The following is a 72,089-nucleotide window of genomic DNA, read 5'->3' as shown; positions in this document are numbered from 1 at the left end:
TCGGACCATTTTCCGCCGGATTTTCGTCGATCAAAGCTGCAAATACTTCGGCGTATGCTCCAAAGGTAATAAGACTATCTAGGCAGCGTATAGAATATCGGATTAAATAGCGGGGAACACGGGTTACGCAGTAGAACTGTTAAAGGGATAGTTCAGATTTTTTTAACTTAAGTTGTATGAAATACTTGCCATTAATATAGTGGTTGCAACTGTATTAATTGATTGCCTGAGTCCCATGGTGGGAGTTCTGCTCTGGTTTTGGTCAATATTAAGTAGTTCCGGTCATTTTGTGGGTGGCACTGGGGCCACGCAGTAAAAGTAAATGAATCCACAAAACGAACGTAATTTGTATTGTTGACCTATTTCTAAAATATTAGCGCGACTTTCGTTCAACTTTGACCCCTCTATCACATGGAACTATTTTTTGGGCTTAGTGATATGGACACAAAAAACATAGTTCTGTGTGATAGAGGGGTAAAAAAAAGAACGGAAGTTGCACTAATATTTTTGAAATAGGTCAACAATACAAATGACGTTAGTTTTGTGGATTCATTTACTTTTACTGCGTGGCCCCCAGTGCCCCCCACAAAATGACCGGAACTACTTGATATTTCACCAAAACCAGAGCAGAACTCCCACCACGGGACTCGGGCAATCAATTAATACAGTTGCAACCACTATATTAATGGCAAGTATTTCATACAACTTAAGTTAAAAAAAAATCTGAACTATCCCTTTAAGGGAGAAGTGATTATTTCCTCCCCCTTTGGCATGGCAGTCTTGAGCCCTTTCACTCTGCATCAGTGGTTCCCAGACTTTTTCATGTCAAGGACGCCCAAATGGACACTCATTAGCCCCGCGGACCCCCATAAGGGAAGATTGTTACGGCTCTAGCAGTGATTCTCAACCCGTTTTAATTTCAAGGACTCTCAGGTTTGACCTGAATTAGGCTACGGTCCCCCATTTAATGACATTTCTATCCCTGGGACGCCAATGTATATTGTAAAATCAAAGTTAATTTAACTCTTGAGAGGGTACACAATGTGCATTTTGTACCCTCTCAGAGTTACAGACCCATAAGGGTCCATTTGGTTCCAAACTATCATTTAGCTGGGGACCCCCTGGAACTCTCAAGGACCCCCTGGTCTTTTGGGAACCACTGCTCTACAGGACTTCCAATCTGACTGAAATTGGGGTTATTCTCACCACCAAGTATATAAGAAACAAGTTTCAGCCTGTTGTCAAAGACGAACTACAGCCCTCCCAAAGAGCCACACAGACAGGGGGCATCTATCTAGCCCCTCATTAGAGACGGTTTGTGGACCCACTGTTCTGTCCAGTAAAGGACCTGTTCAATATCACAGAAACAAACCAGTTCACTCTGAACAAAGTGCTTCATTGTAAGAGAGACTTTGAAGAGATGGCATGAGAATGTAATGATAAAAAAAAAAAATGACGGAGTCCAAGTTCACACACATCCCCTTTTCCCCACAGGAAAAATGTTGAACTCAAAGAAGATCCGTGAGGATCGAAACGTGTTAAAATTTGGAGCAATACAAAGGTGAAGTGATCTTTTTCCTAAATAAACACACCGATGTATGAAGCCGTGTCTAAACTATAATGCCATTGGCCAGATAATGTTGTTATATAAACATACTTATAATGCCTTATGCATGATCTGCTTAGCACTGTATAATTACAGTTGGCATAAAGCATTTTATTATGATTCATAGGGTCCATCAACTTAAGTACTAGTACTATATTCTGATCTACAAGCTCATAGTCCATCAGTTCGTGATGCGATGTCAGCCTGTAGATCTGCTATTTTTGAAAAATCCAGAAAATATATTTAATACAAATATTTGCCTTCCGGGGGTCCCTGGCACAACATATTTTGAGATGGTGATCCACACCCAAACACAATTACAATGTTGGCGTCCTTGACATGAAGACGTTTGAGAAGGCTACCCTTAACTAAATAATAAAGATGTGAATATAAATAGTAATGACTATACAGTGCATATTGGGTAGAACTGTAAAGCGCGCACACACACACACACACACACACACTACAACATGCAAACACTCCCATGCAGGGCTGGACTGGCCACAGGTCATACCGGGCATATTCCTGGTGGGCCGCGACCGTAGGGGGCCGCCATGATAAAAAATAAAAAAAAGTCCGGGCGTGCTGCCATTCTGCCAGTGCCATCATGATAATTTCACTGTACCTGTATCAGTGAGTGACAAATAAACCCTCTACAAAGGGTTGTGTAGTTGTCTGTTGGTTTGTATAATTTATGTTGTTCTGTAAAAGTGGTGGTATTAGGGCTTGTTTGTTTGTGTGTGCCTCGACGGAGCGGGCGGTAGAGTTTCTGCTATCTGCGCGCTGGTTGTGGTGGGCCGGTCTGGGCCAAATTCACGCAAAAATGACCGGGCCGAATTTTTGTCCCAGTCCAGCCCTGCTCCCATGTACAGTAACTGCACTAACATTCAGCTTAACTAATACATTGAGAACACACAGTAATGTTTTCAGTTTTCAGCAGATAACTCTCTCACAGATCCACTGGTTACGGTCAAAACACGACCTGTCGTTCCATCCTCGCAAAGGAATATCCAAATTATTAAACTCAACACAGTCTTCTTCTCTATTAGGAGGCGTTCCCTTGTTGTTGGGGTCACCAGGGATCCAGTACCTGGAGAATAAGTAGGAACATTGTATTTAATCCATTTAGGCCTGACGTCGAAAGAAGCAAAGATTTGAGTTAAAATGTTCATTCTGTAAAAAAATATATATTCAAAGATTTGAGGCACATTTTCACTATTTTTCAAAAATAGCAGATCTACAAGTTCATAGCGCGCCACTCGGTGGCGCGCTATGAGCTTGTAGATCTGCTATTTTTCAATAGCTAAAGTATAACATAATGCTTAAAAAAACAAAAAGTGTTCCCGCCCAAAATGGGTTAATCACCTAATCAACCTAAATCAACTGCAGATTTAGACTAAAATCGTATGATATTTAGTTGACTAAAACTAGACTACATTCCAGGTTTACATTCCAACACTAAAACATTCCAGGTGACTCAAATGTGACCAAACCGAAATGGAAACTATTCAAGAGACCAAAATCTAAATTTGCTGTCAAAAACACCGCTGATTTAATTCATTACAATACCCGGTTGTTACTGTAAATCTTTAGTTTTCAATCATTACCTCAGACAATATTCCACATATTACATACAACTGGAAGGAACAAGGGTAATGGTCTCAGGGCCCTCTTCCACCGGTGTTGAACCGGTTCACTTATGTTTTCCCCCCTGCCTAATATTGAACCAGTTCAGAGCGTTTCCACTGAACATGAACTGGTTCAGAACCCTAAAGGTTGGTTCGGAACTGGAACCAACCGGTTACGTGAAAGCACCAAGGTTCCAAGAATCTCTAGAACGGAACCAGTTCTAGAACCACAGTTAATTTGGTGGAAAAGGGGCCTCAGTGACAGTGTGGTAGCATAACATTTAAACACTAGTGTATGTACTTAGTTGACTGGAGTTCCCCAGGGCCTGTTTCCTTTTCCTCTCCCTCTCAACAATACGGGCTCCATTTTCGTCACCGCTAAACCCCTTATCCCTAAACTTCTTTGCCTTTTTTTTTTTTTACTATTTTGCAAAACATTTTGGAATAGTTAAAATGGCCAGTCTACAAGCTCACAACGTGTCAATGTTGTGAGCATTCAAAAATGTTTTTCAAAATAGTAAAAAAAAGGCAAAGACGTTTAGGGATAACGGGTTTAGCGGTGACGAATATGGAGCCCTAAGTCTCTACAGCAATGCATTGTGAGCTTGTAGATCTATTAGTGAATGTTCACCCCAGAAAAGTGACACCATAGGGTTCATGTGGTTAATACCATTTAGAAAAATGTAGCAAGGAGAAAATGTGAAATGTACTGAAAACGTTTGTTGAAATGAACAAGACAAGAATGAAGGTAAAATGAAGATTAGTCTTACTTTGGTGTGGTCAGTGGTGTTCCATCCACCCACTTAAAGTTATCCTCTCTCTCTGTGTCGGTCAAGCCCAGCCACACTCTTTGACCTAAACGGTCAACAAAGTCCTGGATCCAAAACCTGCCGGTTATTGAAGCTGTATAAACTATACAATAGATTGGTGTCTCCACAAATTGGAATAGGTTATAACATGCACTAATGTACACATGAACACAAATACCTGTTTTTCTTTGCTCTTTATGACAATCAGGTCTGATTGTCTCTCTCTACACCACTGTCTGCTCTCCTCCCAGGTTTTCATCTCAGTAGAGATGTAATACCAACTGCTGCCAAATCGCCTTCCTCCAGGTATTTCTAACAACAATAAATAGCATATAGTACTGTATATTTGTCTGTTTAATGTTTCGATGGATTGAGTACAAATTTAAGGTCCCCAGTGGAAACACACAAGCCATAGTGCTTCCTTGGGTTTTAAATCCTCTTAGAAGGTGTTGTAATGCAGGGGTTCTCAACCCGTGGGTCGCGACCCCTCGGGGGGTCGCCAAATTATTTTGGGGGGTCCCCAAATTATTTTCAAAAAAAACTGAATGGCTGGAAAGTGGAAATGAAGAGTTTACATATAGTACACATAGTACATGCATACACCTTCCCCAATGATTATATCTGGTTTCAGTATTTATTTATGGTGTATTGTCTCTATTATTAAGGTTATTGTAGCAGTCAATTTATATTGGGGGTCGGGAGGGGGCGGGGCGGGGGTCCCGAGACATTGCCAAAGCATTTCCGGGGGTCCCCGGCCAAAAAGGTTGAGAACCCCTGTTGTAATGAACTGTATCAATCAATCAATCAATCAATCGTATAAACATTGCCACCGATCATGCATTTGCTCAGATTACTGACACATTTTTAACAAACAGTGATGTATCACTGACCACAGAGTCTCTTCTTCAGCTCATCTCTCTCCTCGGTCATGTTGTCATATCTGGTGTGTAATTCTTCCAAACTGGTCTGAAGCTTGGCTTTGTCTTGAGTCGCGTTGGTATATCTGGTGTGTAACTCATCCCAACTGGTCTGGTTGTGTCTGGTCGGTGACTGGTCTAGGTGTTTGACCAGGTTGTTGTACACTACAGTATGTGAGAAGGAGAATCAACAAACTCATTAGCTTTACATAAAAACCATGTCCTGATGGTAACTTAATTTGACAGTGAGACTACAGCACACTGTTTTGGGGAACTAGGCGAACCGGCATGACGTGCAGTCAACAGTGCGGAGTCATCGCGGTCTGCGAACCATTTTTTTCGTCGCAGACCAATTTTTATTGGTCACGAGTAAATATACTGTGTTGCGTTTCACTAATTTCAGAAATGTAAATACAAAATAAAATAAAAAAATGATAAATGTAAAATAATAATAATAGAAAAACTAAATAGTGAAAATGGTCTTCAATGATCTACTGTTACAAGCTCACAAGTCACAACGCAACTTGTAAAATTGAGCGTGTAGATCGGCTATTTTAACTAATTTGAGAACCAATGCCGCACTGCACCTCTCCTCCTACAGCGGTGCACGCCCCGCGAGTCCCCGAAACGCCACACAACGCGCGGGCGCGGCCCTTTGCCTCCAGCAAATGTCAATTAGCCTGTCCGCTCCACACCGGCTCACACCAAGTCTTCCTGCCCCAAAATAGAGCCCAACGCATTTCAAGCAACGGTCACGTACACTATTTCTGACTCAAATCTAACGTGTAAAGATACTTTTATATGTTTATGAAAATGACACTCACTGTGTACGACCAGGCCAATGATGACAGCCGACAGGAGAAGACACATCAGACCCAGACAACCTGCAGCAGCTCTGTAGACGTTCTTCTTGGACTCACCAGAGACTTTTAAAAAAAAGACCCATTATCAAGATATTTCTCAAGGCAGATCATATGAAAATGTGGAAACGTGAATGAATGCAAATTATGTTCCTATTTGGGATCATTAACTGAAAAAACTTGGGCAGGTGCCGAGCGATGAGTAGTATAGAGTCTGAGGAAGACAAATAAAGGCACTTATCACTAGCATCGGAGCCCACAGTGTGCGAACGTCTTCATTTCTTATCCTTGGGATCATTAACTTGGTCATTAAATTACACAGGACACTGTACCTTTCTGAATTACATTATAGCCACTTTCCAGAGACCACAAAAAGCACTGCTCTGGCAGTCACTGCATCACTGCATCCAAAGATGCAGTGATGCAAATAGCCTGCATCCTGCAATCATGTCACCCTCCGGGGGTCCTGCCTGGGATGCAATACTGTACTCGGTAGCCTATACTGTGCTCTAACATTTGTTGAAGTAGGACTCATAAAATGCTCCTGGGACCCATCTAAAAGACCACCGCTGGGTCCCGGGACCCATTACATTGAAAACCTATATTTACATCACTGTAGCTGTGTTAGTTAAAGGAGAATTCCATGCTAGAAGGCTTTCTTACCTTTATTTGTAGTTGTTACGTCCCCACCAAAGAGGTCCAGGTGTTATTTTGTGCAAAAGCGCATTATTGGCTATTTCCCCTAATATACTGTAAGCCCTCAATGAATTGAATTGCATTGCATTGAATTGAATGGGGCATTTGGGTGTTGTGCTAATTCTCTTCTTTCCATCACTCAAAAACTTTAATTAAATGTATATATCCTCTCTTCATAATGTAAATAGTATCCCAAGATGCACACTTTACTACTTATTTCGATGGAAATAAGCGAATTAGCACAAAAACCCAAACCCCATTGAGGGCTTATATTAGGGGAAATAGCCAATAATGTCACAGCCCTGGCCACAGTCTGTGCCACACCCACTCATCCACTGCCCTGATGACTACCTGGGCCCACCTGTGTGTCTCACCTCACCTGCTCCCTAATGAACCTAGTCTATATATAGCCCTTGATGCTCTCATGTGGTTGTTGGTTTATCAGTTTGCTCTGCCGTGTGTATTCTTTATTTCTTGCCTTGTAAGGTGTACCTGATTTCTACTTTTGCCAAGTAAAGACTTTAAGTGTATTCCTTGTGTCCGTGAGTTCTGCATTTTGGATCCTTACCTGGGATAGAAGCCTGACAGTATAATGCACAAAATAACACCTGGACCTCTTTGGTGGGGACGTAACAACTACAAATAAAGGTAAGAAAGCCTTCTAGCATGGAATTCTCCTTTAACCATTGTACAGCAGCTTTGTATTAAAATGTGTACCGTATGTTTTTACCTCCATGCTGTGCTGTGGTGTTCCTCCGGGTCCGTGCAGGGCCAGCTGGGTGAGATACTCTGAGGCTGTCATATATGTGGCTGGTCGGGTATGGTACAGTGTACACGTCCTCAGACATTCTAGTTCATCTTCAAGTGAAAACGATACACTCGTCGGGTCGTCGTATACAACTTGATGGAAAGCAGAAGTCACATAAGAGAGAGAATATAGCAAAGTCATCTCCTGCCAGCCTCTGGTTTGGTAAATGCAACTTCTTTAAAGAGGTGAGACCTAAAGCAGAAAATGTCACAGAAAATGCCCACCTCTCTGCTGTGGTGTGCATTTATTTAATTATTGAGGGGTGCTAACTCCTCCTACGCCCAGCTTTGTGTGTCTGTGTGTACCATAGAGTATTAAAAGGATAGAGACTGAACCGGAGCGGCAGCAACGCCCCCCGCTATTCATTTCAGTGGAAGCTGCTCAGTGGCGTTTTGAAGCACCCGGAAGAACCGTCTACTTCCGTGTTTTTTTTTCTCCGATTTGGACACCAAATTTGGAAGTGCAAGCGGGCGCTCAATGTTAAACCCCAGCTGCACAGGGTTTCCTCGTCATAACTCCACGGCTCCGCCTGCAGCCTCCAGTGCAGCTCTCCAACGTTGAAGCACTGGGCCCTAGTGGTAAGAGGTGGGACTGCAGGCGGACCCGTGGAGTTATGACTAGGAAACCCCGTGCAGCAGCTGGGCTTTAACATTGAGCGCCCGTTTGCACTTCCGCATTTTGGACACTGAGCAACTTCCACGGAAATTAATAGCGGGGGGGGGGGGGGGGGGGGGGCGGGGGCTAACGCCCCGGTTCAGTCTCTATCCTTTTATATACTCTATGATTCGAAGCCACAACCGCCGCAACGTCCGCCGTATTGGGCAGGGACTTTACCACTGCTCCGCCCGGTGTGCATTTCCTCCGCTACTGTATGGTTTTAGTGAATTCACAGTTCTCAATGTGAATGATGACCACTGAATGTATTATGTGAGTGACCAGTCTTACGTGAGTGACCAAAATAGCCGATCTACAAGCTCACAACGCATCGCAGCGCGATGCGTTGTGAGCTTGTAGATCGGCTATTTTCAGCAAGTGTAAAATCAGTTAGTACGACGGCTTCAACGCCCACCAAAATACATTTTAGTCGACTAAATCAACTGTAGATTTAGTTGACTAAAATCTTATGATATTTAGTCAACTAAAACTAGACTAACACCAAAGCATTCCAGGTGACTAAAATGTGACTAAAACTGAATTAAAACTATTCAAGAGACTATGACTAAAACTAAAACTGAAATTTGCTGCCAAAAACAACACCGTGAGTGACCAGTATTTATGAACTATTATAGTGTTATAAGCAGATTATTTTGCCTGTCAACCATCGCCTGGGGGAATCTACTGAGTAAATGTGCAGCTTAAATTGGGCAATACACCACAACCCATGCCTTTACTTGAAAACATTGTGTGCATATATACAGTGTTGAAGCTCTTTCACGTGTCTTTCGAATATAGGTCTGACTCTGCATTTATAGGCTAGGCTGAACAGAACTTCCAATAGTTTAGAGACAATGAATTAATTACAACTTCTCACGTTGGGCATGCGGAACGTGTCCTTTTATTGCACACATTACACTACAGTACAGTCACTAACCACACACACACACACACACACACACACACACACACACACTGTACCTTCTTCTGTCACCCCAAAAAACTCCTCACTCCTGATTTGATGGACTTTATTGCAACCCAGATGAAAATGCATTTTAGGCTACAGTAGGCCTGCTTGCTTGACTAAACTCTAGTTAGTCTACACCACAACTCATTAGGGTATGTAACGATATAGTAACTGCATCGAAAAAAATATTTTAATTGCAAGAATCAAAGTATATCGAAATGTAATACTTGTGTGTTGTATTTTTAAAGGTGTGTAACAAGTGCTTTGTTACTTTACTTAGTATCTGAGCTCTGAGACAGCCAATAGCCCAAGCCAGCAGCTTTGAACGGCGAACTGAATCGCTCTCTCTCTCTCTCTCTCTCTCTCTCTCTCTCTCTCTCAAAAATTATCCAGTCTTTATTTCAAGTATTTTTCAATACTTTTACTCAAGTGCATTTAACTTCAGATACTTTCGATAAGCACATAGAATGTGAGCTGCTTTAAGACTGTTGTTGCGTAGATGTAATGATATTGTGTCACTTAAATGCACGCAACTTATAGTGACTTGTGTTATGTGACAGGAACAGCAATCTGAGAACCCATCGTCACAAAATAAAGGAAAAACAGTGCCCTCTTTCCCTTGAAACAGTCTGTCTTGAGAGACCATGCAGTGACTGGGACAGTGAAAAAAGCTAATTCATTGGCATAGAGATGCAATAATATTTGTAAATCATCTGGTCTCAAAAACAGACCTTTGATGTGACAAATTCTACATCATGTGGTCATGTCATCATATTTTACTCATGTGTGTGACAATGTTCACAGTTGTAAAGCTAGTTTTATGTGCTGTCTCCTGCTCCAGATGGAGAGACGCTCATTGTATACTATAAAAGTGCTCCTTGAAGCACAGAATTGCAAGGCAGACAAACTAAAGCAGATCAGAAGTGGGTTGCATACATCCGGTTGGTCGCTGGTGCTGCTGGACACACTAACAGTTCAAATGAATAAAAGTCTGCACAGCAGCAAAGTTTTTAAAGTTTTTTACTTTAAAACACAGAAATGTTAACCCCACAAGGGGTGCATGCGTTGGTTAGACATACTAACAGTCCAACAGACATTAGTCCAACAACAGCGTCACTCCCGACATGCGCTGCAGGTTACATCTAACCCGTGCTGCGGGTTAAAACCCACCCGTGGCTCCCGACTTGCGCGGCAGGTTAAAACTAACCCGTGGCAAAACCTGTGGCTCCCGACATGCGTGGCAACTAAACCGTGGCAGGTTAAAATTAACCTGTGGCTTCCGGTGAGGTTAGGTTTAGGGTTGGGTTTTGGGTAGAGATGTCGGTCGGACTCACGACTGTAGGACTGTTCGTTCGTCGGAAAACAAACACATGCACCCAAACCACAAGTAAAAACACGTTTAGTGACTGCTGTGTAGACAAACTAAAGCAAACGGACAAACTACCTCATGCAAACGCTCCCAGCATACATGTATAGTAGCTGCAATGCAGCAGCAAACTGAGTCTGATACATTGATAACATTATCATTTCAGTAGATGACTCTCTCACAGATCCACTGGTTAAGGTCACTGCATGATCTGTCGTTCCATCCTCTATGATTAGTCCAATACTCGGCACAGTTTTCTTCTCCATTAGGAGCCTCTCCGTTATTAGGCTCACCAGAGATCCAGTTCCTGGAGAGAAATAGGATATACCTTTTACAATGATGAGTTTTCACTCTAAATCTTTAGTTTTTAATCATTACCTCAAATGACATTCCACATACTAGGGCTTTCACTTCTAGTCATTTTTACTAGTTGACTAGTTAGTTGCCTAGTTTACTAGTCGACTCGTTGTTTAACTAGGGCCTAGGCCTACCTATTATGTAAAAAAATATATATATATATATTTGTACATTTAAAAACTGTACATTGGTGACTATAATCTATCTGATCATGAGGCGAAATGGGAGAAAAAAAAGAAAAACTTTTCTTTCCTTTTTTCTTATCAACTAGTACCAGCAAGGTCGACTAGTGAATTTTAGTCGACTAGTTGAATAGTCGACTAGTTGCTTAAAGCCCTACCACATACTAGATACAAATTACAGTAACTGGACAGTGAAAAAAAAACGAAAGGCAGCCAAGTCTATGGACTTTTATTATTTGTTTAGGGCAGGGGTTCTCAACGTTTTTGGCCGGGGACCCCCGGAAATGCTTTGGCAATATCTCGGGACCCCCGCCCCGCCCCCTCCCGACCCCCAATATAAATTGACTGCTACAATAACCTTAACCCATTTTGGGCGGGAACCCCTTTTGGTGTTTTAAGCATTATGTTATAATTTAGCTAATGCAAAATAGCAGATCTACAAGCTCATAGCGCGCCACCGAGTGGCGCGCTACGAGCTTGTAGGTCTGCTATTTTTGAAAAACCGTGAACCCCCCCCCCCCCCCCCCCCCCTTTTTTTTTTTTTTTTTTTTTTGAAAATAATTTGGGGACCCCCGGGTTGAGAACCCCTGGTTTAGGGCAACATCTTGTGACTGGTTCTGTTTTATACAGTCACACACTGCATTCATGTCTCGTAATATAGTGGCAGTGAATCGTGTGGCAGCCACAGTGGGTACCCCGCCCTCACTTCACACAAGTGTGATTTGTTCCTCTACTCTTCTGTTAAGCCCAAAAAAGGGACACTATAGAGCGTTGCAGTCCCGCCCCCTTTCATGACGACGCCAGGCCCAGGAAATGAATCCCAATGCATTTTTCCCATAGACATTTATTTAAAGACCTTTTTAAGCGTCGTACGAAGCCAACTCGAGTCATGACAACAAACACAATATTTTGGACCAAACAAAGAAGAAAAACAACAAAAAAAGTGTTGTAACCTGCCGTTTTTTTTCTACTTTCTAATTCTTTGTTTGGCCCAAAACATTGTGTTTATTCTATTGTCATGATTTGTCACGACAAGAGTTGGCTTTGTCGGCGGCGTAAACGTCTTTAAATAAATACTTTCTGAAAGTCTATGAGGAAAATGAACTGGGATTTCTTTACCGGGTCTCTCGAGGGGGCGGGACTGCAACGCTCTATAGGGTTCATGTGGTTAATTACATTTAGAAAAATCACACTCGTGTGATGAAGTGAGGGGCACACTTATCATCATACATCACATTCTGTGCTCAGCCAATCAAATCATTTCCGTGGTACAAACACACGGACACACAAAGCTGGGCATTTTAGCGCCCCTCAAAAATGTAGCAAGGAGTAAATGTGTGAAATGTACTTGACATGACAAAAATGAAGATAAGTCTTACATGGGTTCGGTGAGTGGTGTTCCATCAACCCAGACGAATGTGCCTTCTGTCTCTCTGTCGGTCAAGCCCAGCCACACTCTCTGGTTTAAACAGTTAACAAAGTCCTGGACACAAAAGCAGACGGTTACTAAGTAATAATAATTATAATGCATTTTATTTATAAAGCATTTTACATTCTCACGAATCTCAGAGTGCTACAAGGTTAAAAGCATGGCACACAAATACAAACAGCATAAGCAACATCATATAAGCACAACATAAAACATGATCAATATCATGGGTACCTAGCATCGCTAAACTAAAAGGGTCAAATTAAGACTATATATATTTTTTTTTTAAAGAAAATGCTTTCTTAAAAATGTGGGTCAAGCATCAGTCTACTGGTTACTGAAGTATAAACTGTACATGACTTGTCTCTCCACAAATGGTTATACTGTAGCCCAACGCGCGTGCACACACACACACACACACACATTGTACCTGTTCTTCTTTGGTCTTTATGACCATCAGGTCTGAATAGTTGTCTCTGCAGTATTGTCTGCTCTCCTCCCAGGTTTTCTCCTCAGTAGAGATGTAGTAACAACCATAGACAGATTGCTGCCACCCAGGTAATCCTAACAACAACAAATAAACATCGACACTGTTCTTTAATTTACTGAAGAAAAAAAAATTAAATGAATGACAAAATAAACAACATGATGTAACGATGAAGAAAACCAGTGATGTCTCACTGACCACAGAGCCTCTTCTTCAGGTCATCTCTCTCTTCAGTCAGGTTCTTATATCTGGTGTGTAACTCATCCCAACTGCTCTGGTTCTGTCTGGTCTGTAACTGGTCTAGGTGTTTGAGAAGGAGAATCAACACACTGATTAGCTTTACATAAAAAACATGTCCTGATGGTAACTCTTCATTTGACAGTCAGACTACAGGACACTGTTTTGGGGAAATAGGAGAAACCGGCATGACGTGCAGTCAACAGCGGGGAGTGAATGTGATGACAGACGTTCTGTGTTTTACGGACGTGGCGAAGTATAGGCTGAATATATTATCAGTGGGTGTGCTGTAGTTGGATTCACTCGTGACTAGGGATGGGATTTATCCATTCATTCATTCATTGATAATCGATAACCTCATTGATCGATTAACCGGTTATTTGATAAGCTGCATTTTTCAATTTATTCTGAGAATCTTAATTTCCCTCAATGGCTAATATAAAAATCTACATTTTGCTGATATACAGAGAGAATACAAAAGGCATATTATATTTCTTAATCAAATATTTATTTGACATTTTTTGAAATACAGAGAAAAGAAAGAGAGGAGGGACAGAGGGAGATATATATGACTACCGCTATATTAGTAGCTGAATGACTAGTATTTAAATTTTATTGACTTTCTTTTTACGTCCAATGCATTTGTATTTATAAGTTCATAAAGTTAACATAAGTATAAATGCATTTGAAATAAATACAAAAAATGTTACTTTTCAGGATTCCAATTTTTTTTATAGCAAATATAGCAAAAATAGCTGATCTACAAGCTCAAAACGTGTCGCAGTGCGACGCGTTTTGAGCTTGCAGATCGGCTATTTTTGCTACCACAGAAATGTGCAACGTGGCCCTCTGGAGTGAGTGTGGTTTTGTAGTGGCCCTCTCCATCGTCAAAGTTGCCCACCCCTGCTCTACATCACAGGACAGACGTTTCGGTCACGGTCACGGCCACACAGCCAACTCAAGGTACGGCCACGGAGCCGACTTGGGGACCCAACACAAGGACAACACAAGAGACGGTCACGGCCACACAGCCAACTCAAGGTACGGCCACGGAGCCGACTTGGGGACCCAACACAAGGACAACACAAGAGACGGTCACGGCCACACAGCCAACTCAAGGTACGGCCACGGAGCCGACTTGGGGACCCAACACAAGGACAACACAAGAGACGGTCACGGCCACACAGCCAACTCAAGGTACGGCCACGGAGCCGACTTGGGGACCCAACACAAGGACAACACAAGAGACGGTCACGGCCACACAGCCAACTCAAGGTACGGCCACGGAGCCGACGCAGCTCCTCCAAGGAAAACAAACAAATTAACGGAGCTGAACGTGAATCCCCCCCACCGCCCACCCCTTTTTTTCCCTCACTGTATATGTTTCTTTTCCCTTTTTACCTCCTTTATGATGAATTCCTGTTCTGTCCTTTGTCTATATAGAAGTGTCTATTTGTACGTCTCTAAATGTTTTTGATGATTTGAACATGGTGGACCCTATTGGAAACAAGTGTAATGCTTAATTGGGTCGTCCACTCACAGTTAACAGCCTTTGTATTGAGTTTGTGCTTAATGTACTGTAATTCTGCAAACTGTTAATACATTTTTCAATCAATCAATCAATCAATCGGCTAACCAGCCTCCATCAGTGACACTGATGGAGGCTGGGTGTTTATGGAATGACACTCACTGTGTACGACCAGGCCAATGATGACAGCCAATAGGAGAAGACACATCAGCCCCAGACACACTGCAGCAGCTCTGTAGACATTCTTCTTTGACTCACCAGAGTCTGAACAAAAAATAAAAAATACCCATTTTCAAGATGTTGCTTCAAAGATTTCATTTTGGTTTTTTTACATTACTCAAGGCAGATCATATGGGAATTGTGTGGCTGCACATGTTCCATTAAGAACAGCTAATAAAGTGATGATAATTACATGTTTACAATGACAATTACAACTCTATTTGGTTTGATTGATTGTCAGAATGATGCATTCCTTCAGTAAAATAAACCCCACTGTGTCTTCAGTGTGGGATCTATGAAGCTAACATTAACTGCATCACAAGTCTAGTGACTTTGCAAACACATACTGGCCCATACAGCACTTAATAAGATCATTTTTACACGGCTAGGGCACTGTTGCTATCTGAATTAGAGTATAGCCACTTCTCCAGACACCACTAAACAACAGCTAAGTGTTAGTTAACCATGTATTTAATTTGTATATATTTTCATGTTTTTACCTCCATGCTGTGCTATGGTCCCAGGGTTAAGATGAGTTAGGCTCTCATATATGTCGTTTGTCGGGCCTGGTCTGGTGTACACGTCCTCGGCCATTTCAGTTCATCTTCAAACTATACACTCATAATGGACAGTGGAAGAAGTCACTTAAACAGAGAGAATGGTAGTCATTTCCTCCTTGTTTGGTAAATGCAAGGCAGCCTGAGGTAAAGCAGCAAATATAACAGGAAATGCCCACCTCTGTTTCCTCATGCAGCTACAACTATTTGAGTGAATTCACCAATAAGACAGACTGTGAATGATGACCACTGCATGTCTTGGTTCATGTTCTAACTAGGGATGTGCCGATGAGACATGTTGGCCGATATCGATATCCGATATAATTATTTGCTGTTATGGCCGCTAACCGATATTACCGATGTCGATATGGTCTCATTCTGTAAAAGAAATATAATAATTTGGTCCATTCTGAAAAATACATGTAACAGCGTATCTGCACGATTAATCTGAAAACAACTAGAATCGGCCGATACCGATTAATCTCCCATCACTAGTTCTTGCAGGTTGGGCGTTTATAGGCCTCATGGTAAAGATGGTGGTAGATGTTGTTCCACTCTGGAGGGATGTCCATGAATGAATGTTATACCCAGAACTAGTTCAGAATCTTAGGGAGAGGCGGGCGAGTGGTTGATCATTGTTTCTACAGAGAAGTTCAACTTTTGTTGAGGACACGGGTTGATACAGTTTTGTCCGGATATACAGGGCCAATGCTGGCAGACCATCCACATCGTGGCTAAATGGTGCATTAATATAGCGCCTTTATCCAAGGCGCTTTACATACTGTGCATTCCACTCACACACATTGATACACCGATGCAGGAGGAAACCATGCAAGGCACCAACCTGCACATCTGGAGCAATTAGGGGTTCAGAGTCTTGCTCAAGGACACTTCGACACCAACTCTGGGGGAGCCCGGGTTTGAACTGGGAACCGGCCTCTCTAGAAACGGAATCCAAAGGAAAGTACGCACATCTACAAAAGACTTTCAGGTGCTGAACAAAAAGATACGTACAGGAGAAGGAGAAGTAGTCCGCACACTGTTTGTAGCTCCCACAGGAATTTTATTTAGAATATAAGGATGGCAACGTTTCGACCCCTTATGGGTCTTCGTCAGGTATGAGGACAACAACAGAGTAGGCGTGTTACATGTATATACATATAGGGGCAAGTTTAACAATGCACAAGCCACTGTTTGCAATAATGATAATTACACTGACACACCCCCCACATCTAGCTCTGGTCCATAGCCTTACTGCCCTGCAGTAAGGCTCAGACCAGCCTCTCCTCTTTATCGTAAATAAAACGTTTTTGCTACTCACCAAAACAAAGGCGGGTTGTGTCATTAGAAAGCCTACTTTCCTTAGTGGGAGCACTCTGAGCCCCCCACCACACGTATAAACGGTACTTTCCTTAGTGGGAGCACTCTGAGCCCCCCACCACACGTATAAACGGTACTTTCCTTAGTGGGAGCACTCTGAGCCCCCCACCACACGTATAAACGGTACTTTCCTTAGTGGGAGCACTCTGAGCCCCCCACCACACGTATAAACGGTACTTTCCTTAGTGGGAGCACTCTGAGCCCCCCACCACACGTATAAACGGTACTTTCCTTAGTGGGAGCACTCTGAGCCCCCCACCACACGTATAAACGGTACTTTCCTTAGTGGGAGCACTCTGAGCCCCCCACCACACGTATAAACGGTACTTTCCTTAGTGGGAGCACTCTGAGCCCCCCACCACACGTATAAACGGTACTTTTTGGCCAGAAAGGGATTTTGTTTCCACCGGGAAAACAATACTTTTAGTTTCTCCAATGCGCCCTCTACCGATATTGCCCAGAGAATTGCCTCATAGAGAATATTTGTCCTCCGGTGAAAATAAAATCCCTTTCTGCCCAAAAAGTACCGTTTATACGTGTGTGTGTGTGGCTCAGAGTGCTCCCACTAAGGAAAGTAGGCTTTCTAATGACACAACCTGTCTTTGTTTTGGTGAGTAGCAAAAACGTTATTTTATTTACGCTAAAGAGGAGAGGCTGGTCTGAGTTCCATGTGAGATTTAAAAGCGAAAGTAGCAGAGCCTTACTGCAGGGCAGAATCATAGAAGCAGTAAGGCTCTGGACCAGAGCTACCCCCACATCTATGAATGTCAGGCTGAGCAGTGTCAAGCCAAGAACACATAGAATAAATTAAACTAGAGGCACTAAGGCCAACTGTTAGTTATAATATAAATGGCAAGGGTAAGGTGATACAGACTAAGTTACAGAAAAACTGATAAACTGTAATCAAACAAAAACAAAATACATACATACATGGATGCACCTGGGACGTATCCTCAGTGTTGTATCCCAAAGTCATCGGGGTTCGGGTCTCCCAACATCATACCCCTCACTCAGGTGGCCCAGCCGGGGTATTCAAGTCCCGACTTACGTCCCAGTAGCTACCCTCGGTCAGTCCCATTAGGGAAAAACCAGGGCCACACAATCCGTTCCTCCTGAACTACTCTGCCGGGACTGGGAGGTACCATTCTGGCTCGTGGAAGGACTAGTATCTGTGGGTTGACTCCTGTCCGGGCCCCTCCTACGTCTCACCAGGTCCACTCCTGCTCTCACCAGGTCAGGCCCTGTGCGTTGCACCAGACTCCCAGCACCAGGCACTTTATTCAGGAATGGTGGATTCTCGAGCCGCAACGGTTCCGCAGGCTCCACCTTGCCCTTGGTGGTGCCGCAGGCGCCGCTTGAGGCTTGAATGGCCCTCCTAAAGGCCTCACCGTGGGTTTGTTGGGCTTCTTCCTCACGGAAGACTGCTCCCGGGTGCCGTCTACTTTCCGGCTGCCACCCGTCTCTCCGGTGGTCACCAGACTATTCCTGGTTGTCACGTAGTCTATTCCTATGAGTCACTATAAATAGAATAACTAAAACAAAATACATACATACATGGATGCACCTGGGACGTATCCTCAGTGATGTATCCCAAGGTCATCGGGGTCCCAACATCATACCCCTCACTCAGGCGACCCAGCCGGGGTGATCAAGTCCCGACTTAGGTCCCAGTAGCTACCCTCGATCAAACACAATATAACACTGCAAAAAAGGAAAATAAAAACACAGCCTACATGAAGTGACCAGAATGATGAAAATAAAGAGTAGTAAGGTACCGAAAAAACACTATATATAGTTGCCAGGAGGAATGTCTGATAGAACCGGCCTCTCTACCCCTGAGCCACTGCAGCCCACGGTCTGATACTAAAGGACAACTTTGTTACAGTTTGTTAATTTGTAAAAAGGGCTTTGTGATGCCCTGCATAACATGATGGTCGATGTCTGTGTGCAAAATGCAGATGAACTGTGCAAGTGAGGGGGAGCAGCGGGGGCTATAGGGCATACAGAGAAACACACGCACAGACAGATATTTCTTCATTTATTAGTTTATTTATATATTTTCATCAGAAGAACAAACAACTTATCAGAACTCTGTTATTTTTGGTGTCCCAATCGATTTAAACCCGTTGTGTCTTTTACTTGGTCTCCCACATGATCATGTTATTGATGTCAAACATAAGAGGTTGTTCAACTTGCTGCTAGGAAAAATATTCTTTTGTTTTGGATCAAGGATGTTGCTCCATCAAAGAAATCGTGGCATAACATTATAATGGACTGTATTCCTTGTGAATACATTACATGCATGTTGCATTCTAAATTGGACACTTTCTACAAAATTTGGGACCCTTATTTGGATCATATTGGACCAACATTGTCTGCCACAGTACTTGGAGGTTTTCCGTGCCAACCTTAGATATCTTATATGCCAGCATTCTTCCCTAGTGGGTGCTCTGCTTTGGGGTGGGGGCTGGTCTGCCCTTTGGGTATGGGGGGGTGGTGGCCCGGGCAGGGGTCTCGATGCGTTGCGTCGGGGCCGCTTCTTGGGGCGGTGGCCCTGCCGCCTGGAGGGGGGGCGGTTGCCGCCTTTGAGTGGAGTATGCCTATGATAACTGTATTGTCTGCCTTTTTAAAATGTATATACTGTATGGATGTATTTCCTGAATGGGAGTCTATCTAAATTCAAGAGCCACTTATTGTCGCTATGGTTCATTGTCCTTGCCATGTCTTTGTATATTCAATCTTTTGTATTTATAATAGTGTTGTGCCTGAGCTGTTTTTCTTTTCTTTTCTTTTCTTTTTTGTGTTTGTTATTATGTTTTTGTTGTGTAATGTCTGTTTGTTGTTAAAACCAATAAATATACTTTATTAAAAAAAAGAAGAACAAACAACTGTGGTTACAAGTCGAGCATGCTTGTGTCGCAAGCATGCTCGACTTGTAACCACAGTTGTTTGGAAATCACACCTCCTACTCTCGAGGGACTCGATTGACACAATGTGTGCTGTGCTAGTTAGTCTGTGCACAGAAATAGTTAGCAAACAGCATGAGCAAAAAGTGTGTTTTGAAGAACAAGTACTTAGTCTCTCTTAAGCCAAAACCACACCAGTTGCAACTCCTTGCAACAAAACCGTTTTAAGGTCAACCACACCAATGCAACTCAAGGATTTGCAACTGGTGCAGCCAATGACCCAATCCAGCAGCTTTGCTCTCTCTCTCTCTCTCTCTCTCTCGCTCTCTCTCTCTCTCTCTCTCTTCAAGACTGTTCAAAACGTTTCTAATTCCATGGGCCTATTTGACAGCATTCGCTTGAAAGAATTGTACTGCACAAATGGTCCAGTCTTTAAGCCTTTATTTTTCAAAAAGTTACATCTAACTCCAGATACTTTAGATTACTTAAGCACATATAATGTGAGCTGCTTTAAATGCACACAATGAACTTAAATAGTGACTGTTGTGATAGGAACAGTGACTGGGCTGTGTGTGTGTGTGTGTGTGTGTGTGTGTGTGTGTGTGTGTGTGTGTGTGTGTGTGTGTGTGGCCTAAAAATAGTCTGTTCCTCTTCACCCGGGCAGCTTACCGCAGCTGCCGGGTCATCCCCTATTGCGGTCGAAAACACAATAAGAAAACTCGATTGATACTCACCCTTGCGACATGGAACGTCCGAACTCTTTTGGATGTGTTTGAAAATTCCTCTCGCCCCTGCAGAAGAACAGCGTTGGTTGCGCACGAACTGAAGAGGTACAACATCGACATTGCGGCCCTCAGCGAAACTCGATTCCATGGGGAGGACTCCATAACAGAGGTGGGAGAAGGCTATACGTTCTTCTGGAAGGGGCTTCCGGAAGGCTCCCGCCGCCTCCATGGAGTAGGCTTTGCTGTAAGGACCTCCCTGCTTCAGAAGATTCCTGAATCTCCAGTCGGCATTAGTGAAAGACTGATGACCTGGAGGATTCCCCTCACAAACAACCGTTACTGCACCCTCATCAGCGCTTATGCACCAACACTGGTTGCTGACCCTCAATGCAAGGATGAGTTTTACGCATCCCTGCACTCCGCCATCAGCAAAACACCTTCTACTGACAAGCTCATCCTTCTAGGGGATTTTAACGCAAGAGTGGGTTCTGACAGCACACTATGGAAGGAAGTGATTGGTCAGCACGGTCTTGGCAAGCTCAACAACAATGGTCTCCGTCTCCTCACTCTCTGTTCTGAACATCAACTGGTCATCACAAACACCCTGTTCCAACTGAAGAACAAGTACAAAACATCCTGGCAACACCCTCGCTCTAAACACTGGCATCTCCTAGACTACATCATCGTTCGCCAAGCGGACAGGAAAGAGGTGAGTGTCACCAGGGCCATGCGTGGAGCCGACTGTTGGACTGACCACCGCCTGATCAGAACAAAGATTGCCCTAGAAATCCGTCCTCAACAGAGGAAAACACCACCATCCAGGAGGCTCAACTGTGATGCACTGAAGTCCAAGCACTCTGTCAATCAGCTCAGGGAAAAGATAGCAGACCAGCTGTCCAAGAGTCCTGAAACTCCAGCAGATCTGGACATCAGCTCTACCTGGAGCACCCTACGCTCAGCCCTCCACCAAGGGGCTGTTGAGTCTATTGGGTACACCAGAAGGAGACATCAAGACTGGTTCGACAACAGTGCACAAGGAATCCACGATCTCCTTCAGGCAAAACACAAGGCCCTTGCAGCTCATCTATCTAACCCCCAATCTTCTGTCCTGAAGGCTCACCTCATCCGCCTCAGAAGTGAAACCCAGCACACCCTCAGAGCCATGGAAAACGACTGGTGGACCAAGAAGGCCAGCGAAATACAACATCACGCAGACACTAACAACTCACATGCTTTCTATGATTCCATCAAGACCATCTATGGCCCACAGAGAAAGAACATCACCCCGGTCAGGTCAACAGATGGCGCCACCCTCTACAAGGACAAACATCAGATCCTGGACAGATGGGCTGAGCATTTCAAGATCCTGCTGAACACCTCAAACCCTATACAAATGGACATACTCTCCGACCTCCCATGCCTGCCAACTGTAGCCACGTTGGACTCCTCCCCCAGCTTCTCAGAGGTACGCAAGGCCATCAACGGGCTAAAGAACAACAAGAGCCCAGGCCTTGACGAGATCCCGGGAGAAATCCTGAAGCACGGTGGATATATTCTGTTCCGCAGAATGCACCAGCTGATCACCACCATCTGGTCAGCAGAAGTCATCCCGCAAGATTGGAAGGATGCCAACATCATAACGATCTATAAGCGAAAAGGTGACAAAGCAGACTGCGGTAATAGCAGAGGCATCTCCCTCCTATCCGCGGCTGGGAAGGTGTTAGCACGGATAATGCTACACCGTTTAGCAACTCATGTAACTGAGAACATCCTGCCCGAATCCCAGTGTGGCTTTAGACGAGATCGTGGTACTGCGGACATGATATTTGTTGCCAGACAGGTGCAGGAGAAATGCAGAGAACACTGCAAAGACCTGTACCTGGCTTTCATAGATCTGTCCAAGGCCTTCGACACAGTAAATCGGGATCTACTGTGGGAAGTACTGGGGAAGTTAGGTGTACCAGCAAAGTTCTGCAACCTCCTGCGGCAGTTTCATGATGGGATGAAGGCATGTGTGAGCAACGGTGGCCAACAATCCCCATTTTTCAGTGTGGATGTGGGGGTCAAGCAAGGGTGTGTCCTTGCCCCAACCATATTTAACATATTCATCTCCACTGTCACCCTCCTGTCCCACAAACACCTGGACCCCACGGATGGGATACACATACAGTACAGGCTGGATGGTAACCTTTTTAACATCCGTCGCCTCCAAGCCGCTACCAAAGTCACCACCCAACACATCCTGGAGTTACAGTACGCTGACGACTGTGCTCTACTCGCTCACACACCGGAATCCCTTCAGCGTGCACTAAATGTGGTCGCCTCCATATACAGTGCCATTGGTCTCCAGATAAACATTAAAAAAACACAAATACTCGTGCAGCATTTCATCCCCCAGCCAAACACGCCTATCTTCACCCTCGACGGGCACCCATTAGCCATCGTCCCTCACTTCACCTACCTCGGTAGCACTCTGTCACCATCCTGCACCATAGACGATGACATCCAGGCACGCATCAGCCTGGCCTCTACTGCCTTTGGTAGGCTAAGGTCCAGGGTCTTCCAGAACAGGAACCTCACCATCTCCACTAAGGCAGCTGTGTACAAGGCAGTCTGCCTCTCCACACTGCTCTACAGCTCGGAAACCTGGACACCCTACCAGAGGCACATAAATTGTCTAGAGGCTTTCCACATCTTCTGCCTCCAAAGGATCCTGGGTCTGACCTGGGCCGACAGGGTGCCGTACATTGAAATATACGACCGGACCAACACACCCAGCATTACAGCACTCCTTGGCCAAAAACACCTCAGATGGGTCGGGCATGTGATCCGTATGCCAGCCCACCGCCTACCCCGACAGATCCTGTATGGCCAGCTTCAAGCCGGTCAAAGGGCTGCTGGGGGTCCAAAAAAGAGGTACAAGGACCACATCAAAACCCTCTTGAAGAAATGTGATATCAAACCTCCAGCACTAGAGTCCCTGGCTGTTGATCGCCACACCTGGAGCTCTACCTGTCACAAGGGAATCACTCATCTTCAGGAGAAGCTCACAGAGAGGAGAGTACAGCGGCGTGCACAGAGGCACCAACGTGCCAAAGGTCCACCGACCACCACTGCTGCCTTCCCCTGCCCCTCCTGTGACAAAGTCTGCGGATCACGCATCGGTCTGAACAGCCACCTGGCTATGCACAGACGACAGACACAACAATAATCATCCCATGAACTATATTTGGAGCAACGTCATCATCGACATCGATGGACTGCCATAAGCAAGTAAGTGTGTGTGTGTGTGTGTGTGTGTGTGTGTGTGTGTGTGTGTGTGTGTGTGTGTGTGTGTGTGTGTGTGACAATGTTCACTGTTTTAAAGCTACGATCCATTCCATACGTTTTCTATCCGTTGTCTCCTGCTCCAGATGGAGAGACGCTCATAGGCCTATCTCACAGCCCGCTTTCCACGCCCACTTCCGGTAAATAGTGGTGACTTTAACATGAGCATTTACACGTTTTTTTTCTCTGGAGAATCTAAGTACATTTTCTAATGTAAAAATGTGACAGACCAATATTATTATGAAGCAAACAAGATGGTAAATCAGCTCGAACAGATAGAACAAACCTTACCTTGAGAAAACAAAAGTTGTAGACTTCTTAAATTACCTCTGTTAACATGAAGCGTCTATGGAGTGACGTCACGCTATCACCACTAACCCCGAAAGGGGGCGTATTTAGGGGGGGGGGGAAATTTTGTGAGATAGGCTTATTGTAACTATAAAAGTGCTCCTTGGAGCACAGAATTGCAAGGCAGACAAACTAAAGCAGTTCAGAAGTGGGTTTCACACATCTGGTTGGTCGCCGGTGCTGCTGGACACACAGTAACAGTTCAAATGAATGAAAGTCTGCACAGCAGCATTGATCCTCCTATAAGTGTATATATTTTACTAGGGGGTGTCCCGATCACATTGTTTTTGCTCACGACCCGATTCCGATCATTCGATTTTGAGTCTCTCCCAATCCGATATTTATATTCTAAGCCATCACAATAGTACAATATCCAAAATCCACAGACGATATCCAGTCTAACACGGATGTCCCGATCACGTTGTTTTGCTCCTGATCCGATTCCGATCATTTGAAAATGACTCGATCGGCCCCCGATTTCCAATCATGTGATCGGATCGGGACAACCCTAGTTTTTACTTTGAAACACAGAAACGTGGTACAGGATCCACACGTTGTACCATCTGGCTGAAAAAGGAAAAAAAAACGCACAAACTAGCACATTCAAACACTCCCATCATGTACAGTAGCTGTACCAACGCACCAGCTAACTAATACATTGATAAAATGATGGTTTCAGTACATAACTATCTCACAGATCCACTGGTTAAGGTCACTACATGATCTGTCGTTCCATCCTCTACGATTACCCCATTTTTGAAACTCAACACAGTCTTCTTCTCCATCACCAGCCGGTTCTTTGTTATCAGGCTGACCAGTGTACCAGAACATGGAGAAAAATGGGAACATTTAAATAGTAAATGGTGCATTAATATAGCTTTACATAGATAAAGCTATATCTATATAGTGCACGCACGCACGCACGCACGCACGCACGCACGCACGCACGCACGCACATCCATATACCTTTAAATAGATGTGCATTATATTCACCCATTCACTCACACACACATTCATACACTGATGGCACTTTTCAACCATTCATTACAACATCTTTATAATGATGGGTTTTCAGTCTAAATATGTTGTCTTTAATCATTCATTACCTCATGATATTCCTCAGTGAAAGTGTGGTAGGATAACATTTAACTACTAGTGTACGTGTGTAGTTGACCGGGCTCTATCCTTGGCCTGCTCATTTTTACCTTCTGTTAAGCCCAAAAAAGTGACACTATAGGGTTCATGTGGTTAATACGAGAAAAATGTAGCAAGGAGGAAATGTTCTTAAAATGTTTGTTGAAATGAATAAGAGAAGAATGAAGGTAAAATGAAGATAAGTCTTACGTTGGTCTGGTGAGAGGTGTTCCATCCACCCACTTGAATAGTCCTTCTGTCTCTCTGTCGGTCAAACCCAGCCACACTCTCTGGTTTATAGCTTTAACAAAGTCCTGGACACAAAATCAGCCCGTTACTGTAGTACAAACGGTGCAATAGATTTGTGTCTCCATATATGGTTATACCCCCCCCCCCCCACACACACACACACACACACACACTATACCTGTTCTTCTTTGGTCCTCATGATCATCAGGTCTGATTGGTTGTCTATACACCACCGTCTACTCTCCTCCCAGGTTTTCCTCTCAGTAGAGATGAAGTAACAACCATAGACAGATTTCTGCCATCCAGGTAATTCTAACAACAAATAAACATACAGTAGCCACTGTTCTTTAATCTGCTCAGATGAATGGCAAATGATGAACAACATGATGTATAATACGAAGAGAGTGATGTCTCACTGACCACAGAGTCTCGTCTTCAGGACATATCGCTCTTCGTATATCTTGGTATATCTGCTCTGCAATTCATCCAAACTGCTCTGACAAAGCTTGACTTTGTCTTGAGTCGCGTTGGCACATCTGGTGTGTAACTCATCCAACCTGGTCTCAAACGTGACTTTCTGTTCAGTCAGGTTCTGTCTGGTCTGTAACTGTAACTGGTCTAGCTGTTTGACCAGGTTGTTGTCTGTGAGAAGGAGAATCAACAAACGAGTTAGCTTTAACTATGTTAAAGAGCAGAACTGCAAGCTTAACGTGTTGCATCACGATGCATTGCGAGTAGGGATAGGGATACGAGGCATTCTTTCTGAGCCGTAAACGGGGAAGTGAACGGCAGCGCGCATGCACGAACAGCAAGGAGTATGGTGCAGAAGGAGAGGCCAATCCCCCAAAAAAAGAAAAAAATCTGAATATTTTTCTTTCGTTTGATATCAATGAAAATGCGCTAGGACGTGTGTACACGTCCTCGCAATCCATCGGTTGGATTAGCTAGGACCTAAATGGGTTAATAGTTAATTGATACGTTTTGATAAGCGCATCGATTGATTAACCGGTTAGTTGATAAGCAGCGTTTAAAAATGTTTGGTGAATCCTAATTTCCCTCAATGTCTGACATAAACATCTACACTTTGCTGATATACAGAAAGAATACAAAAGGCATATTATATTCCTTAATCAAATAGTTATTTGACCATTTGCGATACAGAGCCAGGCAATGGGCATCTTTGTATGAGAAATAGAATCAAATGAAAAGTGCTGTCTTGTCTGTCACATCACACGCAAAAGCAGAGACGTTTCGATTCATTTGATTAGTTATTAACTGTTAGGTTTAACCGACTAATTTCTTAACGGTGATTGATCGATTAACGGTGAAGTATTAACATCCCATATTGCACCCAATTGCACCACGTCCGGTCCACAAAACACGCACAGGCGGGTAAAAGCACGGCCCTTTGCCTCCTTAGCCTGTCAGCTCCACACACCTCACACCAATCTGCCTGCCCCAAAATAGAGCCCAATGCATTTCAATAAACAGACATCAACACTATTTCTGACACAAATCTAACATGTAAAGATTATGTTTATATGTTTATAGAATGACACTCACTGTGTACGCCCAGGCCAATGATGCCAGCCGACAGGAGAAGACACATCAGCCCCAGACACACTGCAGCAGCTCTGTAGACATTCTTCTTTGACTCACCAGAGTCTAAAACAAACAAAATAACCATAAAATGAAGGTGTACGTATTCTTTCAAAGATTTAATTTGTTTTTTACATTACTCAAGGCAGATCATAATGAATTGTGTGGCTGCGCATGTTCGATTAGGAACAAACAGCCAATAAAGTCATGATAATTACATGAACTCTATTCGGTTTGATTGATTTATTTCAGTCAGAATGATGCATTCCTTCAGTAAAATAAACCCCACTGATTTATGAAGCAAACATTAACTGCAGCACAACTTGTGCTGCACAAGTCTAGTGACTTTGCAAACACATACTGGCCCATACAGCACTTAATAAGATCATTTTTACACGACTAGGGCACTGCCGTCACTGCATCTGAATTAGAGTTAGAGCCACTTCTCCAGACACTAAACAACTGCTCTGGCATAAGCTAGGTTCCATCACAATAACCATTTTATTAACTCAATTTGTATATATTTTCATGTTTTTACCTCCATGCTGTGCTGTGTTCCTTTGTACCCTGGTCCCAGGGTTAGGATGAGTTAGGGTCTGATATATGTCGTTTGTCGGGCCTGGTCTGGCGTACACGTCCTCGGCAGGGCCGTGCAGAGAGCACTAGGGGGGCAGGGGCTCAAACTCCAAAAAAGGGCACATGTGTGGGCGCGAGCAGCGCGCGCCGATTTTTGGGGGTGGTCTTTTTGTGGAGTCCTTCCCTTGTGCCATTTCATGTCATTGGACAGTAAAATAAGCAATATGTTCTCATTAGTCTGAAACTAAAACTGACTGATGGCAGATTAAAAGATAATTCATTACGATAGTGGCATTTATCATTACTTGTCAAATGTTCGTCTTGAAGGGCCAATGGCACTTATTGCCCCCCCACACAAGCCCTTATTGGCCCCCCACACAAGCCCTTATTGGTCCCCCACACAAGCCCGTATTGGCCTCCCACACAAGCCCTTATTGGTCCCCTACACAAGCCCTTATTGGTCCCCCACACAAGCCCTTATTGGTCCCCCACACAAGCCCTTATTTTCCCCCCACACAAGCCCTTATTTGCCCCCCACACAAGCCCGTATTGGCCTCCCACACAAGCCCTTATTTGCCCCCCACACAAGCCCTTATTTGCCCCCCACACAAGCCCTTATTGGTCCCCCACACAAGCCCTTATTTTCCCCCCACAAGCCCTTATTGGCCCCCACATAAGCTCGTATTGCCCCCCCCCCCCCACACACACACATCTCCTTATGTGGCAAAAAAAAAGGGCACTTTCTGCAAAAGGGCAGGTGCTCAAGCCCCCCAAGCCCCCCCCCCCCCCCCCCCCCCCCCCCCCCCTCTGCACGTGCCTGGTCCTCGGCCATTTCAGTTAATCTTCAAACTACACTCACATACTAATGGTCAGCGGAAGAAGTCACACAACAGAGAGAATAGTAAAGTAATTTCCTGCCAGCCTCTTGTTTGGTAAATATGTTGAAAGCAGCAAATGTCACAGGAAATGTCCACCTCTGTGCTGTGGTGTCTATTGTGCAAGTGCATTTCCTCAGCTACAGTGACATTTTACTGCATGTCTTGGTTCATGTTCTTACAGGTTGTATATGGCGTTTAGGCCTCATCGTAAAGATGGTAGATGTTGTTCCACTCTGGAAGTGAAAAGCTACCCAGAATTACTAGTGCAGAAGCTTAGGGAGAGGCGGGCGAGTGCCGAGTGGTTGATCATTGTTTTTACAGAAAAGTTCAACTTTTGTTGAGGACACAGGTTGATACAGTTTTGTCAGGATATACAGGGCCAATGCTGGCAGACCGTCCACATCGTGGCTAAATGGTAAAATTGTAAATGTCGTATTTATATTGCGCCCATATCCAAGGCGCTTTACGTAGACCCATTCACACACATTCATACACCTTTACATAGACTGTGCATTACATTCACCCATTCACACACATTCATACACCGATGCACGAGGAAACCATGCTCGGCACCAACCTGCACATCAGGAGCAAATAGGGGTTCAGAGTCTTGCTCAAGGACACTTCGACACTAACTCTGGGGGAGCCCGGGTTTGAACTGGGAACCCATCCTCTACCCCTGAGCATGCAGCCCACGGCTGATAGTCTAGTCTGATATCAAAGTCCATTTATAGTCAATTTCAGCACAGTGTGTGATGTTGGTATAGATAACAACTCATTAGAATGCAATGCAATAAGTGTGAAATGAATTAGACCACTGGTCTTCAACAGGGATCCGGGACCCTATAGGGGTCCTCAGAGTTCCTAGAGGAATCTGCCAAATCTTTTTGTGATAGGATTTTCTTTTTACATTAACCACTTGAAAACTAGCATCACTATTCTGACACAACACCTCGCTTGTGAGCTTGTAGATCGGCTGTTTTCAGCAAATATATTTTGTTTAGAGGGAAATGAGGAAGGGGGCCTAGTATAGAGCTAGTAAGTATAATGGGGTTTAACACAATCCTCGCCGAAAAACGTAACCTACGTTAATTGATTACTCTGGGCAAGCGCCAATTCACGTAAATTACGTTCATTCAGTTGTATGATTGTTTGATCCGATCTAGTCTAAAGGCTACTCACATTAGCTTCGGATGGCTATCTGTTGTTAGCCATAACACTGGACTGCGGCATCTTGATCTGCGTGTACACCCACATGCGCACGCTCTCAGTGCTTTTATCTCCAATTCCCTGTCCCAGGCGCAGGGCCTAAAGTCCTCAGGATTTCATAGGGGTCATTTAATGAGATCAGTGCAGATTTGCAAAAAATCATTTTCAGTCTTGGGATTTTTTTTGGGCTTTAAACCCTGCCCAGGCGGCATTTCCAGTCAAAACAACGCTTATTGCACGGAGCATAGCGGTCGCTGTATTATGGCGCCGGCCATTGGAACCGAAATGGAAATGTAGAGATGTTGGTATCCAAAAACATACGGTTGTGAGTGCATGTGAGTCAGTGTTGTTATGAGGCTTGGAGTGTCCAGCGACCCGTGGCAAAATTCGATAGGCAACGAATGATGGTATATAATCAAATGCAACCACGCATGCGCAGTAAAGCAACCACGCATTCAGTTTGTTCATTTGGAAAAAGGGCTTTGTGATGCCCTGCATAACATGATGGTCGATGTCTGTGTGCAAAATGCAGATGAACTGTGCAAGTGAGGGGGAGCAGCGGGGGCTATAGGGCATACAGAGAAACACACACACAGACAGATATTTCTTCATTTATTCGTTTATTTATATATTTTCATCAGAAGAATAAACAACTGTGGTTACAATTCGAGCATGCCTGTGATTCATCACACCTATTACTCTCTCTCTCTCTCTCTCGATTGACACAATGTGTGCTGTGCTGCTCAGCTCAATTCTGAAGCAAAGAGCTTTTGCACAGAAATAGTTAGCAAACAGTATAGTAGCAAAAAGTGTGTTTTGAAGAACAAGTTTCTCTTAAGCCGAAACCACACCAGTTGCAACTCCTTGCAACAAAACTGTTTTAAGGTCAACCACACCAATGATGGAGTTGCAACTGGTGTCATTTGGGCTTTATAGAGCTCTAAGGGTGCACTCACACGGTTAATGCAATTCTCTGTGCTCGTTGGATCAATGCTGTGTTGTGTCATGGCCGCCCAATGTATTTCCAATGGAGGTCACATGGTTTGACACAACACAGCTGAAAGCCATACAACAGACCCCTCCCCCTATGTTGTGTCAAACCATGTGACCTCCATTGGAAATGAATTGGGCAGCCATGATACTACACAGCATTGATCCAACGAGCACGAGAATTGCATTAAAGGTGTGAGCTCAGCCTAAGCCCAAGTCAGCAGCTTTACTATCTCTGAACAGCGAGCTGAATGTGTCTCTCTCTCTGTCTCTCTCTCTCTCTCTCTCTCTCTCTCTCTCTCTCTCTCTCTCTCTCTCTCTCTCTCTCTGTGTCTCTGTCTCTCTCTCTCTGTCTCTCTCTCTCTGTCTCTCTCTCTCTCTCTCTCTCTCTCTCTCTCTCTCTCTCTCTCTCTAACTCTCTCTCTGTGTCTCTGTCGCTCGTGTGTGTGTGGGGGGGGGGATGACATCAGGGATGGAGCACGTGACATCATCAGGGATCTCCATCCCTATTTGACAGCATTCGCTTGAAAGAATTTGACTGCATAAATGATCTTTATGGCTGTATTTAAAGTATTTTTCAAAAGGTTACATCTAACTCCAGATACTTTCGATACTTAAGAAACTCATAGAATGTAAGCTGCTTTAAGACTATAGTTGTTATGGCATAGATGCCATGCTATTTTGTCACTTAAATGCACACAATGACAACTTATATAGTGATGTATGTGACAGGAACAGTGACTGGGCAGTGTGTGTGTGACAATGTTCACAGTTTTAAAGCTACAATCTATATTGTATACTATAAAAGTGCTCCTTCAGAAGTGGGTTTCACACATCTGGTTGGTCGCTGGTGCTGCTGGACACACAGTAACAGTTCAAATGAATGAAAGTCTGCACAGCAGCATTGATCCTCCTATAAGTGTATATATTTTACTAGGGGGTGTCCCGATCACATTGTTTTCGCTCCCGACCCGATTCCGATCATTCGATTTTGAGTCTCTCCCAATCCGATATTTATATTCTAAGCCATCATAATAGTACAATATCCAAAATCCACAGACGATATCCAGTCTAACACGGATGTCCCGATCACGTTGTTTTGCTCCTGATCCGATTTCCGATCATTTGAAAATGACTCGATTTCCAATCATGTGATCGGATCGGGACAACCCTAGTTTTTACTTTGAAACACAGAAACGTGGTACAGGATTCACACGTTGTACCACCTGGCTGTACCACAAGTAAAAACACCTTTAGTGAGGAATGCTGCTGTGCAGACAAACTAAAGAAAACGCACAAAGTAGCACATTCAAACACTCCCATCATGTACAGTAGCTGTACCAACACACCAGCTAACTCAGGGGTTCTCAACCCGTGGGTCGCGACCCCTCGGGGGGTCGCCAAATTATTTTGGGGGGGTCCCCAAATAATACAAAAAAAAAATGGCAACTGAATGGCTGGAAAATGAGAATTAAGAGTTTACAAAGTACGTGGTGCATGCATACACTTTCCTTATCTGTTTTCAGTATTCATTTATGATACATTTTCTCGATTTATTAAGGTTATTTTTGCAGTCAGTTTGTATTGGTGGTAGGGAGGGGGGCGGGGCGGGGGTCGCGAGACATGGCCAAAGCATTTCCGGGGGTCCCCAGCCAAAAAGGTTGAGAACCCCTGAGCTAACTAATACATGGGTAAAATTATGCTTTCAGTAGATAACTATCTCACAGATCCACTGGTTAGGGTCACTACATGCTCTGTCGTTCCATCCTCTACGATTAGCCCAAATTACCAACTCAACACAGTCTTCTTCTCCACCACCAGCCAGTCCTTTGTTATTAGGCTGACCAGTGTTCCAGAACCTGGAGCAAAATGGGAACATTTAAATGGTAACTGGTGCATTTATATAGCGCTTTACATAGATTGTGCATTACATTCACGCACGCACGCACGCACGCACGCACGCACGCACGCACGCACTTGGGCATGCGGTTTAACGTGCGCTGCTCCCATGCTTGCGGTTTGGGTTAGGTCAGGGTTTGAGGTAGGTTATCGTTCTAATGACAGTCGGACCAATAGTATGTCTAAACTGAAGCCTGTACCCGTTAATACCATTTAGAAAAATGTAGCAAGGAGGAAATACGTGAAATGTTCTTAAAATGTTTGTTGAAATGAATAAGAGAAGAATGAAGGTAAAATGAAGATAAGTCTTACGTTGGTTCGGTGAGAGGTGTTCCATCCACCCACTTGAATAGTCCTTCTGTCTCTCTGTCGGTCAAACCCAGCCACACTCTCTTGTTTACACCTTTAACAAAGTCCTGGACACAAAATCAGCCCGTTACTGTAGCACACACACACACACACACACACACACACACACACACACACACACACACACACACACACACACACACACACACACACACACACACACACACACACAATATACCTGTTCTTCTTTGGTCTTTATGGCCATCAGGTCTGAATGTCTGTCTCTGCAGTATTGTCTGCTCTCCTCCCAGGTTTTCCTCTCAGTAGAGATGAAGTAACAACCATAGACAGATTTCTTCCATCCAGGAAATTCTAACAACATTATAAACATAGCCACTGTTCTTTAATCTGCTCAGATTAATGACAAACAACATAATAACGGTGAATAAAATCAGTGATGTCTCACTGACCACAGAGTCTCCTCTTCAGGACATATCGCTCTTCAGTTAGATTGGTGTATCTGCTCTGTAATTCATCCCAACTGGTCTGAAGCTTGGCGTTCTGTTCAGTCGCGTTGGTATATCTGGTCTGTAACTCATCCAACCTGGTCTGTAACTGGTGTTGGACCAGGTTGTTGTCTGCATGCGAGAAGGAGAATCAACAAACTGATTAGCTTTACAGAACACTATAGTTCTTATAGTATAACTCTTAATTTGACAAAAGACCCTATTTTGGGAAAAGGCCATGACATGCAGTCAACAGCATGGGGGGTGCCAGGGTGGGCAGTTGGTGACAGACAGCCATTCTGGTGAAGTACTGAATATCTCATCAGTGAGTGTGTTGCAGGTTGATTCACATTCATGACTGCAATCAAATCATCGCTTTTCATTACATTTAAGGGCAGTGCGACCTAAGATCGCCATCTTCGGACCAAACAGCTGTCCCTGTTCAAATGTTGACACCATGTGCCACGCCCCCTACTGCACCTCTCCTCCCCAAAACACCAAACACAGGTGGGAGAAAACACGGCACTTTGCTTGTCAACTGCACATTGTGCAGATTTGCCTGCCGCAAACTATTGCCCCATTGAATTTAAGCAACAGACATCGACACTAATTCTGACTCAAATCTGAAATCTATGTAATCAATGTAAAGATATGTATATATTATCTTTATAGAATGATACTCACTGTGTAGGACCAGGCCAATGATGACAGCCGATTGGAGAAGACACATCAGCCCCAGACACACTGCAGCAGCTCTGGAACGATTGTTCTTTGACTCACCAGAGTCTGGAAAACACAAGATAAACCTATGAGTTTAGTGTCTTTTTCATTCTAAAAATATGTGGTTGCTATGGTGTAAGACGTGGTGGCTAGGGCATAGTAGTAGGCTGTTGATGGGGTGTTGCTAGGTTAAACTAGGTGGTTTCAAGAGTGTACCATGCAGGCAGTTGCTAATGTGAAACAGGTTGCTATAGTAAAGTACTTGGTTGCGAGGTGTACTCGTGAAGGGCTGTAGTATTTTTTTATTTTAATGTACTATAAAAGCTATTATAATATAAGCTTTCATATTAACTTGGAGTAAAAAGCATAGCAGCATAATTTGTCATTCGAGTGGGTTTGGAACGTTCAAATAAATGGTCATAACAATAAAGATAACTATAAATCTCTCTAAATGATTAACATTTTGCAGGAATCCGTGAAAACACCTGAAAATCTAGATAATCTAGTCGTAAGTATTAACTAGTAAATATAGTCTTAGAGAAGATGAGGGTCTAATGAGGACATGGCACCCTGCATGGATCTCATACTACATGTGGCCAGTCTATGACGTCACACCACATCACACAAATCTCTCCCTTAATATGGGACGGAACCTCCAACAGAACTTGGCCATGCTACAGACAGACAGACAGACAGACAGACAGACAGACAGGCGCCGACCAAGGATGCACATAAAGTTAGCACAAGTGACAAAATCACAACATCACCTGCAGCAGCACTCACTCACACTATGGAAAGTTCATGCATTGGCCTGTTGCTCATGCATGTGGTGTGGTTGTTGCCCCGGGCCGTGCCAAATAATACAACCCAAGGATTTGAAGTGGATTTGAAGTGGAGTGAGGTGGATTTGTATTTATAAGTATGGTTTTATATTAGTATTTGGTTTTATAAGTATTTCTGAACTGTGGCGTGCACCCGGTAAAACACTGTTATTATTTTAGTTTTTTTTTCTTCTCCCCAGTCGCATTTGCTTTGCACTACTTTGAACCAGGAGTATGATGATGATTCTTCCCTTTTTTTGAGTGGTGTAAACCACTCCTACAACTGGCTTTGTTAGTCTGTGCGCAAAAAATGAGCATGGTTGCTACGGTCACCCAGTTCACCCGGGTGTGATTTCATTACGTCAGAGCTGATTTCATTACGTCAGAGCTGATGAGGCTATATAATACCTTACACCACTCAGTTCACACGGGTGTGATTTTTTTAAATGCAGAGCACCCAACTTGTGATTTTTTTGAGTGGTGTAAACCACTCCTACAACTGGCTTTTGTGTGCAGAAAAAAATGAGCATGGTTGCTATGTTCAAAATAATTTCTGACGTAATTAAATCACACCCGGGTGAACTGGATGACCGTAGCAACCATGCTCATTTTTTTCTGCACAAAAAAAGCCAGTTGTGAAATCACATCCGGGTGTGATTTCATTACGTCAGACATTACGTCAGACCACAGCTGATCATGCTATATAAAACCTTACACCACTCAGTTCACACGGGTGTGATTTTTTTTTATCTGTCATATTAATAATCAAATTCTACTACTGTATACTGTAGCCAGGTGAGGGGATATCAGTAATAGTGCAATTATGTGTAGTTGTGGACCCGCTGGAACCCCTTCAAAGAACTCTACAGGTCCCCAGACCACACTTTGAGAACCACTGATATAGACTATATCATCATCATCATCATATCATCATACTATAATTAACCAAATGTCTGTGTGTGTCAGAAACACTTCCGTAGCTCCTCACCATGTTCACTCCCATTTTTCACACAGGCATTGACCATAATAATATGGAGGTCTTAACGAAGCCCTTTTTTCAACGTCCCAGAGTACGCCCACTCCTCCAGACACCACTACACCACTGCCCTTGTTGTCTAGAAGTGTCGGTTAACCATCATGGCTTCCTCTTTCTTAGTATGCTTTACCTCCTCCATGCTGCTGCTGTGGTGCTGTGCTCCGCGGCACGGCATCCTGCTGTGTCCCAGAGCCAGGGTGGAGGTCATCCTTCTGTGTCCCAGAGCCAGGGTGGAGGTCATCCTTCTGTGTCCCAGAGCCAGGGTGGAGGTCATCCGCAGTCATGTAGATGTCCACTTCCCTCTCCTCCCTCTCCCCCCTGGTGTTGCCATACACGTGCTCGTCCTCAGAGTCAGACATATCTACTGCATCAGACTACACTCGTACACTCGCACAACTTGTTGGTAAAACAGAAGTCATAAAAAAGAGGAACATATGCATAGCGAGGTCATTTCCTGGCTCCTGCCAACCTTTCTTTTGTTAAATGCATTGCAGCCTATAACATTAACAGCCAATGTCACATCGCGAGTATGTCTTCCACACCCACCTCTCTCTCTGCTGCGGTGTGTATTTCCTCAGCGACAGCCATCATTAGGACAGACTGTGAACGATGACTATATGGGCCCTATTGTGACTCTGCAACTTTATGGATGGCAGGTGTTTCTTCCTTCTGTTGCAGGTTGTAGGACAGGGGTAGGCAACTAAGTTGTTGTCCTCGGGACAATATTTCTTAATTTGGGGGGTGTGGAGTTGTGGACTGTGGCGCGAAAATATTTGGCCTTTTTTAGGTCAAATTAGAGTCTCTCAATTAAAATATCTCAATTTAAAGTGTGTGTGTGTGTGTGTGTGTGTGTGTGTGTGTGTGTGTGTGTGTGTGTGTGTGTGTGTGTGTGTGTGTGTGTGTGTGTGTGTGTGTGTGTGTGTGTGTGTGTGTGTGTGTGTGTGTGTGTGTGTGTGTGTGTGTGTGTGTGTGTGTGTGTGTGTGTGTGTGTGTGTGTGCGCGCATTTGTGTGGCCTTAAAAGGCACTCTAGAAATGTAGACCATTTTATCTGCAATAATGTTGTTTCACCGCTCTGTATTTTTTGAGTGGTGTAAACCACTCCTACAACTGGCTTTGTTAGTGCAGAAAAAATGAGCATGGTTGCTATGTTCACCCTGTTCACCCGGGTGTGATTTCATTACATAACAAAGCCAGTTGTTAGTCTGTGCAGAAAAAATGAGCATGGTTGCTATGTTCACCCTGTTCACCCGGGTGTGATTTCATTACATCAGACATGATTTCATTACGTCAGACAGGCTATATAAGACCTTACACCACTCAGTTCACACGGGTGTGATTTTTTATTTTGTCACAGTTTCTTTTTCTTTCTTTTTCCTTCCAGAAACCAACACCACTGACCAGACCACACTACACACAGCCTGTTGTACCAGTTGAGCTAATACAAGCTCCAAACTTACCACTGGTAGATACAAAATCACACCTGTGTGAAGTGAGGGGCGCTTATCATCTTACAACATCAAAGAGGCTATGATTAGGTGATGTAATGATGTAAAACTGACAAAACAATCATTAAATTCTCTTTATTGTTAATGGTGTTTTCTAAAACAATCATTGAACTAAAAACAAACATTAAACCTGTATATAGGAGGGGCTAGCGCCCCTCAAAAATATATAGCAAAAATAGGTGTTTATATATGTAAGCAATTCAAAATGTGTCCAAATTAACTAACTCGAAGCTGGCGCTTTGACATGGGTGGTCAGATCAACATATGGAATGAATTCTGTACTATGGAGCGTGTCTTGAGTGTACAGGGTTTGATGAGGTCAGATCAACATACGGAATGTCAGAACAGGTCAGCTCCATATATGGAGATCTAAAGGTGGCAGCGGGAGCAGTGTCTTGAGTGTACAGGGTTTGATGAGGGCCTAGGTAGGGCCGGGCCTTAATTTCCGGGCCTGTTGAGAACTCTAGTTTTCGACGGCTGCCGGGCGGCTGCACTTATAACTTTGGGGCAGGCCCGTCTAGAGTTTAAATGGACAGGTATGAGTCAAAAGGGAGACATCGAAGAGGAAGGATGGATGAGGAAGGATCAACATATGGAATGTCAGAACAGGTTAGATCCATATATGGAGATCTATGGGAGTTGCTGGCCAATATTGATGACATCAGGGATCTCCATATATGGACATTCCCATATATGGGCTTAATATTGATGACATCAGGGATCTCCATCCCTGATGATGTCACGTGATGTCATGAGGCGTGACAGACCAACCGACCAACCAACTGACGGGAATGCACGTTTTCATAGTAAATGCGACTCTGCAGTCGCAATAAATGCTAATCATAGCACAAAGCCTATATATCTCTACCTAATAACACTATTGCTATTAATCATATCTTGCTATAAAGACTTTAATATTTCTCGGTTGTTGATCACCAGCAAATGAATTGTAAGGTTAGAGTAGACACTGATGCATCACTGCTCTGTGTGTCTGCAAACATATTTAATAATTCGCCTCATTTCATACTAATTCAGTGCATGGGGTCAGGGGGCCCCCAGGGGTTCTTGAGGGGGCCCCCAGGGGTTCTTGAAGGGGTCCCCAGGGGACCCTTGAGGAGGCCCCCAGGGGGTCCCCAGAAAAATGTGTCCCCGCACACTACTTTCTCATAGAATTCTCATAATAATGATCTTCCTCTTGGAGCTCAATGTTGTCACAATGCTCAGCCCCGGCCATGGACTGTCCTGACCCTAGACAGCACTGTTACTGTACATGAATCACATTATGAGTGACAGCTCACAAGCTCTGTACCAATATAAATACTCCTCCTCTCTGCACACGCACACGCACGCGCACGGCACACGCACGCGCACGGCACACGCACCCCTCCTCTCCTCTACCCAACTCTGTGGTGTAACATCTTTCCTTCTAGTTCCTCATTCTCATGAATATCATTCAACCACACTGTGTATATTCTGCTAATAATTCTAATAATGATAATGTAATTAAACGTGACTCACACGTCCATTTGGAAATCAGTTAGCTGTTCGTTGCAATGAGGAAGTCTTCGATCATTACAGTATTTTCTAATTTGATCAGTTTACTGCCTTTTCTGTCATTGTCCAGCTCCTGCACCGGGCCTGCCAAACTAATGGACGGTGGGCCTCCCTTTTAGAAGAAATAACTTTTTTTCCCCTTTTTTATTGCAACCGAATTGCTGGAAAATGACAATTAAGAGTTTACATAGTACATAGTCCTTAATGGTTATATCTGGTTTCAGTATTTATTTATGTTTATTTGTGATGTATTTTCTCTGTTATTACGGTTATTTTAGCAGTCAATTTGTATTGGGGGTGGGGAGGGGGGCGGGGCGGGGGTCGCAAGACATGGCCAAAGCATTTCCGGGGGTCCCCAGCCAAAAACATTGAGAACCACCATCACAAAAAACATGCAGTAATTCTGGTCTATACTGCTGGAGGGGAAAGGAACTGGTTGGAATAACATTTTCCTTCCCCGCGCTACGTCCAACCGGGGACCCCCCCCCTTCTCATGGGGGGGGGGGGGGTCTCATCCATTTAAGGAAACATGAGGTCAGTCGTTGCTCTCCCCAGGTTGGCAGAGGGAGTGTAGCGCAGAGGATTACATTAGACAATTGACACTGGGTGAAAAAATGGGTTACAATTTCAAGTAAAACAAAGAGAAGCAGGTTGCACAGCAGCATGTGAGTGTTTTTACTATAAAACACAGAAACGTGGTTCAGGTGGAAACGTTGTATCACCTACAGGTTTTAATTTGTGGTCCACAAGTAAAAAACACTTTTAGTGAGCAATGCTGCTGTACAGACAAACTAAAGCAAACGCACAAACTACCACATGCAAACACTCCCATCATGTACAACATACCAGCAAACAAATGCATTGATAAAATGACGTTTTCAGTACATAACTATCTCACAGATCCACTGGTTATACTCAGTACATGCTCTGTCGTTCCATCCTTTATTCCATATCTCAACACAGTCTTCTTCTCGAGACGGTCCGTTGTTAGGCTCATTGTTCTTCCAGAACCTGGAGAAAAATAGGACATTTTAAATGGTAAATGTTGCATTTATATGGCGCCTTTATCCAAGGCACTTTACATAGATTGTGCATTACACACTCACCCATTTACACACGCATTCACATAGAGGTGGCGGAGGAAACCATGCAAGGCACCAACTTGCACATCAGGAGCAATTAGGGGTTCAGGGTCTTGCTCAAGGACACTTCAACACTAACTCTTTTAATTCATTACAACATCTTTATAACGATTGCTATACTTGCTCATTTTTTCCTTCTACACCACATGGTTAATACCATTTAGAAACATGTAGCAAGGAGGAAATATGTGGAATGTTCTTAAAATGTTTGTTGAAATGAACAAGAGAAGAATGAAGGTAAAATGAAGATTAGTCTTACGTTGGTGTGGTCAGTGGTGTTCCATCAACCCACACAAATCTTCCTTCTGTCTCTCTGTCGGTCAAACCCAGCCACACTCTCTGGTGTAAACTCTCAACCAAGTCCTGAACAGAAAAGAAGCTGGTTACTGAAGTATATGCTGTACAATAGATTGGTGTCTCCATGGTTATACTGCATGTCCTATGGCCAACACACACACACACACACACACACACACACACACGCGCACGCGCACACACACACACACACGCACACAGAGTATACCTGTTTTTCTTTGCTGTTTATGACCATCAGGTCTGATTGGTTGTCTATACACCACTGTCTGCTCTCCTCCCAGGTTTTCTCCTCAGTAGAGATGTAGTAACAACCACAGGCAGATTTCTGCCATCCAGGTAATTCTAACAACAAATAAACATCAACACATGTTCTTTAATTTGCTCAGATTAATGACAAATAATGAACAACATGATGTAACATTGAAGAAAATCAGTGATGTCTCACTGACCACAGAGTCTCCTCTTCAGGTCATATCGCTCTTCAGTCAGATTGTTATATCTGGTCTGACAGTTGGCAATTCATCCAAACTGGTCTCAAACGTGACTTTCTGTTCAGTCAGGTGTTTGACCAGGTTGATGTCTGCAAGAAGAAGGATCAACAAACGGATTAGCTTATGTAAAACTAATACATCTTTATTTGACAAAAGACCCATATTTATGCGGCGTGAAATGCAGTCAACAGCATGCAGAGGTGGGGTCTCTGGGGAGTGGTGACAGTCAGACGTTCTGTATTCTACAGACTGGAGAAGAGTGGAGTACCCGTGGTGAAGTAGCATTTCATTACATTTAAGGGCAGTGCATTCATTGCATTTGGCAAAATTGTATTTTGCCAAATGCAATGAGAATGCTCATTAGAAGAATGTATCCTTGTCCCGCAGATGCAACAATCACAAACTACAGTACGGGCGGCACCTCAAACAGATGCCAAGGCAGATGTTATCTGGCACTGGTCCTATGAGAAGCATTTATCAATGTAAAGCCCAGTTCATATAAACCTAATTCACCATTTGTCAGACTTCTGATTGGTGCCTGACTGATTAACCAGCAGGGTCTTTCTGCCGAGAATCAACAAACGAGTTAGCTTTATATGTTAAATAGCAGATCTGCAAGCTTAACGTGTTGCATCACGATGCATTGTGAGTAGGGTAATTGATAAGCTTATCGATTGATTAACCGGTTAGTTGATAAGCGGTGTTTAATCTTTTTTGGTGAATCCTAATTTCCCACAATGTCTAACATAAAAATCTACACTTTGCCTGATATACAGAAATAATACAAAAGGCATATTATATTCCTTAATCAAGTAGTTATTTGACCATTTGCGATACAGGGCCAGGCAATGGGCATCTTTGTATGAGAAATGGAATCAAATGAAAAGTTCACTGTCTTGTCTGTCACAACACACGCAAAAGCAGAGAAGTTTAACCGACTAATTTCTTAACGGTGATTGATCGATTAACGGTGAAGTATTAACATCCCATATTGCACCCAATTGCACCGTGTCCGGTCCACAAAACACGCACAGGCGGGTAAAAGCACGGCCCTTTGCCTCCTTAGCCTGTCGGCTCCACACACCTCACACCAATCTGCCTGCCCCAAAATAGAGCCCAATGCATTTCAATAAACAGACATCAACACTATTTCTGACACAAATCTAACATATGTTATAACATAAAGATATGTTTATATGTTTATAGAATGACACTCACTGTTTATGACCAGGCCAATGATGCTAGCCGATAGGAGAAGACACATCAGCCCCAGGGCCAGACACACTGCAGCAGCTCGGTAGACATTCTTCTTTGACTCACCAGTGTCTTAAAAAAAACAATAACAATTTTCAAAGTGTATTCCTTCAAAGATTTCTTTTTTTTTTTTACATCAAGGCAGATCATATGAATTGTGTGGCTGCACATGTTCCATTACTAGGAACAGCCAATAATGTCATGATAATTACATGAACTCTATTCGGTTTGATTGATTTATATATCAGTCAGAATGATGCATTCCTTCAGTAAAATAAACCCCACTGTGTCTTCAGTGTGGGATTTATGAGGCTAACATTAACTGCAGCGCAAGTCTAGTGACTTTGCAAACACATACTGGCCCATACAGCACTTAATAAGATAATTTGTACACGACTAGGGCACTGTTGCTATCTGAATTCGAGTATAGCCACTTCTCTAGACACCACTAAACCACTAAACCACTGGCATAAGTGGCTAGGTTCCATCACAATAACCATTTTATTAATTCAATTTGTATATATTTTCATGTTTTTACCTCCATGCTGTGCTGTGTTCCTTTGTACCCTGGTCCCAGGGTTAGGACGAGTTAGTGTCTGATATATGTCGTTTGTCGGGCCTGGTCTGGTGTACACGTCCTCGGCCATTTCAGTTCTTCTTCAAACTACACTTGCATACTAATGGTCAGCGGAAGAAGTCACACAACAGACAGAATAGTAAAGTAATTTCCTGCCAGCCTCTTGTTTGGTAAATATGTTTAAAACAGCAAATGTCACAGGAAATGTCCACCTCTGTGCTGTGGTGTCTATTGTGCAAGTGCATTTCCTCAGCTACAGTGACATTTTACTGCATGTCTTGGTTCATGTTCTTACAGGTTGTATATGGCGTTTGTTTAGGCCTCATCGTAAAGATGGTAGATGTTGTTCCACTCTGGAGGGATGTCCATGAATGAAAGCTATACCCAGAACTAGTTCAGAAGCTTAGGGAGAGACGGGCGAGTGGTAGATCATTGTTGTCAGGATATGCAGGACCATGGTGGCAGACCCATCCACATCATGGCTGAGAATCTACTGACTCTGGTCTGATATTAATGACCATTTTCAGTCAATTTCAGCACAGTGTGATGTTGGTATAGATAACAAGTTAACACTAGAATACTCTGCAATAACTGTGAGATTAGACCACTGTTTCCCAAAGAGTGGGACTCGGGACCCATTTGTGGGCCACCAACACATTTGTATGGGTTAAAGGGGAACATGCAGTGAGTTTAGTTTCTCACAGGCAAATATCAACCACAATGACTAGACCCCCCCCCACACACACACACACACACACACACACACACACACACACACACACACACTTACACTTGTTTTAAAACTTTATTGACCATTAAATCTATATAAATTGGAAATTTGTCTTTGGCACACTGGCAATAAAACATTACATAAAATACACAGATGCATTAAAATACTATATAAAAAAATGCATTCACATAAACACAGCAACAGGGATCATGAACAGTGGGGATTAGGTGAACTATCTAAAGATTTTGATTATTTATTTATTCCCGTGTCCTGCACACAAAGGGCTCATTTTCGTCAGCGCTAAACCCCCTATCCCTAAACTTCTTTGCCTTTTTTTACTATTTTGCAAAACATTTTTGAATAGTTATAATGGCCAGTCTACAAGCTCACAACGTGTCAATGTAGATTGGCTAGTTGAACTATTCAAAAATGTTTTTCAAAATAGTAAAAAAGGCAAAGAAGTTTAGGGATAAGGGGTTTAGCGGTGACGAAAATGGATCCCAAAGTGCCCAACCCTCATGGGTTTATAAGACACCGTTTTACATTTGCATTTACAGCACGTTTACATTCATAACACATTGAATTACAGCCCAGAGTTATACAGAGTATTCTATCTCCATTCTTTCCACAATCATCTAACTCAAGGAAATCCCCACAGATAGAAGACATTTTGTTAAGAAATACTATATTTAGGTCAATAAAACTAAAAGTGGACCTCGTTTTCAATTTCCCCAAGTTCACAGAACAAGCAGTATCTCTCTTCTTCTGGAGTGCATTAAACCTGCCAGTCTCCAGTGCTAATATTGTTCCTGATCATATTTGTGCACAGAGAGATCATTGTCTTTTGTTTAAATTATACTTCACATAAGGGTCTACAGTGTATCTTTCCTTTATGAGACAGTACGTCCGCCACTTAGGTTTATACCATATATCAGGGGTTTTCAACTGACCACCACCCTGACTAAGAATCAACCTGGGGACCACCACTGTTGTGTTGGGTGGGGGGGGGGGGGGGGGGGGGGGGTATGAGCGTGGTGTGCGGGGGAATAGCTTGAAATTAATTATTGACTGTTAAGGGCTTCATTTAAGTTGTTCATTTGAGGTGAATTAAATCAAAGCCCTTAACAGTCATTATTTAACTGACGTGCTAGTGGTCCGGAGATCAAAGAAGATTGAGAACCACTGATCTCTTCCTTTGCCATGTTCTGTTCTCTTAACCTTCCCTACACTCATGCAGCAGATGATGGTGATTGCATGATTATATTGGCACGTTTGCTAATAATGGTGACTCAACCAGTCAATCCGCGGTAGGCCTGCACTTTCCCTTGAAATTCTAATTCCCTTTTCTGTAGAAGTTATTGATATCCGACTTCCCAGTAACTGACAACATTGATGTGTCATCACTCATCAATACTGTACAGTACACCACCAGGTCATTTAGTGCACCAACTAGTGGTCGATAAAAACACATCTTCAATTTCCTACATTACTAAACGCATGGCCGGGACCACATGCAATACCTTCATGGACCACCAGTTTGATGAGATTTAACCTGAATAGAGCCTCATATTTAATTGTTATTGTTGGATAAGATTTTGTCCACAATTCCATGCTTTATTAATGTGGTGCCATTAGGAGAGACAACAGGCTAGCGTTGATCAAAATGACATTCCTTCAACATTCTCTTATTGTGTAGACTTCTTGTAAATGAAGTAATGCAGATGTATAGCAATAATTTGAAAAATGAAGTAAAAAAGTTAAAAAGAAAAGAAGCAGGTTGCACCCATCCGGTTGGTCGCTGGTGCTGCTGGACACACAGTAACAGTTGAAACTAGAAAAAGTGCCCTTCTGGGCACAGGTCTCCACCAGGAGGATAGGACTGTGTGAGATGTTTGGCAAAATGTTTAGGAGTAATATAAACATGTTTGCCTTTGATGGCAATTGGATGATTTGAGGCATTTTGTTCCAAAAATGTGTTTTGCAAAAATCAACCTGTTGGTGGCGCTATAACAGGCCAATGTGAAAAGGGTGGGATATATTCCTCAGCCTAGTAAGAAATTGTGTGAAAGATTTCACGTAAATTGCATGCTGCGTTCATGATTTGAGGCTTTTGTTCAAAACGGGGCAATCTTGCAAACTGTGAAAGCCAATTATAGCCAATTAGGATGGAATATGAAATATCGGACAGATCCGAATTGAGCACATGACCATAGAGATGCTGTGTAACGATTTGTGAGATTTTTGGACAGAATCTGGAGGAGTAATATCAAAAAATGTGTTTTACAAAAGTCGGCCTCCTGGTGGCGCTATAAAAGGCAGATGCGGAAAATGCAGGTCAAAGGTTTGTCCTTGGCCTCTAGGGAGTGTGCATGCAACGTTTCACGCAGATCGGTGCAGTTTTAGGTAAAAAATGTGAAAAGCTGCCTCATGGTGGCGCTATAACAGGCCGTTCTGGAAAATGCGGGGCAGAGGTTCATCGTTGGCATCCAGGGAGTGTGTGTGCAAAGTTTGGCATCGACCGGGTTAACGGTGCCGGAGATTAGCTGTACACAGACGGACGGAAGGAAGGACGGACGGACGGACACACACACGGACGGAGTGCAAAACATACTCTCTCCCCATGCCTTCGGCCTGGTGGAGACAATGAATAAAAGTCTGCACAGCAGCATTGATCCTCCTATAAGTGTTTCTACTATAAAACACAGAAACGTGGTTCAGGTGCAAACGTTGTACCACCTACAGGTTTTAATTTGTGGTCCACAAGTAAAAAACACTTTTAGTGAGGAGTGCTGCTGTACAGACAAAGTGACAAACTAAAGCAAACACACAAACTACCACATGCTAACACTTTAACACAGGGGTTCTCAACCCGTGGGTCGCGACCCCTCGGGGGGTCGCCAAATTATTTTAGGGGGTCCCCAAATTATTTTCAAAAATATTTTCACGATTTTTCAAAAATAGCAGACCTACAAGCTCGTAGCGCGCCACTCGGTGGCGCGCTACGAGCTTGTAGATCTGCTATTTTTCAATAGCTAAATTATAACAATGCTTAAAACACCAAAAGGGGTTCCCGCCCAAAATGGTTTAAGGTTATTGTAGCAGTCAATTTATATTGGGGGTCGGGAGGGGGCGGGGCGGGGGTCCCGAGACATTGCCAAAGCATTTCCGGGGGTCCCCGGCCAAAAACGTTGAGAACCCCTGCTTTAACACACCTATTGTGTACAGTAGCTGTACCAACGCACCAGCTAACTAATACATTGATAAAATGATGGTTTCAGTAGATAACTATCTCACAGATCCACTGGTTATACTCAGTACATGATCTGTCGTTCCATCCTTTAGATTTAGAGGACAGATGTAGAAACTCAACACAGTCTTCTCCATCACCAGCCGGTCCGTTGTTATTAGGCTCATCCTTGATCCAGAACCTGGAGAAACATAGGAACATTTAAATGGTAAATGGTGCATTGCAGCATTTTTATAGTGCCTTTATCCAAGGCACTTTACATAGATGGTGCATTACATTCACAATTTTTCACATCATTCATACACACATTTTTGAGTGGTGTAAACCACTCCTACGACTGGCTTTGTTAGTTTACGTGTCTGTCTGTCTGTCTGTCTGTGCTCAAAAAATGAGCATGGTTGCTACTGTCACCAAGTTCACCCGGGTGTGATTTCATGTTAGTCTACGTGTCTGTTCGTACCAAAAAATGAGCATGGTGCATTGTGATTGGCCGGAATGAGACATTACGTCAGACCACAGCTGATCAGTCTATATAAGACCTTACACCACTCAGTTCACACGGGTGTGATTTTTTTTTTCCTTCTACACCACATCTCTTATTTTAAGCCCAGAAAAGGGACATCAAGTTTCATGTGGATGATGTGGTTAATACCATTTAGAAACATGTAGCGAGGAGGAAATGGTGTGAAGTGTAGAAGAATGAAGGTAAAATGAAGATTAGTCTTACGTTGGTGTGGTCAGTGGTGTTCCATCAACCCACACATATGTGCCTTCTGTCTCTCTGTCGGTCAAACCCAGCCACACTCTCTGGTGTAAACTCTCAACCAAGTCCTGAACAGAAAAGAAGCTGGTTACTGAAGTATATGCTGTACAATAGATTGGTGTCTCCATGGTTATACTGCATGTCCTATGGCCAACACACACGCACACGCGTGCGCTCGCGCACACACACACACACACACACGCACACGCACACAGAGAGCATACCTGTTTTTCTTTGCTGTTTATGACCATCAGGTCTGATTGGTTGTCTATACACCTCTGTCTGCTCTCCTCCCAGGTTTTCCACTCAGTAGAGATGTAGTAACAACCACGGCCAAATTTATGCCATCCAGGTAATTCTAACAACAAATAAACAGCAATCGACACTGTTCTTTAATTTGCTCAGATTAATGACAAATAATGAACAATAGGATGTAACATTGAAGAAAATCAGTCATGTCTCACTGACCACATCTCCTCTTCAGGACATTTAGCCTTTCAGTCATGTTGCTATATCTGGTGTGTAATTCATCCCAACTGGTCTGAAGCTTGTCTTTGTCTTGAGTCGCCTTGGTATATCTTGTCTGTAACTCATCCAACCTGGTCTCAAACGTGGCTTTCTGTTCAGTCAGGTTTTGTCTGGCCTGTAACAGTAACTGGTCTAGGTTGTTGTCTGCATGCGAGAAGGAGAATCGACAAACTGATTACCTTTACATATAAGCATTTCAGTCAGACAACTCTTAGAATGAACTTAGAATATATATTTATTGATATATGAAGCATAGATTGGCATCAGGGCTCAGTCTCTCTTCATTCCCTGTAACATTAACATTTTAGTTAAGTTATAAGCCAAATTGAATAACAGGGAATGAATAAGAACCCCATGCATGGGGGGGATCTAGAAACAGCCTGGGGAGGCGGTGGGATTTGCAAAAACGTCATGAGCAGCAGGTTAGCAGCAAGCAAGGCAGGGAGACGGCAGCAGCGGCGACGCACGTCCGCACAGCAGGAGAGAAGCCAGGAATGAGCAGGTAGGCAGAAGTATAAATAGCCGCTCTGATCAGGTAAAGAGTGCATGAGACTAGTCACCTGATCAGGTATAGGCGCGTTCACGAGTTGTCTGCCTGAAATAGCTGTGCAGGCTTCACATCATGTTCTGATAGAAAGTCTTCATTTGACAAGAGACCCATATTTTTGGGAAAGGGGCAAAGCGAGTAGCGACAGGACATGCGATCAACGGCGTGGCGGGTGGCCAGTGGTGACAGTATCTACAGACTGAAGACGGGTGGAGTACAGTGGCGAAGTAGCATTTCATTAAAGGGCGCAGCAAATTTGTATTTCTCTCATTAGCAAATTGATCCTTGTCCCGGAGGTGCAAAAATAGCAAACTACAGTACGGCACCTCAAACAGATGCCAAAGAAGATGTTGGGGACGGGAATATATTAATGCAGTTACTATATCTGGCGCTGGTTCTATGTGAAGTGTCCATCAATGTAAAGCCCAGTTCATAATAAACCCAATTCTTCACTGCCAAGTAAACTACATGAACAGACATCAGCAGAATTACTGCTCAGGGTCCACAGGGTGAACATCAGTTGAGATCACAGAGCAGATAACCAGCCTATAGGTTGACAGAAAATCCTGGTCCTTGTTGACACTAAATTAAAAACACCAAACAAACATGGCAGAAAACATGGCACTTGACCTCCAACTATTGTGATTTTGCTTGTCCACTCCACTGCACATCTCACGCACACCGGTCTGCCGCAAAACGTGGTCCAATGTATTTCAAGCAACAGAAATCAACACTAATAAATAACATGTAAAGATACGTTTATATTTTTATAGAATGACACTCACTGTGTAGGACCAGGCCAATGATGCCAGCCGATAGGAGAAGGCACATCAGCCCCAGACACACTGCAGCAGCTCTGTAGACATTCTTCTTTGACTCACCAGTGTCTTAAAAAAACAATAACAATTTTCAAAGTGTATTCCTTCAAAGATTTTTTTTTTTTTTTTTTTTACATCAAGGCAGATCATATGAATTGTGTGGCTGCACATATTCCATTACTAGGAACAGCCAATAATGTCATGATAATTACATGAACTCTATTCGGTTTGATTGATTTATATATCAGTCAGAATGATGCATTCCTTCAGTAAAATAAACCCCACTGTGCCTTCAGTGTGGGATTTATGAGGCTAACATTAACTGCAGCGCAAGTCTAGTGACTTTGCAAACACATACTGGCCCATACAGCACTTAATAAGATCATTTTTACACGACTAGGGCACTGTTGCTATCTGAATTCGAGTATAGCCACTTCTCTAGACACCACTAAACCACTAGTGGCTAGTGGCTAGGTTCCATCACAATAACCATTTTATTAATTCAATTTGTATATATTTTCATGTTTTTACCTCCATGCTGTGCTGTGTTCCTTTGTACCCTGGTCCCAGGGTTAGGACGATTTAGTGTCTGATATATGTCGTTTGTCGGGCCTGGTCTGGCGTACACGTCCTCAGCCATTTCAGTTCTTCTTCAAACTACACTCACATACTAATCAGCGGAAGAAGTCACACAACAGACAGAATAGTAAAGTATTTTCCTGCCAGCCTCTTGTTTGGTAAATACGTTTAAAGCAGGAAATGTCACAGGAAATGTCCACCTCTGTGCTGTGGTGTCTATTGTGCAAGTGCATTTCCTCAGCTACAGTGACATTTTACTGCATGTCTTGGTTCATGTTCTTACAGGTTGTATATGGCGTTTAGGCCTCATCGTAAAGATGGTAGATGTTGTTCCACTCTGGAGGGATGTCCATGAATGAAAGCTATACCCAGAACTAGTTCAGAAGCTTAGGGAGAGGCGGGTGAGTGGTAGATCATTGTTCAACTTTTGTGATACAGTTTGGTCAGGATATGCAGGGCCATGGTGGCAGACCATCCACATCATGGCTGAGAATCTACTGACTCTGGTCTGATATTAATGACCATTTTCAGTCAATTTCAGCACAGTGTGATGTTGGTATAGATAACAAGTTAACAACTCACTAGAATACTCAGCAATAACTGTGAGATTAGACCACTGTTTCCCAAAGAGTGGGACTCGGGACCCATTTGTGGGCCACCAACACATTTGTATGGGTTAAAGGGGAACATGCAGTGAGTTTAGTTTCTCACAGGCAAATATCAACCACAATGACTAGACCCCCCCCCCCCACACACACACACACACACACACACACACACACACACACACACACACACACACACACACACACACACACACACACACACACACACACACACACACACTTACACTTGTTTTAAAACTTTATTGACCATTAAATCTATATAAATTGGAAATTTGTCTTTGGCACACTGGCAATAAAACATTACATAAAATACACAGATGCATTAAAATACTATATAAAATATAGTATACCATAAAATACTATAAAATACTAAAAAAAAAAATCACATAAACACAGCAACATTGATCATGAACATTGGGGATTAGGTGAACTATCTAAAGATTTTGATTATTTATTTATTTCCGTGTCCTGCACACATGAAGGGCTCATTTTCGTCACCGCTAAACCCCTTATCCCTAAACTTCTTTGCCTTTTTTATTTTTTTACTATTTTGCAAAACATTTTTGAATAGTTATAATGGCCAGTCTACAAGCTCACAACGTGTCAATGTAGATTGGCCATTTGAACTATTCAAAAATGTTTTTCAAAATAGTAAAAAAGGCAAAGAAGTTTAGGGATAAGGGGTTTAGCGGTGACGAAAATGGAGCGTGAAATGAAGTGCCCAACCCTCATGGGTTTATAAGACACCGTTTTACATTTGCATTTACAGCACGTTTACATTCATAACACATTGAATTACAGCCCAGAGTTATACAGAGTATTCTATCTCCATTCTTTCCACAATCATCTAACTCAAGGAAATCCCCACAGATAGAAGACATTTTGTTAAGACATACTATATAAAACAAAAAGTGGACCTCGTTTTCAATTCCCCCAAGTTCACAGAACAAGCAGTATCTCTCTTCTTCTGGAGTGCATTAAACCTGCCAGTCTCCAGTGCTAATATTGTTCCTGATCATATTTGTGCACAGAGAGATCATTGTCTTTTGTTTAAATTATACTTCACATAAGGGTCTACAGTGTATCTTTCCTTTATGAGACAGTACGTCCGCCACTTAGGTTTATACCATATATCAGGGGTTTTCAACTGATTATGAACCAGGGACCGACATAAATACTCCTCCTCTCTCTCTCACGCACACGCACGCACGCGCACGCACGCACACGCACATACACACACACACACACACCACCATCTCCTCTGCTAGGCTGTCGTGCACACCTTTTTTTGTATGAAGAAGTGAGTTTAGTTTTTCACGGGTAAATATCAACCCCAATGTCTAGAGTCTATTCATTGTTCAAGATTCAAGGTTGTACTTTATTGTTACATCTTGTACATAAGAGACAATGCAGCAGTACTGTATATAGATAGCATAACATTCAAACAACAAAAACACAGCAAGCACAGCAAACAAAGGGATAAATTAGTAATTATCAGTTCGTTCATGTATCTGATTGTTCGGGGAAATAAATGTTTTTTGTCTGTTTCCAGTGGCTTTGAGACTGCGAAAACAGCCATGCGTTTGGGATGGCTTTTGGGTCTTTTTATAATTCCACAAGCTTTGCTGACACAACAAGCAGCCAGTCAGAATGCTCTCTGTGGTGCCTCTGTAGAAAGCTTTTAGGACTTTGGGGCCCATGCCAGCTTTCTTGAGTCTTGACCGCAGCTATAGAAGCCCCCCCCCCCCCCCCCACACACACACACACTTTGGATTTTGATTGATTATTTATTTATTTCCGTGTCCTGCACACAAAGGGCCCTATCTTGCGCCACCCCTTATTTTCAAAACGTAAACTTATTTTCAATTTTCACGATCTACATCGACACGCTGTGAGCTTGTAGATCGGCTATTTTACAATGTTTAAAAATAGTCAAAAAAGGCAAATAAGTTTAGGGATGGCAGAGGGAGTGTATACTAGTGCCCAGGATTACACTACTAGACAATTGACGCTGGGTGAAGAAAAAAAAAGAAGTGGGTTGCACACATCCGGTTGGTCTGGACACACGGTAACAGTTCAAACTAGAAAAAGTGCCCTTCCGGGCACAGGTCTCCACCAGGAGGATAGGAGTGTGTGTGATGTTTGGCAAAATGTTTAGGAGGATGTCTTTTGTTATTTGTTTTTGCAACAATTTTCTTCATTTTGTTGAGGAAATGCAGAGCCAGATCACTCATAGCATCTCTGAGGATAGAATTCTGGATGAGCAGGACATGTGCAGCATTTTGTACAAAACGGGCCACTCCTGAAAACTTTGGAAGGCAATCTTAGCCAATCAGTGTACAATTTGAGAAATCCAACAGACTCGTCTTGATCACATGACTACAGAGATCATGTGTACCGATTGCCATTTCTTCATACGCCTTTGATGGCAATTGGATGATTTGAGGCATTTTGTTCCAAAAATGTGTTTTGCAAAAATCAACCTGTTGGTGGCACTATAACAGGCCAATGTGAAAAGGGTGGGATATATTCCTCAGCCTAGTAAGAAAATGTGTGAAAGATTTCACGTAAATTGCATGCTGCGTTCATGATTTGAGGCTATTGTTCAAAACGGGGCAATCTTGCAAACTGTGAAAGCCAATTATAGCCAATTAGGATGGAATATGAAATATCAGACAGATCCGACTTGAGCACATGACCATAGAGATACTGTGTAACGATTTGTGAGATTTTTGGACAGAATCTGGAGGAGTAATATCAAAAAATGTGTTTTACAAAAGTCGGCCTCCTGGTGGCGCTATAAAAGGCAGATGCGGAAAATGCAGGTCAAAGGTTTGTCCTTGGCCTCTAGGGAGTGTGCATGCAACGTTTCACGCAGATCGGTGCAGTTTTAGGTAAAAAATGTGAAAAGCTGCCTCATGGTGGTGCTATAACAGGCCGTTCTGGAAAATGTGGGGCAGAGGTTCATCGTTGGCATCCAGGGAGTGTGTGTGCAAAGTTTGGCATCGACCGGGTTAACGGTGCCGGAGATTAGCTGTACACAGACGGACGGAAGGAAGGACGGACGGACGGACACACACACACACACACACACGGACGGAGTGCAAAACATACTCTCTCCCCATGCCTTCGGCCTGGTGGAGACAATGAATACAATTCTGCACAGCAGCATTGCTGTGTGTTTTGACTTTAAAACACAGAAACGTAAAAAACACTTTTTGTTAGCAATGCTGCTGTGCAGACAAACTAAAGCAAACGCACAAACTGTCATATTCAAACACTCCCATCATGTACAGTAGCTGTACCAACGCACCAGCTAACTAATACACTGATAAAATGATGGTTTCAGTAGATAACTATCTCACAGATCCACTGGTTAAGGTCAGTGCACGATATGTCGTTCCATCCTCTATGATCGTCCCAATTTGAAATCTCAACGCAGTCTTCGCCCTCAGGAGCCTTGCCTGCGTTATTTGGCTCAGCGGTGTCCCAGTACCTGGAGAAAGATTACAACTTTATAATGATAGGTTTTTGTCATAGGCAGGTTTCATTACCTCATATGATATTCCACATATTGATTTGATACAAATTACAGTAACTGGACAGTGAACCCTGACCTTCAGTGACACCATTAAGGAACGGGAACACCTTTTTGTGTTTTTACCTTTCGTGACGGGAACCCATTTTTGGGATGTTGTTTTTTCAGAAAACTTAGGTCAGGATTTAGAAGGTGTTTTTAGAAACGGCCTCAGGTGTAAATGGGTTATCCACTAGTGTATACATGTGTGTAGTTGATCAGGGTAACTCAGGGCGTTGCTCCTTTTTGAGGGGCGCTAGCCCCTCCAATTATACATGTTTTTTGAAATGACATCATATGTGACCACATTTGACTGAGAGACTGCCATCGCGCAAAATCCAGCTTTTCACCAGAGGAGAAAAACCTTTTTTTTCTTTTTTCTTTTTTTCAAAAATGAGTTAATAGCACAGGCAGACTCTTCACATACTAGAGCAGGGTTCCCCAATTAATTTTCCTCGAGGGCCATATTTTGACTAGGGTACCAGGCTGGGGGCCGAGTCCGCACGCGTGAGGTCGAGGTCTCGCCCCCATTTGAAAAGGATGCCCAGTTTGACATTCATAGGCTACTGACCCCCATTTAATGCCATTTATATCTGGGACCCCCCCAAAAAAATAAAATAAAAAAAATAGTTTTTTTTTTTTTTAATTCTTCCGCGGGCCGCAAGGGGGCGCTCCGCGGGCCGCAAATGGCCCGCGGGCCGCCTATTGGGGAACCCTGTACTAGAGCATGTCTGAAATAAGTGTCAGCGCTGAAATCGACATGTAAATATGAAATAAATGCTTAAACATGTAGCTAGGTGTAATGTTAGAGACCACAGAAGTGAACCTTTCAAGCCTGTTTTCTCAACTTGCTGTTTTCTGCAAGACATTACTCTATAAGCCATATCTCCAAAACTGGTGGGTCAAACTGAACAACCAATATGTCAATTTGAAGCTAAGATTCCCTGCTTTCAAATGATATGAAAAAACGAAAATTCAAAAAAGTCCAATGGCAGTCTCTCGATCAAATTTAGTCACATATGGTAGCCACGTCTATGGACTTTTTATTTTGTTTAGAGCACTTTTGGCAGTTCTCTGCAATCGTGTGTCAGCCACAGTGGGCGACCCGTGTGATTTGTTTTCCATCTACACCAAGTATTTTCGGTCAAGCCCAAACAAGAGACACTAGGGTTCAAATAGCATTCAGCAAAATGTATAGCAAAGAGGAAATAATGTGAAATGTTCTTAAAATGAACAAAGTCTTACATTGTTGTGGCCAGTGGTGTTCCATCCACCCACACAAATCTTCCTTCTGTCTCTCTGTCGGTCAAACCCATCCACACGTAACTCTGGTTTAAACCTTTAACAAAGTCCTGAACAGAATTAAGCAGCCCCGTTACTGAAGTATAAACTGTACAATAGATTGGTGTCTCCATACAGTATATTGTTATACTGAAGCATGATGCCACACACACCGCACGAACATGCTCACACACACACACACACACACACACACACACACACGCACGCACGCACGCACGCACGCACGCGCACACACACACACACACACACACACACACACAGACAGACACAGACACACACACACACACACCGAACACCGAACTATACCTGTTTTTCTTTGCTGTTTATGACCATCAGGTCTGATTGGTTGTCTTTACACCACTGTCTGCTCTCCTCCCAGGTTTTCTTCTCAGACTCAGTAGAGATGTAGTAACAACCACAGCCAAATTTCTGCCACCCAGGTAATTCTAACAACAAATAAACATCGACACCGTTTTTATTTTATTTTACGGAAAGAAAATAATACTAAAATTAACAGATTAATGACAAATAATAAACCATAGGAAGTAACAATGAAGATAAAAGGTGATGTCTCACTGACCACAGAGTCTCCTCTTCAGGACTGTGTGTAACTCATCCAACCTGGTCTCAAACGTGACTTTCTGTTCAGTCAGGTGTTTGACCAGGTTGATGTCTGCAAGAAGAAGGATCAACAAACTGATTAGCTTATGTAAAACTAATACATCTTTATTTGACAAAAGACCCATATTTATGGGAGCAAGCCAAAGCGGCGTGAAATGCAGTCAACAGCATGCAGAGGTGGGGTCTCTGGGGAGTGGTGACAGTCAGACGTTCTGTATTCTACAGACTGGAGAAGAGTGGAGTACCCGTGGTGAAGTAGCATTTCATTACATTTAAAGGGGCATTCCACTCATTTTCAACTTTTTACTATGTCATTAATATACCTTAGAGCTGTTGTGTGGAAATAATAAAAAAGTCCCCCGATTCTGTGTTTCCTAGAACTAGAGGTCATTAACATGGTGAAATACATCTTGATGATGTCATCAAGATGCGTTTCACCATGTTAATGATTTTTTTCATACTTAACAGTTCTAGGAAACACAGAATGGGGGGACTTTTTTATTGTTTCCACACAACAGCTCTAAGGTATATTAATGACATAGTAAAATGTTGAAAATGAGTGGAATGCCCCTTTAAGGGCAGTGCATTCATTGCATTTGGCAAAATTGTATTTAGTCTCATTAGAAGAATGTATCCTTGTCCCGCAGATGCAACAATCACAAACTACAGTACGGGCGGCACCTCAAACAGATGCCAAGGCAGATGTTATCTGGCACTGGTCCTATGAGAAGCATTTATCAATGTAAAGCCCAGTTCATATAAACCTAATTCACCATTTGTCAGACTTCTGATTGGTGCCTGACTGATTAACCAGCAGGGTCTTTCTGCCGAGAATCAACAAACGAGTTAGCTTTATATGTTAAATAGCAGATCTGCAAGCTTAACGTGTTGCATCACGATGCATTGTGAGTAGGGATGGGAATCATCGATTAAGGCATTAATAGTTAATTGATAAGCTTATCGATTGATTAACCGGTTAGTTGATAAGCGGTGTTTAATCTTTTTTGGTGAATCCTAATTTCCCACAATGTCTAACATAAGAATCTACACTTTGCCTGATATACAGAAATAATACAAAAGGCATATTATATTCCTTAATCAAATAGTTATTTGACCATTTGCGATACAGGGCCAGGCAATGGGCATCTTTGTATGAGAAATGGAATCAAATGAAAAGTTCACTGTCTTGTCTGTCACAACACACGCAAGAGCAAAGTTTAACCGACTAATTTCTTAACGGTGATTGATCGATGAACTATTAACATCCCATATTGCACCCAATTGCACCGCGTCCGGTCCACAAAACACGCACAGGCGGGTAAAAGCACGGCCCTTTGCCTCCTTAGCCTGTCAGCTCCACACACCTCACACCAATCTGCCTGCCCCAAAATAGAGCCCAATGCATTTCAATAAACAGACATCAACACTATTTCTGACACAAATCTAACATATGTTATAACATAAAGATATGTTTATATGTTTATAGAATGACACTCACTGTTTATGACCAGGCCAATGATGCTAGCCGATAGGAGAAGACACATCAGCCCCAGACACACTGCAGCAGCTCTGTAGACATTCTTCTTTGACTCACCAGTGTCTTAAAAAACACAACAACAATTTTCAAAGTGTATTCCTTCAAAGATTATTATTATTTTTTTTACATCAAGGCAGATCATATGAATTGTGTGTGCACATGTTCCATTACTAGGAACAGCCAATAATGTCATGATAATTACATGAACTCTATTCGGTTTGATTGATTTATATATCAGTCAGAATGATGCATTCCTTCAGTAAAATAAACACCCACTGTGTCTTCAGTGTGGGATTTATGAGGCTAACATTAACTGCAGCGCAAGTCTAGTGACTTTGCAAACACATACTGGCCCATACAGCACTTAATAAGATCATTTTTACACGACTAGGGCACTGTTGCTATCTGAATTCGAGTATAGCCACTTCTCTAGACACCACTAAACCACTAGTGGCTAGTGGCTAGGTTCCATCACAATAACCATTTTATTAATTCAATTTGTATATATTTTCATGTTTTTACCTCCATGCTGTGCTGTGTTCCTTTGTACCCTGGTCCCAGGGTTAGGATGAGTTAGGGTCTGATATATGTCGTTTGTCGGGCCTGGTCTGGTGTACACGTCCTCAGCCATTTCAGTTCTTCTTCAAACTACACTTGCATACTAATGGTCAGCGGAAGAAGTCACACAACAGACAGAATAGTAAAGTAATTTCCTGCCAGCCTCTTGTTTGGTAAATATGTATAAAACAGCAAATGTCACAGGAAATGTCCACCTCTGTGCTGTGGTGTCTATTGTGCAAGTGCATTTCCTCAGCTACAGTGACATTTTACTGCATGTCTTGGTTCATGTTCTTACAGGTTGTATATGGCGTTTAGGCCTCATCGTAAAGATGGTAGATGTTGTTCCACTCTGGAGGGATGTCCATGAATGAAAGCTATACCCAGAACTAGTTCAGAAGCTTAGGGAGAGGCGGGCGAGTGGTAGATCATTGTTGTCAGGATATGCAGGGCCATGGTGGCAGACCATCCACATCATGGCTGAGAATCTACTGACTCTGGTCTGATATTAATGACCATTTTCAGTCAATTTCAAAGTTAACAACTCACTAGAATACTCTGCAATAACTGTGAGATTAGACCACTGTTTCCCAATGAGTGGGACTCGGGACCCATTTGTGGGCCACCAACACATTTGTATGGGTTAAAGGGGAACATGCAGTAATCCTAGTCTCTAAACGGCCTCCCCCGGCATTCCGGCAAACAGCATCACTTCTCCTCTGCTAGGTTGTGCACACCTTCTATTGTATGAAGAAGTGAGTTTAGTTTCTCACAGGCAAATATCAACCACAATGACTAGACCCCCCCCCCCCCCCCCCCCCCCCCCCCACACACACACACACACACACACACACACTTACACTTGTTTTAAAACTTTATTGACGATTAAATCTATATAAATTGGAAATTTGTCTTTGGCACACTGGCAATAAAACATTACATAAAATACACAGATGCATTAAAATACTATATAAAAAAAAATGCATTCACATAAACACAGCAACAGTGATCATGAACAGTGGGGATTAGGTGAACTATCTAAAGATTTTGATTATTTATTTATTTCCGTGTCCTGCACACATGAAGGGCTCATTTTCGTCACCGCTAAACCCCTTATCCCTAAACTTCTTTGCCTTTTTTTTTTTTACTATTTTGCAAAACATTTTTGAATAGTTATAATGGCCAGTCTACAAGCTCACAACGTGTCAATGTAGATTGGCTAGTTGAACTATTCAAAAATGTTTTTCAAAATAGTAAAAAAGGCAATGAAGTTTAGGGATAAGGGGTTTAGCGGTGACGAAAATGGAGCCCAAAGTGCCCAACCCTCATGGGTTTATAAGACACCGTTTTACATTTGCATTTACAGCACGTTTACATTCATAACACATTGAATTACAGCCCAGAGTTTTACAGAGTATTCTATCTCCATTCTTTCCACAATCATCTAACTCAAGGAAATCCCCACAGATAGAAGACATTTTGTTAAGAAATACTATATTTAGGTCAATAAAACAAAAAGTGGACCTCGTTTTCAATTTCCCCAAGTTCACAGAACAAGCAGTATCTCTCTTCTTCTGGAGTGCATTAAACCTGCCAGTCTCCAGTGCTAATATTGTTCCTGATCATATTTGTGCACAGAGAGATCATTGTCTTTTGTTTAAATTATACTTCACATAAGGGTCTACAGTGTATCTTTCCTTTATGAGACAGTACGTCCGCCACTTAGGTTTATACCATATATCAGGGGTTTTCAACTGATTATGAACCAGGGACCACCACCCTGACTAAGAATCAACCTGGGGACCACCACTGTTGTGTTGGGTCAACTTGGGTGGGGGGGGTATGAGCGTGGTGTGCGGGGGAATAGCTTGAAATTAATTATTGACTGTTAAGGGCTTCATTTAAGTTGTTAATTTGAGGTGAATTAAATCAAGCCCCTTAACAGTCATTATTTAACTGACGTGCTAGTGGTCCGGAGATCAAAGAAGATTGAGAACCACTGATCTCTTCCTTTGCCATGTTCTGTTCTCTTAACCTTCCCTACACTCATGCAGCAGATGATGGTGATTGCATGATTATATTGGCACGTTTGCTAATAATGGTGACTCAACCAGTCAATCCGCGGTAGGCCTGCACTTTCCCTTGAAATTCTAATTCCCTTTTCTGTAGAAGTTATTGATATCCGACTTCCCAGTAACTGACAACATTGATGTGTCATCACTCATCAATCAACTAGTGGTCGATAAAAACACATCTTCAATTTCCTACATTACTAAACGCATGGTCGGGGACCACATGCAATAGAGCCTCATATTTATTTGTTATTGTTGGATAAGATTTTGTCCACAATTCCATGCTTTATTAATGTGGTGCCATTAGGAGAGATAACAGGCTAGCGTTGATCAAAATGACAATCCTTCAACATTCTCTTATTGTGTAGACTTCTTGTAAATTAAGTAATGCAGATGTATAGCAATAATTTGAAAAATGAAGTAAAAAAGTTAAAAAGAAAAGAAAAGAAGCAGGTTGCACCCATCCGGTTGGTCGCTGGTGCTGCTGGACACACAGTAACAGTTGAAATGAATAAAAGTCTGCACAGCAGCATTGATCCTCATAAGTGTTTCTACTATAAAACACAAACGTGGTACAGTTGCAAACGTTGTACCACCTACAGGTTTTAATTTGTGGTCCACAAGTAAAAAACACTTTTAGTGAGGAGTGCTGCTGTACAGACAAAGTGACACACTAAAGCAAACACACAAACTACCACATGCTTCAAGTTCAAGTTTATTGGTCATTTAAAAATAAACACACCTTATACAATGTATTCAGGGTATATATTTTTTTGTTGACCAAAAGGGAGTGTTTGGCAGAAGCCTCAGCTTATAATGCCAGCCCTTTTAATATTCAATAACTACTATAACGGATGAAAAATACCAACAAAAAACAAAAACAAGACAAAAACAAAACAAGCATAACAAAACAAAAACAAGACAAAAACAAAAACAAAACATACAAACAAAAAAACGAAAAAACGAAAAAGGACAAAGAGAAAATAAATAATAATAATAATAGTAAAAAATAATGATAATAATAATAATAATAATAATAATAATTATTATTATTATTATAACTATAATAATAATAATAATAATAATAATACATAATAATAAATGCTAACACTTTAACACACCTATTGTGTACAGTAGCTGTACCAACGCACCAGCTAACTAATACATTGATAAAATGATGGTTTCAGTAGATAACTATCTCACAGATCCACTGGTTATACTCAGTACATGATCTGTCGTTCCATCCTTTAGATTTAGAGGACAGATGTAGAAACTCAACACAGTCTTCTCCATCACCAGCCGGTCCGTTGTTATTAGGCTCATCCTTGTTCCAGAACCTGGAGAAAAATAGGAACATTTAAATGGTAAATGGTGCATTGCAGCATTTTTATAGTGCCTTTATCCAAGGCACTTTACATAGATGGTGCATTACATTCACAATTTTTCACATCATTCATACACAATTTTATTTTCCTTCTACACCACATCTCCTATTTTAAGCCCAAGTTTCATGTGGTTAATACCATTTAGAAACATGTAGCGAGGAAGAAATGGTGTGAAGTGTAGAAGAATGAAGGTAAAATGAAGATTAGTCTTACCTTGGTGTGGTCAGTGGTGTTCCATCAACCCACACATATGTGCCTTCTGTCTCTCTGTCGGTCAAACCCAGCCACACTCTCTGGTGTAAACTCTCAACCAAGTCCTGAACAGAAAAGAAGCTGGTTACTGAAGTATATGCTGTACAATAGATTGGTGTCTCCATGGTTATACTGCATGTCCTATGGCCAACACACACACACACGCGCACGCACACACACACACACACACACGCACACAGAGTATACCTGTTTTTCTTTGCTGTTTATGACCATCAGGTCTGATTGGTTGTCTATACACCACTGTCTGCTCTCCTCCCAGGTTTTCCTCTCAGTAGAGATGTAGTAACAACCACAGCCAAATTTATGCCATCCAGGTAATTCTAACAACAAATAAACAGCGATCGACACTGTTCTTTAATTTGCTCAGATTAATGACAAATAATGAACAATAGGATGTAACATTGAAGAAATTCAGTTATGTCTCACTGACCACATCTCCTCTTCAGGACATTTAGCCTTTCAGTCATGTTGCTATATCTGGTGTGTAATTCATCCCAACTGGTCTGAAGCTTGTCTTTGTCTTGAGTCGCCTTGGTATATCTTGTCTGTAACTCATCCAACCTGGTCTCAAACGTGGCTTTCTGTTCAGTCAGGTTTTGTCTGGCCTGTAACAGTAACTGGTCTAGGTTGTTGTCTGCATGCGAGAAGGAGAATCGACAAACTGATTACCTTTACATATAAGCATTTCAGTCAGACAACTCTTAGAATGAACTTAGAATATATATTTATTGATATATGAAGCATAGATTGGCATCAGGGCTCAGTCTCTCTTCATTCCCTGTAACATTAACATTTTAGTTAAGTTATAAGCCAAATAGAATAACAGGGAATGAATAAGAACCCCATGCATGGGGGGGATCTAGAAACAGCCTGGGGAGGCGGTGGGATTTGCAAAAACGTCATGAGCAGCAGGTTAGCAGCAAGCAAGGCAGGGAGACGGCAGCAGCGGCGACGCACGTCCGCACAGCGCAGGAGAGAAGCCAGGAATGAGCAGGTAGGCAGAAGTATAAATAGCCGCTCTGATCAGGTAAAGAGTGCATGAGACTAGTCACCTGATCAGGTATAGGCGCGTTCACGAGTTGTCTGCCTGAAATAGCTGTGCAGGCTTCACATCATGTTCTGATAGAAAGTCTTCATTTGACAAGAGACCCATATTTTTGGGAAAGGGGCAAAGCGAGTAGCGACAGGACATGCGATCAACGGCGTGGCGGGTGGCCAGTGGTGACAGTATCTTACAGACTGAAGACTGTGGAGTACAGTGGCGAAGTAGCATTTCATTAAAGGGCGCAGCAAATTTGTATTTCTCTCATTAGCAAATTGATCCTTGTCCCGGAGGTGCAAAAATAGCAAACTACAGTACGGCACCTCAAACAGATGCCAAAGAAGATGTTGAGGACGGGAATATATTAATGCAGTTACTATAGGCGCTGGTTCTATGTGAAGTGTCCATCAATGTAAAGCCCAGTTCATAATAAACCTAATTCTTCACTGCCAAGTAAACTACATGAACAGACATCAGCAGAATTACTGCTCAGGGTCCACAGGGTGAACATCAGTTGAGATCACAGAGCAGATAACCAGCCTATAGGTTGACAGAAAATCCTGGTCCTTGTTGACACTAAATTAAAAACTAAAAGTCCCCAAAACACCAAACAAACATGGCACTTGACCTCCAGCTATTGTGATTTTGCTTGTCCACTCCACTGCACATCTCACGCACACCGGTCTGCCGCAAAACGTGGTCCAATGTATTTCAAGCAACAGAATTCAACACTAATAAATAACATGTAAAGATATGTTTATATTTTTATAGAATGACACTCACTGTGTAGGACCAGGCCAATGATGCCAGCCGATAGGAGAAGGCACATCAGCCCCAGACACACTGCAGCAGCTCTGGAACGATTGTTCTTCGGCTCACCAGAACCTGGAAAACACAAGATGAGCTTACTTGAGAGGGTTTACTTTAGAGCTTTGTCTCAAAAGTATTTATTTTGGACATTTTTTATTTTTTTTAACCCAGGGCACCCAACTTGTGATCCGTCATATTAATAATCAAATTATACTACTGTGTACTGTAAGTGAAGGGATAACAGCTGGATCCTCTTCAAAGACCACACTTTGAGAATAACCTAACCACTGATATATATTTGAAGCAATACCTTGAAAATGTTTGATATTCAATAACATTGGGGGGGAAAACACCAAATGAATTGGATTGCATACATTTAGATGTTTAAAATAACTTGTTTGGTCCGACTGTCAATAGACTGATACCATACCAAAAACCCTAACCGCAAGCACGGCGCAACGCAACGCAATGTCGGGAGCGACGGGTGATTTCCACATGTCAGACCTTTGGTGTGTCGGATCTGCATGTGCACCACCATGACGTGTATGGCTAATCCAAGGCACGATTCACTCAACTCACGACACCATTCAAATCGCGATATTAGGTTCACGATACTATTTTTAAATTCTTTTTTTAATACATTTATTTTCCAGACAAATGACTGAATTTTTGTTCTTTTTTCTTTTACAATACTGTTTGTTTTCAATACTGTAGCAAATAACCGGAAACCTTTTTATCATTTCTCTTCCTCAAATCATGTTTTTTATTATGTATCGCAATACATTTTTATAATTATTAAATCATTTTAAATTGCCACCAGTTTTTATATATATATATATATATATTTTTTTTTTTTTTTTGGGTCAAGACACTAGCCATCCTGGATGATGGCAGTCTTGCACACAGCACTTTATTCACAGAAGAGCAAATTCAGTAACAGGTTTAATGGGGGCCGTCTGGGGGGGGGAGGGGGATGGTCAGTTAATGTAATTGTTTGGTTTTAGTTGTGTTGTATTCTTAACTTATGCCTTTTTAACTGTCTTTTTTTTTTACTGCATTCTATTTCTACCGATTTAATGTATTTTGTATATGTTCATCATGCTGCTTTCTTTCTATCTATCTATCTATCTATCTATCTATCTATCTATCTATCTATCTATCTATCTATCTATCTATCTACATATATACATATATCGTTGCATGCCTACATGAAAAATAAATAAAAAGGATTTTCTGAGTAAGCAGTCACATTTAGTTGGCAGCATTCAGGTTTCGTGCCACTGTTCCTGACAGTGTTTCAGAGTACGCCCACTCCTCCAGACACAACTACACCACTGCCCTTGTTGTCTAGAAGTGTCGGTTAACCATCATGGCTTCCTCTTTCTTAGTATGTTTTACCTCCTCCATGCTGCTGCTGTGGTGCTGTGCTCCGCCGTACAGCATCCTGCTGTGTCCCAGAGCCAGGGTGGAGGTCATCCTGCTGTGTCCCAGAGCCAGGGTGGAGGTCATCCTTCTGTGTCCAAGAGCCAGGGTGGAGGTCATCCGCAGTGACATAGATGTCCACTTCCCTCTCCTCCCTCTCCCCCCTGTCTTCATGCTCTCCTCTCTCCACCAGCAGCAGCTCTGCTTCCCTAGTCTCTCCTCCAACATGTCTGACCTTCTGGGTCAGCTCTGGCCTGGCGTTGGTGTTGCCATACACGTGCTCGTCCTCAGAGTCAGACATATCTACTGCATCAGACTACACTCGTACAACAACTTGGTAAAACAGAAGTCATAAAAAAGAGGAACAGCGAGGTCATTTCCTGGCTCCTGCCAACCTTTCATTTGTTAAATGCATTGCAGCCTATAACATTAACAGCCAATGTCGCATCGCGAGTATGACTTCCACAGGAAGTGCACCCACCTCTCTCTCTGCTGTGCTGTGTATTTCCTCAGCGATGCGACCTTGGTGAATTCTACAGCCATCAATAGGACAGACTGTGAACAATGACGATCACTATGGGCCCTATTGTGACTATGCAACTTTGGATGGCATGTTTCTTCCTTCTATTGTATATAGGACAGGGGTAGGCAACTAATTTTGTTCTTGGGCCAATATATCTCCAGGACTTTATTTGGGGGGCGGACTGTGGCGTGAAAATATTTGGCCTTTTTTCTATAGTCAATTTAGAGTCTAAATAGACTCGCAATTGAAATATCTCAATTTAAATTAACAAAGTATAAACGGTAAGACGCCTGAGGGCGACACGCGACTCACCTCATTGACGGCAGACTGCGCTGGCGCTTTGGCATGGGGGATCAGATCAACATGGAATGAATTCTGTACTGGCCATATAAGGAGCTTGAGTGTACAGGGTTTGATGAGGTCAGGTCAACATATGGAATGTCAGAACAGGTCAGCTCCATACAGTATATGGAGATCTAAGGGTTTGAGGTTTGAGGTCAGATGTAGAGTTGCTGGACAATATTGATGATCAGGGATCTCCATATATGGGCATAATATTGATGACATCAGGGATCTCCATCCCTGATGATGTCACGTGGCGTGACGGGCCAAACAACCAACCCACTGACGGGGATGCACGCTTAATATATTTTTTATATCATTTTTATCCCACGATTTTGTAACCCATTTTTCACCCCTGTGTCAATTATCTAATGTAATCCTGGGCTCTACACACCCTCCGCCAACCTAGTCCCCATGGGGGACATTGGGGATAGCAACGGACTTGAACTCATGCTTCCTTCATGCCTGACTGTCCAAGTTGCTCCTTTACATCTGACAGGGGGGAGTTTCCCTGGTTGGACGTAGCGCGTGGAAGGAACACGTTATTCCAACCAGTTCCTTTCCCCTCCATCAGGCGCCCCGGCTGGCCAGGGGGAGGCAGTTTAGAGACCAGGATTACTGCATGTTTTTTGTGAGGGTACCTACCCTAGGGGACACGGGGAGAACATGCAAACTCCACACAGAAAGGCCCTTTCGCCAACCCTGCCTCGGGTATGGGCACTGATGACGCGGAGGAGGAAACACGCCGCCAGCACCCACAGCGTCCCGAGCGGGAGTCGAACCCAGGACCTTCTAGCTGTGAAATGCTAATCAAAGCACAAAGCCTATACCTCTATCTAATAACACTATTGCCATTATCTTGATACATGAGACTTTAATATTTCTCGGTTGTCATTCACCAGCAAATTAATTGTAAGGTTAGACACTGATGCATCACTTCTCTGTGTGTCTGCAAACATATTGAATATAATGCAGTGTGTGAAGTGGAGGTGAATCTATTTGTTTGCAGACGTCAATCATTATCACTCTGCTAAACGCATCATCTCTCATTTCATTGTAATTCAGGGGGCCCCCAGGGGTCCTTGAGGGGGCCCCCAGGGGGTCCTTGAGGGGGCCCCCAGGGGGTCAAAATCGTCCCCGCACACTACTTTGAGAATTCTCATAATAATGATCTTCCTCTTGGAGCTCAATGTTGTCACAATGCTCAGCCCCGGCCATGGACTGTCCTGACCCTAGACAGCACTGTTACTGTACATGAATCACATTATGAGTGACAGCTCACAAGCTGTGCACCGACATAAATACTCCTCTCTCTCACGCACACGCATGCACGCGCACGCACACGCACACGCACACGCACACGCACACACACACACACACACACACACACACACACACACACACACACACACACACACACACCACCATCTCCTCTGCTAGGCTGTCGTGCACACCTTTTTTGTATGAAGAAGTGAGTTTAGTTTTTCACGGGTAAATATCAACCCCAATGAATGAATTAATTAATTAATTTTATTTATATAGCACCTTTCCAAACAAAAAGTTACAAAGTGCTTTACAGACAGGATTAAAAAACAACAATCATAAAGAACAATCAAGAACATCAGAATTAATAAAGCATAACATCAGATCAAAACAAATCACGGAAAGAAAGAAAGGTAAATAAATGAAAAAATATACATACACACCTCCATATATGCATATCTCCACATATACATATACATACATACACACCTACATACATATACACATGTACATACTTTCATACATACACCCATACACACACACAGGTCTACATACACCTACACACATACATATAAGACTGAAATTAGGAAAAACACTTGACATACAGGTGTGTTTTTAAAAGCTGTTTAAAAGCGGGCACTGTCTCCGCTTGCCTAAGGGCCAAGGGGAGGGCATTCCAGAGCGATGGAGCGCGGGCCGCAATGTCTAGAGTCTAGACTGTGTTCATTGTTCAAGATTCAAGGTTGTACTTTATTGTTACATCTTGTACATAAGAGACAATGCAGCAGTACTGTATATAGATAGCATAACATTCAAACAACAAAAACACAGCAAGCACAGCAAACAAAGGGATAAATTAGTCATTATCAGTTCGTTCATGTATCTGATTGTTCGGGGAAATAAACGTTTTGTTTCCAGTGGCTTTGAGACTGCGAAAACAGCCATGCGTTTGGGATGGCTTTTGGGTCTTTTTATAATTCCACAAGCTTTGCTGACACAACGAGCAGCCAGTCAGAATGCTCTCTGTGGTGCCTCTGTAGAAAGCTTTTAGGACTTTGGGGCCCATGCCAGCTTTCTTGAGTCTTGACCGCAGCTATAGAAGCCCCCCCCCCCCCACACACACACACACACTTTGGATTTTGATTGATTATTTATTTATTTCCGTGTCCTGCACACAAAGGGCCCTATCTTGCGCCACCCCTTATTTTCAAAACGTAAACTTATTTTCAATTTTCACGATCTACATCGACACGCTGTGAGCTTGTAGATCGGCTATTTTACAATGTTTAAAAATAGTCAAAAAAGGCAAATAAGTTTAGGGATGGCAGAGGGAGTGTATACTAGTGCCCGGGATTACACTACTAGACAATTGACGCTGGGTGAAGAAAAAAAGAAGAAGTGGGTTGCACACATCCGGTTGGTCTGGACACACGGTAACAGTTCAAATGAATACAATTCTGCACAGCAGCATTGCTGTGTGTTTTGACTTTAAAACACAGAAACGTAAAAAACACTTTTTGTGAGCAATGCTGCTGTGCAGACAAACTAAAGCAAACGCACAAACTGTCATATTCAAACACTCCCATCATGTACAGTAGCTGTGCCAACGCACCAGCTAACTAATACACTGATAAAATGATGGTTTCAGTAGATAACTCTCTCACAGATCCACTGGTTAAGGTCACTACATGATCTGTCGTTCCATCCTCTACGATTACCCCGAAACTCAACACAGTCTTCGCCCTCAGGAGCCTCGCTTGTGTTATTAGGCTCAGCGGTGTCCCAGTATCTGGAGAAAGATTACAACTTTATAATGATAGGTTTTTGTCATAGGCAGGTTTCATTACCTCATATGATATTCCACATATTGATTTGATACAAATTACAGTAACTGGACAGTGAACCCTGACCTTCAGTGACACCATTAAGGAACGGGAACACCTTTTTGTGTTTTTACCTTTCGTGACGGGAACCCATTTTTGGGATGTTGTTTTTTCAGAAAACTTAGGTCAGGATTTAGAAGGTGTTTTTAGAAACGGCCTCAGGTGTAAATGGGTTATCCACTAGTGTATTCATGTGTGTAGTTGATCAGGGTAACTCAGGGCGTTGCTCCTTTTTGAGGGGCGCTAGCCCCTCCAATTATACATGTGTTTTGAAATGACATCATATGTGACCACATTTGACTGAGAGACTGCCATCGCGCAAAATCCAGCTTTTCACCAGAGGAGAAAAACCTTTTTTTTTCTTTTTTTCAAAAATGAGTTAATAGCACAGGCAGACTCTTCACATACTAGAGCATGTCTGAAATAAGTGTCAGCGCTGAAATCGACATGTAAATATGAAATAAATGCTTAAACATGTAGCTAGGTGTAATGTTAGAGACCACAGAAGTGAACCTTTCAAGCCTGTTTTCTCAACTTGCTGTTTTCTGCAAGACATTACTCTATAAGCCATATCTCCAAAACTGGTGGGTCAAACTGAACAACCAATATGTCAATTTGAAGCTAAGATTCAAAAAAGTCCAATGGCAGTCTCTCGATCAAATTTAGTCACATATGGTAGCCACGTCTATGGACTTTTTATTTTGTTTAGAGCACTTTTGGCAGTTATCTGCAATCGTGTGTCAGCCACAGTGGGCGACCCGTGTGATTTTTTTTCCATCTACACCAAGTATTTTCGTTCAAGCCCAAACAAGAGACACTAGGGTTCAAATAGCATTCAGCAAAATGTATAGCAAAGAGGAAATATGTTCTTAATATGAACAAAGTCTTACATTGTTGTGGCCAGTGGTGTTCCATCCACCCACACAAATCTTCCTTCTGTCTCTCTGTCGGTCAAACCCAGCCACACGTAACTCTGGTTTAAACCTTTAACAAAGTCCTGAACAGAATTAAGCAGCCCCGTTACTGAAGTATAAACTGTACAATAGATTGGTGTCTCCATACAGTATATAGTTATACTGAAGCACGATGCCACACACACCGCACGAACACGCTCACACACACACACACACACACACACGCACGCACGCACGCACGCACGCACGCACGCACGCACGCACGCACGCACGCACGCACGCACGCACGCACGCACGCACACACACACACACACACACACACACACACACACACACACACACACACACACACACACACACACACACACACACACACACACACACACCGAACTATACCTGTTTTTTTTTGCTGTTTATGACCATCAGGTCTGATTGGTTGTCTCTGCAGTATTGTCTGCTCTCCTCCCAGGTTTTCTTCTCAGACTCAGTAGAGATGTAGTAACAACCACAGCCAAATTTCTGCCACCCAGGTAATTCTAACAACAAATAAACATCGACACAGTTTTTATTTTATTTTATTTTACGGAAAGAAAATAATACTAAAATTAACAGATTAATGACATAATAAACCATAGGAAGTAACAATGAAGATAAAAGGTGATGTCTCACTGACCACAGAGCCTCTTCTTCAGGTCATCTCTCTCTCTCGTCATGTTGATATATCTGGTTTTTAATTCATCCAAACTGGTCTGAAGCTTGACTTTGTCTTCATTCAGGTGTTTGACCAGGTTGTTGTGAAGGAGAATCAACAAACTGATTAGCTTCACATAAAAACCATGTTCTGATGGTAACTCGACTAAAGGACCCTAATTTGGGGAAACGGGCGAACCGGCGCATTGTGCAGTCAACAGTGTGGTGGGTGGGGTGACTTGAGAAAGGTGCAGTGCCCGTGGTGAAGTAGACTGAAAATGTAATCAGTAGGCATGTAACGATATATCGATATATATCGACGATATGAATCGATTCATTGAAATTAAAAAATAGATTTTCAAAAAAAAAATTAATTTGTATTTTTTTGGGGGGGGCTAGTGTGTGATGTGAAATGTGAGCGTTAGTCATATTCCATCATATTCAAGTGCTTTTGGAGAGAAATGATAGTCACTTTCAGTAGTAGAGCACTGTAGAGGGGAGCTGTGTGTGTCTGTGACTGTGCCCAGGTGATGATGGTCGTTGATACTCATCAAGGAAGGCAATTATGTTTCTGCACTGTCAAAAGTAATGCTATTTTTTTGCAATGTAGTTAAATTAAAAATCTCAGGTCGGAAGATGAATTATATAAAATTAAAAAAACTTTTCTTTATATTTTTTAATATCGTGAAACATCGTATCGTGAACCTCATATCGTGATACGAATCGTATCGGGAGTTGAGTGAATCGTTACATGCCTAGTAATCAGTGATCACCTATCAAACCATCGCTTTTCATTAACTCCAGGGGCAGTATGCTGCACTCATGCATTGTGGGCATATGATTTACACAGTGTCATGGAAGAGATTAAAGCCTTATTAGAAAATGTTTCTCATTAGCAAAGTATAATCCTTGTCCCGGAGACTGGGACAGACAGCAGATAACCGCCCTAGGATGACACACGGGTGGGACAAAACGCAGCACTTTTCCTCCAGCAATTGCGATTTTACCTGTCCACTACACTGCATGTCTCACGCAAATTCACCTGCCCCAAATGTGGCCCCGTGTGTAGTTCCAGCAACAGACGTCAACACAATTCATGACTCAAATATAACATGTAAAGATACATTTATACGTTTATAGAATCATAGAATGACACTCACTGTGTACGACCAGGCCAATGATGACAGCCAAGAGGAGAAGACACATCAGCCCCAGACACACTGCAGCAGCTCTGTAACCATTCTTCTTTGACTCACCATAGTCTGAAAAACATAAGATA

At 42.8% G+C, this 72,089-nt stretch overlaps 1 protein-coding gene and 2 long non-coding RNA genes across 3 annotated transcripts; all 3 read right to left on the bottom strand.

The window, feature by feature from the left end:
* Positions 1 to 25,922: 25,922 nt before the first annotated feature.
* LOC306927794 lies at positions 25,923 to 27,585 on the bottom strand. The gene is made up of 3 exons (XR_013790588.1): positions 27,514 to 27,585; positions 26,940 to 27,041; positions 25,923 to 26,018 (listed from the first exon to the last, which is right to left on the bottom strand). It is a non-coding gene; the product is annotated as an uncharacterized lncRNA (long non-coding RNA).
* Positions 27,586 to 32,835: 5,250 nt separating this feature from the next.
* On the bottom strand, positions 32,836 to 36,278 carry LOC306928047 (uncharacterized protein; the record flags this gene model as incomplete). Its single annotated transcript, XM_079507967.1, has 5 exons — positions 32,836 to 32,943; positions 33,075 to 33,208; positions 33,307 to 33,474; positions 34,027 to 34,128; positions 36,050 to 36,278. The coding sequence occupies 5 exons, from the start codon at positions 36,276 to 36,278 to the stop codon at positions 32,836 to 32,838; spliced, it is 741 nt and encodes a 246-aa protein (XP_079364093.1).
* Positions 36,279 to 55,792: 19,514 nt separating this feature from the next.
* Positions 55,793 to 58,258, bottom strand: LOC306928169. The gene is made up of 4 exons (XR_013790640.1): positions 58,156 to 58,258; positions 57,595 to 57,696; positions 56,056 to 56,148; positions 55,793 to 55,921 (listed from the first exon to the last, which is right to left on the bottom strand). It is a non-coding gene; the product is annotated as an uncharacterized lncRNA (long non-coding RNA).
* Between the last annotated feature and the right edge of the window lie 13,831 nt (positions 58,259 to 72,089).

The sequence above is a fragment of the Electrona antarctica genome (genome assembly GCF_951216825.1).
Source record: "Electrona antarctica genome assembly, chromosome: 8".
NCBI lineage: Eukaryota > Metazoa > Chordata > Actinopteri > Myctophiformes > Myctophidae > Electrona > Electrona antarctica.
The sequence above is the reverse complement of the archived record's forward strand: the minus strand, read 5'-3'. Positions and strand labels throughout refer to the sequence as shown.